Raw genomic sequence first — 72089 nt, forward strand, 5'->3', positions numbered from 1 at the left:
CCTCTCCTGACTGTACTGTGTCCTCTCCTGACTGTACTGACTCCTCTCCTGACTGTACTGTCTCCTCTCCTGACTGTACTGTCTCCTCTCCTGACTGTACTGACTCCTCTCCTGACTGTAGTGTCTTCTCTCCTGACTGTACTGACTCCTCTCCTGACTGTACTGACTCCTCTCCTGACTGTACTGTCTCCTCTCCTGACTGTACTGTCTCCTCTCCTGACTGTACTGTCTCCTCTCCTGACTGTACTGTCTCCTCTCCTGACTGTACTGACTCCTCTCCTGATTGTACTGTCTCCTCTCCTGACTGTACTGTCTCCTCTCCTGACAGTACTGTCTCCTCTCCTGACTATACTGTCTCCTCTCCTGACTGTACTGTCTCCTCTCCTGACTGTACTGACTCCTCTCCTGATTGTACTGTCTCCTCTCCTGACTGTACTGTCTCCTCTCCTGACTGTACTGTCTCCTCTCCTGACTGCACTGTCTCCTCTCCTGACTTTACTGCCTCCTCTCCTGACTGTAATGTACTGTATTGTCGCCTCTCCTCTCCTGACTGTACTGCTTCATCTCCTGACCTTAGTGTCTCCTATCCTGACTGTACTGTCTTCTCTCCTGACTGTACTGTCTCCTCTCCTGACTGTACTGTCTCATCTTCTCTCCTGACTGTACTGTCTCCGCTCCTCTCCTGACTGTACTGTCTCCTCACCTCTCCTGACTGTACTGCCTCCTCTCCTGACTGTACTCTCTCATCTCCTGACTGTACTCTCTCCTCTTCTGACTGTACTGTCTCATCTTCTCTCCTGATTGTACTCTCTCCTCTCCTATCCTGACTGTACCGTGTCCTCTCCTGACTTTAGTGTCTCCTATCCTGACTGTACTGTCTCCTCTCCTGACTGCACTTTCTCCTCTCCTGACTTTACTGCCTCCTCTCCTGACTGTACTGTACTGTACTGTCTCCTCTCCTCTCCTGACTGTCCTGCCTCCTCTCCTGACTGTACTCTCTCATCTCCTGACTGTACTGGCTCCTCTCCTGACTGTACTGTCTCATCTCCTGACTGTATTGGCTCCTCTCCTCTCCTGACTGTACTGCCTCCTCTCCCGACTGTACTCTCTCATCTCCTGACTGTACTCTCTCCTCTCCTGACTGTACTGTCTCCTCTCCTGACTGTACTCTCTCCTCTCCTGACTGTATTGTCTCCTCTCCTCTCCTGACTGTACTGTCTCCTCTCCTGACTGTACTGACACCTCTCCTGACTGTACTGTCTCCTCTCCTGACTGTACTGTCTCCTCTCCTGACTGTACTGTCTCCTCTCCTGACTGTACTGTCTCCTCTCCTGACTCTACTGACTCCTCTCCTGACTGTACTGTCTCCTCTCCTCTCCTGACTGTACTGTCCCCTCTCCTGACTGTACTGTCTCCTCTCCTGACTGCACTGCCTCCTCTCCTGACTGTGCTATCTCCTCTCCTGACTGTACTGTCTCCTCTCCTGACTGTACTGTCTCCTCTCCTGACTGTACTATCTCCTCTCCTGACTGTACTGACTCCTCTCCTGACTGTACTGTCTCCTCTCCTCTCCTGACTGTACTGACTCCTCTCCTGACTGTACTGTCTCCTCTCCTGACTGTACTTTCTCCTCTCCTGACTGTACTGTCTCCTCTCCTGACTGTACTGACTCCTCTCCTGACTGTACTGTCTCCTCTCCTGACTGTACTGTCTCCTCTCCTGACTGTACTCTCTCATCTCCTGACTGTACTGTCTCCTCTCCTCTCCTGACTGTACTGCCTCCTCTCCTGACTGTACTCTCTCATCTCCTGACTGTACTCTCTCCTCTCCTGACTGTACTGTCTCCTCTCCTGACTGTACTGACTCCTCTCCTGACTGTACTTTCTCCGCTCCTGACTGTACTGACTCCTCTCCTGACTGTACTGTCTCCTCTCCTGACTGTACTGTCTCCTCTCCTGACTGTACTGTGTCCTGTCCTGACTGTACTGACTCCTCTCCTGACTGTACTGTCTCCTCTCCTGACTGTACTGTCTCCTCTCCTGACTGTACTGACTCCTCTCCTGACTGTACTGTCTTCTCTCCTGACTGTACTGACGCCTCTCCTGACTGTACTGACTCCTCTCCTGACTGTACTGTCTCCTCTCCTGACTGTACTGTCTCCTCTCCTGACTGTACTGTCTCCTCTCCTGACTGTACTGTCTCCTCTCCTGACTGTACTGACTCCTCTCCTGATTGTACTGTCTCCTCTCCTGACTGTACTGTCTCCTCTCCTGACTGTACTGTCTCCTCTCCTGACTATACTGTCTCCTCTCCTGACTGTACTGTCTCCTCTCCTGACTACTGTCTCCTCTCCTGACTGTACTGTCTCCTCTCCTGACTGCACTTTCTCCTCTCCTGACTTTACTGCCTCCTCTCCTGACTGTACTGTATTGTCTCCTCTCCTCTCCTGACTGTACTGCTTCCTCTCCTCTCCTGACTTTAGTGTCTCCTATCCTGACTGTACTGTCTCATCTTCTCTCCTGATTGTACTATCTCCTCTCCTGACTGTACTGTCTCATCTCCTCTCCTGACTGTACTGCCTCCGCTCCTCTCCTGAATGCACTGTCTCCTCTCCTGACTTTACTGCCTCCTCTCCTGACTGTAATGTACTGTATTGTCGCCTCTCCTCTCCTGACTGTACTGCTTCATCTCCTGACCTTAGTGTCTCCTATCCTGACTGTACTGTCTTCTCTCCTGACTGTACTGTCTCCTCTCCTGACTGTACTGTCTCATCTTCTCTCCTGACTGTACTGTCTCCGCTCCTCTCCTGACTGTACTGTCTCCTCACCTCTCCTGACTGTACTCCCTCCTCTCCTGACTGTACTCTCTCATCTCCTGACTGTACTGTCTCCTCTTCTGACTGTACTGTCTCATCTTCTCTCCTGATTGTACTCTCTCCTCTCCTATCCTGACTGTACCGTGTCCTCTCCTGACTTTAGTGTCTCCTATCCTGACTGTACTGTCTCCTCTCCTGACTGCACTTTCTCCTCTCCTGACTTTACTGCCTCCTCTCCTGACTGTACTGTACTGTACTGTCTCCTCTCCTCTCCTGACTGTCCTGCCTCCTCTCCTGACTGTACTCTCTCATCTCCTGACTGTACTGGCTCCTCTCCTGACTGTACTGGCTCCTCTCCTGACTGTACTGTCTCATCTCCTGACTGTATTGGCTCCTCTCCTCTCCTGACTGTACTCCCTCCTCTCCTGACTGTACTCTCTCATCTCCTGACTGTACTCTCTCCTCTCCTGACTGTACTGTCTCCTCTCCTGACTGTACTCTCTCCTCTCCTGACTGTATTGTCTCCTCTCCTCTCCTGACTGTACTGTCCCCTCTCCTGACTGTACTGACACCTCTCCTGACTGTACTGTCTCCTCTCCTGACTGTACTGTCTCCTCTCCTGACTGTACTGTCTCCTCTCCTGACTGTACTGTCTCCTCTCCTGACTCTACTGACTCCTCTCCTGACTGTACTGTCTCCTCTCCTCTCCTGACTGTACTGTCCCCTCTCCTGACTGTACTGTCTCCTCTCCTGACTGTACTGCCTCCTCTCCTGACTGTGCTATCTCCTCTCCTGACTGTACTGTCTCCTCTCCTGACTGTACTGTCTCCTCTCCTGACTGTACTATCTCCTCTCCTGACTGTACTGACTCCTCTCCTGACTGTACTGTCTCCTCTCCTCTCCTGACTGTACTGACTCCTCTCCTGACTGTACTGTCTCCTCTCCTGACTGTACTTTCTCCTCTCCTGACTGTACTGTCTCCTCTCCTGACTGTACTGACTCCTCTCCTGACTGTACTGTCTCCTCTCCTGACTGTACTGTCTCCTCTCCTGACTGTACTCTCTCATCTCCTGACTGTACTGTCTCCTCTCCTCTCCTGACTGTACTGCCTCCTCTCCTGACTGTACTCTCTCATCTCCTGACTGTACTCTCTCCTCTCCTGACTGTACTGTCTCCTCTCCTGACTGTACTGACTCCTCTCCTGACTGTACTTTCTCCGCTCCTGACTGTACTGACTCCTCTCCTGACTGTACTGTCTCCTCTCCTGACTGTACTGTCTCCTCTCCTGACTGTACTGTGTCCTGTCCTGACTGTACTGACTCCTCTCCTGACTGTACTGTCTCCTCTCCTGACTGTACTGTCTCCTCTCCTGACTGTACTGACTCCTCTCCTGACTGTACTGTCTTCTCTCCTGACTGTACTGACGCCTCTCCTGACTGTACTGACTCCTCTCCTGACTGTACTGTCTCCTCTCCTGACTGTACTGTCTCCTCTCCTGACTGTACTGTCTCCTCTCCTGACTGTACTGTCTCCTCTCCTGACTGTACTGACTCCTCTCCTGATTGTACTGTCTCCTCTCCTGACTGTACTGTCTCCTCTCCTGACTGTACTGTCTCCTCTCCTGACTATACTGTCTCCTCTCCTGACTGTACTGTCTCCTCTCCTGACTACTGTCTCCTCTCCTGACTGTACTGTCTCCTCTCCTGACTGCACTTTCTCCTCTCCTGACTTTACTGCCTCCTCTCCTGACTGTACTGTATTGTCTCCTCTCCTCTCCTGACTGTACTGTCTCATCTTCTCTCCTGATTGTACTATCTCCTCTCCTGACTGTACTGTCTCATCTCCTCTCCTGACTGTACTGCCTCCGCTCCTCTCCTGAATGCACTGTCTCCTCTCCTGACTTTACTGCCTCCTCTCCTGACTGTAATGTACTGTATTGTCTCCTCTCCTCTCCTGACTGTACTGCTTCATCTCCTGACCTTAGTGTCTCCTCTCCTGACTGTACTGTCTCATCTTCTCTCCTGACTGTACTGTCTCCGCTCCTCTCCTGACTGTACTGTCTCCTCACCTCTCCTGACTGTACTCCCTCCTCTCCTGACTGTACTCTCTCATCTCCTGACTGTACTGTCTCCTCTTCTGACTGTACTGTCTCATCTTCTCTCCTGATTGTACTCTCTCCTCTCCTATCCTGACTGTACCGTGTCCTCTCCTGACTTTAGTGTCTCCTATCCTGACTGTACTGTCTCCTCTCCTGACTGCACTTTCTCCTCTCCTGACTTTACTGCCTCCTCTCCTGACTGTACTGTACTGTACTGTCTCCTCTCCTCTCCTGACTGTCCTGCCTCCTCTCCTGACTGTACTCTCTCATCTCCTGACTGTACTGGCTCCTCTCCTGACTGTACTGGCTCCTCTCCTGACTGTACTGTCTCATCTCCTGACTGTATTGGCTCCTCTCCTCTCCTGACTGTACTCCCTCCTCTCCTGACTGTACTCTCTCATCTCCTGACTGTACTCTCTCCTCTCCTCTCCTGACTGTACTGTCTCCTCTCCTGACTGTACTCTCTCCTCTCCTGACTGTATTGTCTCCTCTCCTCTCCTGACTGTACTGTCTCCTCTCCTGACTGTACTGACACCTCTCCTGACTGTACTGTCTCCTCTCCTGACTGTACTGTCTCCTCTCCTGACTGTACTGTCTCCTCTCCTGACTGTACTGTCTCCTCTCCTGACTGTACTGACTCCTCTCCTGACTGTACTGACTCCTCTCCTCTCCTGACTGTACTGTCCCCTCTCCTGACTGTACTGTCTCCTCTCCTGACTGTACTGCCTCCTCTCCTGACTGTGCTATCTCCTCTCCTGACTGTACTGTCTCCTCTCCTGACTGTACTGTCTCCTCTCCTGACTGTACTATCTCCTCTCCTGACTGTACTGACTCCTCTCCTGACTGTACTGTCTCCTCTCCTCTCCTGACTGTACTGACTCCTCTCCTGACTGTACTGTCTCCTCTCCTGACTGTACTGTCTCCTCTCCTGACTGTACTGTCTCCTCTCCTGACTGTACTGACTCCTCTCCTGACTGTACTTTCTCCGCTCCTGACTGTACTGTCTCTTCTCCTGACTGTACTTTCTCCTCTCCTGACTGTACTGTCTCCTCTCCTGACTGTACTGACTCCTCTCCTGACTGTACTGTCTCCTCTCCTGACTGTACTCTCTCATCTCCTGACTGTACTGTCTCCTCTCCTCTCCTGACTGTACTGGCTCCTCTCCTGACTGTACTGTCTCATCTTCTCTCCTGACTGTATTGTCTCCTCTCCTCTCCTGACTGTACTGCCTCCTCTCCTGACTGTACTCTCTCATCTCCTGACTGTACTCTCTCCTCTCCTCTCCTGACTGTACTGTCTCCTCTCCTGACTGTACTGACTCCTCTCCTGACTGTACTTTCTCCGCTCCTGACTGTACTGACTCCTCTCCTGACTGTACTGTCTCCTCTCCTGACTGTACTGTCTCCTCTCCTGACTGTACTGTGTCCTCTCCTGACTGTACTGACTCCTCTCCTGACTGTACTGTCTCCTCTCCTGACTGTACTGTCTCCTCTCCTGACTGTACTGACTCCTCTCCTGACTGTACTGTCTTCTCTCCTGACTGTACTGACTCCTCTCCTGACTGTACTGACTCCTCTCCTGACTGTACTCTCTCCTCTCCTGACTGTACTGTCTCCTCTCCTGACTGTACTGTCTCCTCTCCTGACTGTACTGTCTCCTCTCCTGACTGTACTGACTCCTCTCCTGATTGTACTGTCTCCTCTCCTGACTGTACTGTCTCCTCTCCTGACTGTACTGTCTCCTCTCCTGACTATACTGTCTCCTCTCCTGACTGTACTGTCTCCTCTCCTGACTACTGTCTCCTCTCCTGACTGTACTGTCTCCTCTCCTGACTGTACTGACTCCTCTCCTGACTGTACTGTCTCCTCTCCTGACTGTACTGACTCCTCTCCTGACTGTACTGACTCCTCTCCTGACTGTACTGTCTCCTCTCCTGACTGTACTGTCTCCTCTCCTGACTGTACTGTCTCCTCTCCTGACTGTACTGCCTCCTCTCCTGACTGTGCTATCTCCTCTCCTGACTGTACTGTCTCCTCTCCTGACTGTACTGACTCCTCTCCTGACTGTACTGTCTCCTCTCCTGACTACTGTCTCCTCTCCTGACTGTACTGTCTCCTCTCCTGACTGTACTGTCTCCTCTCCTGACTGTACTGTCTCCTCTCCTGACTGTACTGTCTCCTCTCCTGACTGTACTTTCTCCGCTCCTCTCCTCTCCAAGAAGATTATACAGTAGCTACTTATTAATCAGGAGTTTCTATAAGGTTGTGGTCCCCTGTCTTAACATTATTCCTGGGGTTGGATGTTTTCACATGGGATCTGCTTCAGAAATGGTAGATTAATTGAATTGATAGGTAACATAAACATGGCTCCTGAGCAGATTCCACAGGGAACCCAAGCCAACCAAGGCTCTGCCCCAGGCCCAAATATAATCTCCCTAAGAAGGGAGAGGTTACTGTCTATGAGAGTGTATTAGTGACCATGGGTTACTGTCTCTGAGAGTGGAGATGTGACTATGGGTTACTGTCTCTGAGAGTGTATTAGTGACCATGGGTTACTGTCTCTGAGAGTGGAGATGTGACCATGGGTTACTGTCTCTGAGAGTGGAGACGTGACTATGGGTTACTGTCTTTGAGAGTGGAGATGTGACCATGGGTTACTGTCTCTGAGAGTGGAGATGTGACCATGGGTTACTGTCTATGAGAGTGGAGACGTGACTATGGGTTACTGTCTTTGAGAGTGCAGATGTGACCATGGGTTACTGTCTATGAGAGTGGAGATGTGACCATGGGTTACTGTCTATGAGAGTGGAGACGTGACTATGGGTTACTGTCTTTGAGAGTGGAGATGTGACCATGGGTTACTGTCTCTGAGAGTGGAGATGTGACCATGGGTTACTGTCTCTGAGAGTGGAGATGTGACCATGGGTTACTGTCTTTGATAGTGGAGATGTGACCATGGGTTACTGTCTCTGAGAGTGTAGATGTGACCATGGGTTACTGTCTCTGAGAGTGGAGATGTGACCATGGGTTACTGTTTCTGATAGTGCAGATGTGACCATGGGTTACTGTTTCTGATAGTGCAGATGTGACCATGGGTTACTGTTTCTGATAGTGGAGATGTGACCATGGGTTACTGTCTCTGATAGTGGAGATGTGACCATGGGTTACTGTCTCTGATATTGGAGATGTGACCATGGGTTACTGTCTTTGATAGTGGAGATGTGACCATGGGTTACTGTCTCTGAGAGTGTAGATGTGACCATGGGTTACTGTCTCTGATAGTGGAGATGTGACCATGGGTTACTGTCTCTGAGAGTGTAGATGTGACCATGGGTTACTGTCTCTGAGAGTGGAGATGTGACCATGGGTTACTGTTTCTGATAGTGCAGATGTGACCATGGGTTACTGTCTCTGATAGTGGAGATGTGACCATGGGTTACTGTCTCTGATATTGGAGATGTGACCATGGGTTACTGTCTTTGATAGTGGAGATGTGACCATGGGTTACTGTCTCTGAGAGTGTAGATGTGACCATGGGTTACTGTCTCTGATAGTGGAGATGTGACCATGGGTTACTATCTCTGATAGTGGAGATGTGACCATGGGTTACTGTTTCTGATAGTGGAGATGTGACCATGGGTTACTGTCTCTGATAGTGGAGATGTGACCATGGGTTACTGTCTCTGAGAGTGTAGATGTGACCATGGGTTACTGTCTCTGAGAGTGGAGATGTGACCATGGGTTACTGTCTCTGATAGTGGAGATGTGACCATGGGTTACTGTCTCTGATAGTGGAGATGTGACCATGGGTTACTGTCTTTGATAGTGGAGATGTGACCATGGGTTACTGTCTCTGAGAGTGTAGATGTGACCATGGGTTACTGTCTCTGATAGTGGAGATGTGACCATGGGTTACTGTCTTTGAGAGTGGAGATGTGACCATGGGTTACTGTCTCTGATATTGGAGATGTGACCATGGGTTACTGTCTTTGATAGTGGAGATGTGACCATGGGTTACTGTCTCTGAGAGTGTAGATGTGACCATGGGTTACTGTCTCTGATAGTGGAGATGTGACCATGGGTTACTGTCTCTGATAGTGGAGATGTGACCATGGGTTACTGTCTCTGATAGTGGAGATGTGACCATGGGTTACTGTTTCTGATAGTGGAGATGTGACCATGGGTTACTGTCTCTGATAGTGGAGATGTGACCATGGGTTACTGTCTCTGAGAGTGTAGATGTGACCATGGGTTACTGTCTCTGAGAGTGGAGATGTGACCATGGGTTACTGTCTCTGATAGTGGAGATGTGACCATGGGTTACTGTCTCTGATAGTGGAGATGTGACCATGGGTTACTGTCTTTGATAGTGGAGATGTGACCATGGGTTACTGTCTCTGAGATGGTAGATGTGACCATGGGTTACTGTCTCTGATAGTGGAGATGTGACCATGGGTTACTGTTTCTGATAGTGGAGATGTGACCATGGGTTACTGTCTTTGAGAGTGCAGATGTGACCATGGGTTACTGTCTCTGATATTGGAGATGTGACCATGGGTTACTGTCTTTGATAGTGGAGATGTGACCATGGGTTACTGTCTCTGAGAGTGTAGATGTGACCATGGGTTACTGTCTCTGAGAGTGCAGATGTGACCATGGGTTACTGTCTCTGAGAGTGTAGATGTGACCATGGGTTACTGTCTCTGAGAGTGGAGATGTGACCATGGGTTACTGTCTCTGATAGTGGAGATGTGACCATGGGTTACTGTCTCTGAGAGTGTAGATGTGACCATGGGTTACTGTCTCTGAGAGTGGAGATGTGACCATGGGTTACTGTCTCTGATAGTGGAGATGTGACCATGGGTTACTGTCTCTGATAGTGGAGATGTGACCATGGGTTACTGTCTTTGATAGTGGAGATGTGACCATGGGTTACTGTCTCTGAGAGTGTAGATGTGACCATGGGTTACTGTCTCTGATAGTGGAGATGTGACCATGGGTTACTGTCTTTGAGAGTGGAGATGTGACCATGGGTTACTGTCTCTGATATTGGAGATGTGACCATGGGTTACTGTCTTTGATAGTGGAGATGTGACCATGGGTTACTGTCTCTGAGAGTGTAGATGTGACCATGGGTTACTGTCTCTGATAGTGGAGATGTGACCATGGGTTACTGTCTCTGATAGTGGAGATGTGACCATGGGTTACTGTCTCTGATAGTGGAGATGTGACCATGGGTTACTGTTTCTGATAGTGGAGATGTGACCATGGGTTACTGTCTCTGATAGTGGAGATGTGACCATGGGTTACTGTCTCTGAGAGTGTAGATGTGACCATGGGTTACTGTCTCTGAGAGTGGAGATGTGACCATGGGTTACTGTCTCTGATAGTGGAGATGTGACCATGGGTTACTGTCTCTGATAGTGGAGATGTGACCATGGGTTACTGTCTTTGATAGTGGAGATGTGACCATGGGTTACTGTCTCTGAGATGGTAGATGTGACCATGGGTTACTGTCTCTGATAGTGGAGATGTGACCATGGGTTACTGTTTCTGATAGTGGAGATGTGACCATGGGTTACTGTCTTTGAGAGTGCAGATGTGACCATGGGTTACTGTCTCTGATATTGGAGATGTGACCATGGGTTACTGTCTTTGATAGTGGAGATGTGACCATGGGTTACTGTCTCTGAGAGTGTAGATGTGACCATGGGTTACTGTCTCTGAGAGTGCAGATGTGACCATGGGTTACTGTCTCTGAGAGTGTAGATGTGACCATGGGTTACTGTCTCTGAGAGTGGAGATGTGACCATGGGTTACTGTCTCTGATAGTGGAGATGTGACCATGGGTTACTGTCTCTGATAGTGGAGATGTGACCATGGGTTACTGTCTCTGATAGTGCAGATGTGACCATGGGTTACTGTTTCTGATAGTGGAGATGTGACCATGGGTTACTGTCTCTGATAGTGGAGATGTGACCATGGGTTACTGTCTCTGAGAGTGCAGATGTGACCATGGGTTACTGTCTCTGATAGTGCAGATGTGACCATGGGTTACTGTCTCTGATAGTGCAGATGTGACCATGGGTTACTGTCTCTGAGAGTGGAGATGTGACCATGGGTTACTGTCTCTGATAGTGGAGATGTGACCATGGGTTACTGTCTCTGAGAGTGGAGATGTGACCATAGGTTACTGTCTCTGAGAGTGGAGATGTGACTATGGGTTACTGTCTCTGAGAGTGGAGATGTGACCATAGGTTACTGTCTCTGAGAGTGGAGATGTGACTATGGGTTACTGTCTCTGAGAGTGGAGACGTGACTATGGGTTACTGTCTCTGATAGTGGAGATGTGACCATGGGTTACTGTCTCTGAGAGTGGAGATGTGACTATGGGTTACTATCTCTGATAGTGGAGATGTGACCATGGGTTACTGTCTATGAGAGTGTATTAGTGACCATGGGTTACTGTCTATGAGAGTGGAGACATGACTATGGGTTACTGTCTTTGAGAGTGGAGATGTGACCATGGGTTACTGTCTCTGAGAGTGGAGATGTGACTATGGGTTACTGTCTTTGAGAGTGGAGATGTGACCATGGGTTACTGTCTCTGAGAGTGGAGATGTGACCATGGGTTACTGTCTATGAGAGTGGAGATGTGACCATGGGTTACTGTCTATGAGAGTGGAGACGTGACTATGGGTTACTGTCTTTGAGAGTGGAGATGTGACCATGGGTTACTGTCTCTGAGAGTGGAGATGTGACCATGGGTTACTGTCTATGAGAGTGGAGATGTGACCATGGGTTACTGTCTATGAGAGTGGAGACGTGACTATGGGTTACTGTCTTTGAGAGTGGAGATGTGACCATGGGTTACTGTCTCTGAGAGTGGAGATGTGACCATGGGTTACTGTCTCTGAGAGTGGAGATGTGACCATGGGTTACTGTCTTTGATAGTGGAGATGTGACCATGGGTTACTGTCTCTGAGAGTGGAGATGTGACTATGGGTTACTATCTCTGATAGTGGAGATGTGACCATGGGTTACTGTCTATGAGAGTGTATTAGTGACCATGGGTTACTGTCTATGAGAGTGGAGACATGACTATGGGTTACTGTTTTTGAGAGTGGAGATGTGACCATGGGTTACTGTCTCTGAGAGTGGAGATGTGACTATGGGTTACTGTCTTTGAGAGTGGAGATGTGACCATGGGTTACTGTCTCTGAGAGTGGAGATGTGACCATGGGTTACTGTCTATGAGAGTGGAGATGTGACCATGGGTTACTGTCTATGAGAGTGGAGACGTGACTATGGGTTACTGTCTTTGAGAGTGGAGATGTGACCATGGGTTACTGTCTCTGAGAGTGGAGATGTGACCATGGGTTACTGTCTATGAGAGTGGAGATGTGACCATGGGTTACTGTCTATGAGAGTGGAGACGTGACTATGGGTTACTGTCTTTGAGAGTGGAGATGTGACCATGGGTTACTGTCTCTGAGAGTGGAGATGTGACCATGGGTTACTGTCTCTGAGAGTGGAGATGTGACCATGGGTTACTGTCTTTGATAGTGGAGATGTGACCATGGGTTACTGTCTCTGAGAGTGTAGATGTGACCATGGGTTACTGTCTCTGAGAGTGGAGATGTGACCATGGGTTACTGTTTTTGATAGTGCAGATGTGACCATGGGTTACTGTTTCTGATAGTGCAGATGTGACCATGGGTTACTGTTTCTGATAGTGGAGATGTGACCATGGGTTACTGTCTCTGATAGTGGAGATGTGACCATGGGTTACTGTCTCTGATATTGGAGATGTGACCATGGGTTACTGTCTTTGATAGTGGAGATGTGACCATGGGTTACTGTCTCTGAGAGTGTAGATGTGACCATGGGTTACTGTCTCTGAGAGTGCAGATGTGACCATGGGTTACTGTCTCTGAGAGTGTAGATGTGACCATGGGTTACTGTCTCTGAGAGTGTAGATGTGACCATGGGTTACTGTCTCTGAGAGTGGAGATGTGACCATGGGTTACTGTCTCTGATAGTGGAGATGTGACCATGGGTTACTGTCTCTGATAGTGGAGATGTGACCATGGGTTACTGTCTCTGATAGTGCAGATGTGACCATGGGTTACTGTTTCTGATAGTGGAGATGTGACCATGGGTTACTGTCTCTGATAGTGGAGATGTGACCATGGGTTACTGTCTCTGAGAGTGCAGATGTGACCATGGGTTACTGTCTCTGATAGTGCAGATGTGACCATGGGTTACTGTCTCTGATAGTGCAGATGTGACCATGGGTTACTGTCTCTGATAGTGCAGATGTGACCATGGGTTACTGTCTCTGATAGTGCAGATTTGACCATGGGTTACTGTCTCTGATAGTGCAGATGTGACCATGGGTTACTGTCTCTGATAGTGCAGATGTGACCATGGGTTACTGTTTCTGAGAGTGGAGATGTGACCATGGGTTACTGTCTCTGATAGTGGAGATGTGACCATGGGTTACTGTTTCTGATAGTGGAGATGTGACCATGGGTTACTGTTTCTGATAGTGGAGATGTGACCATGGGTTACTGTTTCTGAGAGTGGAGATGTGACCATGGGTTACTGTCTCTGATAGTGGAGATGTGACCATGGGTTACTGTCTCTGATATTGGAGATGTGACCATGGGTTACTGTCTGCTGTTCCCCAGGAAGTCATAATGTATGTTATGGGGATGATATGGTCTATATTTTTTTTGCAGTAGATGAAATATGTTGGTTACTCACCCCATTTTTTAAGAGATCTATATTGTCGTAAATGTCATACATGATTATCAAATATTTAGATCAATAGATGTTTTAAGTTGTCCAGTGGTAATGTCAGAGACGTGCAGTATTCCATCTGTAATCCAGTATAGTGTAAAAGCTGCAGGCTGTATTTAGTAACTTCGGCCCTCTGTCCAGGGGGGAAGTTTCTCCAGTTGTCTCCAGATGTTTCTATGGAGCAGAGGGGACAACAGTGATACAGTAATAACTAGCAGAGCCATGACACACGCACACACGCACGCACACACACACACACACACACACACACACACACACACACACACACACACACACACACACACACACACACACACACACACACTCACTCACTCACTCACTCACTCACTCACTCACTCACTCACTCACTCACTCACTCACTCACTCACTCACTCACTCACTCACACACTCACACTCACACACACTCACGGTAATACTACAGTAATAACTCCCAGAGCCCTGACTGAATCGGTTCTATCTGCCTGTCCGACTGTAACGCCCGACTTCCTGCCTGACCCACATACTAAACTGTGTGGGGGGGGGGGGGGGCATCCCAGCCTGGACTGAACCAGATCTCGCTTTAGCCACTCGCTGAGTCACAAATGGACCTCATCCATCTACGTCCTCATCCTACAGCCCAGTCACATATCTAACCCTCTTCAGCTAGACTGAAACGGAATCCCCTAACTCACCCATCTCCCCTTAAACTAACCCATCTCCTCCTAACTAATCCATATCCTAAACTAACCCATCTCCTTTTAACTAATACATCTCCTTACCTAATCAATTTCCTCCTAAACTAACTAATTTCCTCCTAAACTAACCCATCTCTTCCTAAACTAATCCATCTCCTCCTAACTAACCCATCTCCTCCGAAACTAACCCATCTCCTCCTAAACTAACCCATTTCCTCCTCACTAACCCATCTCTTCCTAAACTAAGTGTTAGAAGTTTAGATGGTGGTGATGGTGTTGTCTGGCCCATTCAGTGAGAACCCAGTGTGCTGCTCTCCCCATACCAGAACAATGTGCACGCACACAGACATACGCTCACATGGACGTACCCACCACACTCCGCACAGTCCAGCACTGGGAGACATCGGGGTCAGGGAGGGTACGGAATCATCCACCTCAATCAGACACAAGGATAAGCAGGACCAGGTCTCACTGGGCACTGCACTTCATGACAGCGTTTCTCCTAAGCCATCCCGCTCCCCCACCTTCAACCCTCTCACTCCTCTGTTTTGGTATCAGTGCTATATGGGATTCAATAGACTTTGGTATGTTTGAATTGTTTCAGTCATCGTCTGGGTTCCCATGGTGACTGAGTCATGACTTTCATCCACCTGAATTGATTTTCTTACATCTACATTAGTCATGTCAACAGACCCTTCCCATCAGATACGTAGATAAGTGAGACATATTGTCCATAGGTGAAATAACATTGCTCTATTATTATAATGCAGCTGCAGTGTCCTGTGAGAGGAATACAGATAGCGATTTTTGATAAAGATTTTAGACTGTTTGTTATAAAGAAAATGTCTCTATAATACTAGTGTAATGGAATTAATACCTGTCTAACAAGAGTAATGGAGTTGATACCTGTCTAATAAGAGAGTCATGGAGTTGATAAATGTCTAATAAGAGAGTAATTTAATTAATACATGTCTAATAAGAGAGTAATGGAGTTGATACCTGTCTAATAAGAGAGTAATTTAATTAATACATGTCTAATAAGAGAGTAATGGAGTTGATACCTGTCTAATAAGAGAGTAATTTAATTAATACATGTCTAATAAAAGAGTAATGGAGTTGATAAATGTTTAATAAGAGAGTAATGGAGTTTATACATGTCTAATAAGAGAGTCATGGAGTTGATACCTGTCTAATAAGAGAGTAATTTAATTAATACATGTCTAATAAGAGAGTAATGGAGTTGATAAATGTTTAATAAGAGAGTAATGGAGTTTATACATGTCTAATAAGAGAGTCATGGAGTTGATACCTGTCTAATAAGAGAGTAATGGAGTTGATACCTGTCTAATAAGAGAGTCATTTAATTAATACATGTCTAATAAGAGAGTAATGGAGTTGATACCTGTCTAATAAGAGAGTTATTTAATTAATACATGTCTAATAAGAGAGTAATGGAGTTGATAAATGTTTAATAAGAGAGTAATGGAGTTTATACATGTCTAATAAGAGAGTCATGGAGTTGATACCTGTCTAATAAGAGAGTAATGGAGTTGATACCTGTCTAATAAGAGAGTAATGGAGTTGATACCTGTCTAATAAGAGAGTCATTTAATTAATACATGTCTAATAAGAGAGTAATGGAGTTGATAAATGTCTAATAAAAGAGTAATGGAGTTGACACATGCCTAATAGGAGAGTAATGGAGTTTATTCATGTCTAATAAGAGGTTAATGGAGTTGATACCTGTCTAATAAGAGAGTAATTTATTTAATACATGTCTAATAAGAGAGTAATGGAGTTTATAAATGTTTAATAAGAGAGTAATGGAGTTTATACATGTCTAATAAGAGAGTCATGGAGTTGATACCTGTCTAATAAGAGAGTAATGGAGTTGTTACCTGTCTAATAAGAGAGTAATTTAATTAATACATGTCTAATAAGAGAGTAATGGAGTTGATACCTGTCTAATAAGAGAGTAATGGAGTTGATACCTGTCTAATAAGAGAGTACTTTAATTAATACATGTCTAATAAGAGAGTAATGGACTTGATACCTGTCTAATAAGAGAGTAATTTAATTAATACATGTCTAATAAGAGAGTCATGGAGTTGATACCTGTCTAATAAGAGAGTACTTTAATTAATACATGTCTAATAAGAGAGTAATGGACTTGATACCTGTCTAATAAGAGAGTAATTTAATTAATACATGTCTAATAAGAGAGTCATGGAGTTGATAAATGTATAATAAGAGAGCGATGGAGTTGATACATGTCTAATAAGAGATTAATGGAGTTGATACATGTCTAATAAGAGAGTAATGGAATTAATACATGTCTAATAAGAGAGTACTTTAATTAATACATGTCTAATAAGAGAGTAATTTAATGAATACATGTCTAATAAGAGAATAATGGAGATGATGCATGTCTAATAAGAGAGTAATGGAGTTGATACCTGTCTAATAAGAGAATAATGGAATTAATACATGGCTAATAAGAGAGTAATGGAGTTGATGCATGTCTAATAAGAGAGTAATTTAATTAATACATGTCGAATAAGAGAGTTATGGACTTGATACCTGTCTAATAAGAGAGTCATTGAATTAATACATGTCTAATAAGAGAGTAATGGAGTTGATGCATGTCTAATAAGAGAGTAATGGAGTTGATACCTGTCTAATAAGAAAGTCATGGAGTTGATACATGTCTAATAAGAGAGTAATGGAGTTGATACCTGTCTAATAAGAGAGTACTTTAATTAATACATGTCTAATAAGAGAGTCATGGACTTGATACCTGTCTAATAAGAGAGTCATTGAATTAATACATGTCAAATAAGAGAGTAATGGAGTTGATGCATGTCTAATAAGAGAGTAATGGAGTTGATATATGTCTGTTAAGAGAGTAATGGAGTTGATACCTGTCTAATAAGAGAGTAATTGAATTAATACATGTCTAATAAGAGAGTAATGGAGTTGATGCATGTCTAATAAGAGAGTAATGGACTTGATACCTGTCTAATAAGAGAGTAATTGAATTAATACATGTCTAATAAGAGAGTAATGGAGTTGATAAATGTTTAATAAGAGAGTAATGGAGTTTATACATGTCTAATAAGAGAGTCATGGAGTTGATACCTGTCTAATAAGAGAGTAATGGAGTTGATACCTGTCTAATAAGAGAGTCATTTAATTAATACATGTCTAATAAGAGAGTAATGGAGTTGATACCTGTCTAATAAGAGAGTAATTTAATTAATACATGTCTAATAAGAGAGTCATGGAGTTGATAAATGTCTAATAAAAGAGTAATGGAGTTGACACATCCCTAATAGGAGAGTCATGGAGTTTATTCATGTCTAATAAGAGGTTAATGGAGTTGATACCTGTCTAATAAGAGAGTAATTTAATTAATACATGTCTAATAAGAGAGTAATGGAGTTGATAAATATTTAATAAGAGAGTAATGGAGTTTATACATGTCTAATAAGAGAGTCATGGAGTTGATACCTGTCTAATAAGAGAGTAATGGAGTTGATACCTGTCTAATAAGAGAGTCATTTAATTAATACATGTCTAATAAGAAGGTAATGGAGTTGTTACCTGTCTAATAAGTGAGTAATTTAATTAATACATGTCTAATAAGAGAGTAATGGAGTTGATACCTGTCTAATAAGAGAGTAATGGAGTTGATACCTGTCTAATAAGAGAGTACTTTAATTAATACATGTCTAATAAGAGAGTAATGGACTTGATACCTGTCTAATAAGAGAGTAATTTAATTAATACATGTCTAATAAGAGAGTCATGGAGTTGATAAATGTATAATAAGAGAGCGATGGAGTTGATACATGTCTAATAAGAGAGTAATTTAATTAATACATGTCGAATAAGAGAGTTATGGACTTGATACCTGTCTAATAAGAGAGTCATTGAATTAATACATGTCTAATAAGAGAGTAATGGAGTTGATGCATGTCTAATAAGAGAGTAATGGAGTTGATACCTGTCTAATAAGAAAGTCATGGAGTTGATACATGTCTAATAAGAGAGTAATGGAGTTGATACCTGTCTAATAAGAGAGTACTTTAATTAATACATGTCTAATAAGAGAGTCATGGACTTGATACCTGTCTAATAAGAGAGTCATTGAATTAATACATGTCAAATAAGAGAGTAATGGAGTTGATGCATGTCTAATAAGAGAGTAATGGAGTTGATATATGTCTGTTAAGAGAGTAATGGAGTTGATACCTGTCTAATAAGAGAGTAATTGAATTAATACATGTCTAATAAGAGAGTAATGGAGTTGATGCATGTCTAATAAGAGAGTAATGGACTTGATACCTGTCTAATAAGAGAGTAATTGAATTAATACATGTCTAATAAGAGAGTAATGGAGTTGATAAATGTTTAATAAGAGAGAAATGGAGTTTATACATGTCTAATAAGAGAGTCATGGAGTTGATACCTGTCTAATAAGAGAGTAATGGAGTTGATACCTGTCTAATAAGAGAGTACTTTAATTAATACATGTCTAATAAGAGAGTAATGGACTTGATACCTGTCTAATAAGAGAGTAATTTAATTAATACATGTCTAATAAGAGAGTCATGGAGTTGATACCTGTCTAATAAGAGAGTACTTTAATTAATACATGTCTAATAAGAGAGTAATGGACTTGATACCTGTCTAATAAGAGAGTAATTTAATTAATACATGTCTAATAAGAGAGTCATGGAGTTGATAAATGTATAATAAGAGAGCGATGGAGTTGATACATGTCTAATAAGAGATTAATGGAGTTGATACATGTCTAATAAGAGAGTAATGGAATTAATACATGTCTAATAAGAGAGTACTTTAATTAATACATGTCTAATAAGAGAGTAATTTAATGAATACATGTCTAATAAGAGAATAATGGAGATGATGCATGTCTAATAAGAGAGTAATGGAGTTGATACCTGTCTAATAAGAGAATAATGGAATTAATACATGGCTAATAAGAGAGTAATGGAGTTGATGCATGTCTAATAAGAGAGTAATTTAATTAATACATGTCGAATAAGAGAGTTATGGACTTGATACCTGTCTAATAAGAGAGTCATTGAATTAATACATGTCTAATAAGAGAGTAATGGAGTTGATGCATGTCTAATAAGAGAGTAATGGAGTTGATACCTGTCTAATAAGAAAGTCATGGAGTTGATACATGTCTAATAAGAGAGTAATGGAGTTGATACCTGTCTAATAAGAGAGTACTTTAATTAATACATGTCTAATAAGAGAGTCATGGACTTGATACCTGTCTAATAAGAGAGTCATTGAATTAATACATGTCAAATAAGAGAGTAATGGAGTTGATGCATGTCTAATAAGAGAGTAATGGAGTTGATATATGTCTGTTAAGAGAGTAATGGAGTTGATACCTGTCTAATAAGAGAGTAATTGAATTAATACATGTCTAATAAGAGAGTAATGGAGTTGATGCATGTCTAATAAGAGAGTAATGGACTTGATACCTGTCTAATAAGAGAGTAATTGAATTAATACATGTCTAATAAGAGAGTAATGGAGTTGATAAATGTTTAATAAGAGAGTAATGGAGTTTATACATGTCTAATAAGAGAGTCATGGAGTTGATACCTGTCTAATAAGAGAGTAATGGAGTTGATACCTGTCTAATAAGAGAGTCATTTAATTAATACATGTCTAATAAGAGAGTAATGGAGTTGATACCTGTCTAATAAGAGAGTAATTTAATTAATACATGTCTAATAAGAGAGTCATGGAGTTGATAAATGTCTAATAAAAGAGTAATGGAGTTGACACATCCCTAATAGGAGAGTCATGGAGTTTATTCATGTCTAATAAGAGGTTAATGGAGTTGATACCTGTCTAATAAGAGAGTAATTTAATTAATACATGTCTAATAAGAGAGTAATGGAGTTGATAAATATTTAATAAGAGAGTAATGGAGTTTATACATGTCTAATAAGAGAGTCATGGAGTTGATACCTGTCTAATAAGAGAGTAATGGAGTTGATACCTGTCTAATAAGAGAGTCATTTAATTAATACATGTCTAATAAGAAGGTAATGGAGTTGTTACCTGTCTAATAAGTGAGTAATTTAATTAATACATGTCTAATAAGAGAGTAATGGAGTTGATACCTGTCTAATAAGAGAGTAATGGAGTTGATACCTGTCTAATAAGAGAGTACTTTAATTAATACATGTCTAATAAGAGAGTAATGGACTTGATACCTGTCTAATAAGAGAGTAATTTAATTAATACATGTCTAATAAGAGAGTCATGGAGTTGATAAATGTATAATAAGAGAGCGATGGAGTTGATACATGTCTAATAAGAGAGTAATTTAATTAATACATGTCGAATAAGAGAGTTATGGACTTGATACCTGTCTAATAAGAGAGTCATTGAATTAATACATGTCTAATAAGAGAGTAATGGAGTTGATGCATGTCTAATAAGAGAGTAATGGAGTTGATACCTGTCTAATAAGAAAGTCATGGAGTTGATACATGTCTAATAAGAGAGTAATGGAGTTGATACCTGTCTAATAAGAGAGTACTTTAATTAATACATGTCTAATAAGAGAGTCATGGACTTGATACCTGTCTAATAAGAGAGTCATTGAATTAATACATGTCAAATAAGAGAGTAATGGAGTTGATGCATGTCTAATAAGAGAGTAATGGAGTTGATATATGTCTGTTAAGAGAGTAATGGAGTTGATACCTGTCTAATAAGAGAGTAATTGAATTAATACATGTCTAATAAGAGAGTAATGGAGTTGATGCATGTCTAATAAGAGAGTAATGGACTTGATACCTGTCTAATAAGAGAGTAATTGAATTAATACATGTCTAATAAGAGAGTAATGGAGTTGATAAATGTTTAATAAGAGAGAAATGGAGTTTATACATGTCTAATAAGAGAGTCATGGAGTTGATACCTGTCTAATAAGAGAGTAATGGAGTTGATACCTGTCTAATAAGAGAGTCATTTAATTAATACATGTCTAATAAGAGAGTAATGGAGTTGATACCTGTCTAATAAGAGAGTAATTTAATTAATACATGTCTAATAAGAGAGTCATGGAGTTGATAAATGTCTAATAAAAGAGTAATGGAGTTGACACATCCCTAATAGGAGAGTCATGGAGTTTATTCATGTCTAATAAGAGGTTAATGGAGTTGATACCTGTCTAATAAGAGAGTAATTTAATTAATACATGTCTAATAAGAGAGTAATGGAGTTGATAAATATTTAATAAGAGAGTAATGGAGTTTATACATGTCTAATAAGAGAGTCATGGAGTTGATACCTGTCTAATAAGAGAGTAATGGAGTTGATACCTGTCTAATAAGAGAGTCATTTAATTAATACATGTCTAATAAGAAGGTAATGGAGTTGTTACCTGTCTAATAAGTGAGTAATTTAATTAATACATGTCTAATAAGAGAGTAATGGAGTTGATACCTGTCTAATAAGAGAGTAATGGAGTTGATACCTGTCTAATAAGAGAGTACTTTAATTAATACATGTCTAATAAGAGAGTAATGGACTTGATACCTGTCTAATAAGAGAGTAATTTAATTAATACATGTCTAATAAGAGAGTCATGGAGTTGATAAATGTATAATAAGAGAGCGATGGAGTTGATACATGTCTAATAAGAGATTAATGGAGTTGATACATGTCTAATAAGAGAGTAATTTAATTAATACATGTCTAATAAGAGAGTAATTTAATTAATACATGTCTAATAAGAGAGTCATGGAGTTGATAAATGTATAATAAGAGAGCGATGGAGTTGATACATGTCTAATAAGAGATTAATGGACTTGATACCTGTCTAATAAGAGAGTAATTTAATTAATACATGTCTAATAAGAGAGTAATTTAATTAATACATGTCTAATAAGAGAGTAATGGAGATGATGAATGTCTAATAAGAGAGTAATGGAGTTGATACCTGTCTAATAAGAGAGTAATGGAATTAATACATGGCTAATAAGAGAGTAATGGAGTTGATGTGTGTCTAATAAGAGAGTAATTTAATTAATACATGTCTAATAAGAGAGTTATGGACTTGATACCTGTCTAATAAGAGAGTCATTGAATTAATACATGTCTAATAAGAGAGTAATGGAGTTGATTCATGTCTAATAAGAGAGTAATGGAGTTGATACCTGTCTAATAAGAGAGTCATGGAGTTGATACATGTCTAATAAGAGAGTAATGGAGTTGATACCTGTCTAATAAGAGAGTACTTTAATTAATACATGTCTAATAAGAGAGTCATGGAATTGATACCTGTCTAATAAGAGAGTAATTTAATTAATACATGTCTAATAAGAGAGTCATGGAGTTGATACCTTTCTAATAAGAGAGTACTTTAATTAATACATGTCTAATAAGAGAGTCATGGACTTGATACCTGTCTAATAAGAGAGTCATTGAATTAATACATGTCAAATAAGAGAGTCATGGAGTTGATAAATGTATAATAAGAGAGTAATGGAGTTGATATATGTCTGTTCAGAGAGTAATGGAGTTGATACCTGTCTAATAAGAGAGTCATTGAAATAATACATGTCTAATAAGAGAGTATTGGAGTTGATGCATGTCTAATAAGAGAGTAATGGAGTTGATACCTGTCTAATAAGAGAGTCATTGAATTAATACATGTCTAATAAGAGAGTAATGGAGTTGATACATGTCTAATAAGAGATTAATGGAGTTGATACATGTCTAATAAGAGAGTAATGGAGTTGATACCTGTGTAATAAGAGAGTAATGGAGTTGATGCATGTCTAATAAGAGAGTACTTTAATTAATACATGTCAAATAAGAGAGTCATGGACTTGATACATGTCTAATAAGAGATTAATGGAGTTGATACATGTCTAATAAGAGAGTAATGGATTTAATACATGTCTAATAAGAGAGTACTTTAATTAATACATGTCTAATAAGAGAGTAATGGACTTGATACCTGTCTAATAAGAGAGTAATTTAATTAATACATGTCTAATAAGAGAGTCATTGAATTAATACATGTCTAATAAGAGAGTAATGGAGATGATGCATGTCTAATAAGAGAGTAATGGAGTTGATGCGTGTCTAATAAGAGAGTAATTTAATTAATACATGTCTAATAAGAGAGTTATGGACTTGATACCTGTCTAATAAGAGAGTCATTGAATTAATACATGTCTAATAAGAGAGTAATGGAGTTGATTCATGTCTAATAAGAGAGTAATGGAGTTGATACCTGTCTAATAAGAGAGTCATGGAGTTGATACATGTCTAATAAGAGAGTAATGGAGTTGATACCTGTCTAATAAGAGAGTACTTTAATTAATACATGTCTAATAAGAGAGTCATGGACTTGATACCTGTCTAATAAGAGAGTAATTTAATTAATACATGTCTAATAAGAGAGTCATGGAGTTGATACCTGTCTAATAAGAGAGTACTTTAATTAATACATGTCTAATAAGAGAGTCATGGACTTGATACCTTTCTAATAAGAGAGTCATTGAATTTATACATGTCAAATAAGAGAGTCATGGAGTTGATAAATGTATAATAAGAGAGTAATGGAGTTGATATATGTCTGTTCAGAGAGTAATGGAGTTGATACCTGTCTAATAAGAGAGTCATTGAATTAATACATGTCTAATAAGAGAGTATTGGAGTTGATGCATGTCTAATAAGAGAGTAATGGAGTTGATACCTGTCTAATAAGAGAGTCATTGAATTAATACATGTCTAATAAGAGAGTAATGGAGTTGATACATGTCTAATAAGAGATTAATGGAGTTGATACATGTCTAATAAGAGAGTAATGGAGTTGATACCTGTGTAATAAGAGAGTAATGGAGTTGATGCATGTCTAATAAGAGAGTACTTTAATTAATACATGTCAAATAAGAGAGTCATGGACTTGATACATGTCTAATAAGAGATTAATGGAGTTGATACATGTCTAATAAGAGAGTAATGGATTTAATACATGTCTAATAAGAGAGTACTTTAATTAATACATGTCTAATAAGAGAGTAATGGACTTGATACCTGTCTAATAAGAGAGTAATTTAATTAATACATGTCTAATAAGAGAGTCATTGAATACATGTCTAATAAGAGAGTAATGGAGATGATGCATGTCTAATAAGAGAGTAATGGAGTTGATACCTGTCTAATAAGAGAGTAATGGAATTAATACATGGCTAATAAGAGAGTAATGGAGTTGATGCATGTCTAATAAGAGAGTAATTTAATTAATACATGTCTAATAAGAGAGTTATGGACTTGATACCTGTCTAATAAGAGAGTCATTGAATTAATACATGTCTAATAAGAGAGTCATGGACTTGATACCTGTCTAATAAGAGAGTCATTGAATTAATACATGTCAAATAAGAGAGTCATGGAGTTGATAAATGTATAATAAGAGAGTAATGGAGTTGATATATGTCTGTTCAGAGAGTAATGGAGTTGATACCTGTCTAATAAGAGAGTCATTGAATTAATACATGTCTAATAAGAGAGTAATGGAGTTGATGCATGTCTAATAAGAGAGTAATGGAGTTGATACCTGTCTAATAAGAGAGTCATTGAATTAATACATGTCTAATAAGAGAGTAATGGAGTTGATACATGTCTAATAAGAGATTAATGGAGTTGATACATGTCTAATAAGAGAGTAATGGAGTTGATACCTGTCTAATAAGAGAGTAATGGAGTTGATGCATGTCTAATAAGAGAGTACTTTAATTAATACATGTCTAATAAGAGAGTCATGGACTTGATACCTGTCTAATAAGAGAGTCATTGAATTAATACATGTCAAATAAGAGAGTCATTGTCACGTCCTGACCTTAGTTCGTATGTGTGTTGCTTGTTTTAGTGTTGGTCAGGACGTGAGCTGGGTGGGCATTCTATGTTGTGTGTCTAGTTTGTCTGTTTCTGTGTTCAGCCTAATATGGTTCTCAATCAGAGGCAGCTGTCAATCGTTGTCCCTGATTGAGAATCATATATAGGTGGCTTGTTTTGTGTTGGGGATTGTGGGTGGTTGTCTTCTGTCTTTGTGTTCTGCACCAGATAGGACTGTTTCGGTTTTCACATTTCTTGTTTTGTTGTTTGTAGTGTTCTAATATATTCTTTATTAAATCATGTTGAACACTAGCCGCGCTGCGTTTTGGTCCTCTCCTTCATCCCAGGAAGAAAACCATTACAGTAATGGAGTTGATATATGTCTGTTAAGAGAGTAATGGAGTTGATACCCGTCTAATAAGAGAGTAATGGAATTAATACATTTCTAATAATAGAGTAATTTAATTAATACATGTCTAATAAGAGAGTCATGGAGTTGATACATGTCTAATAAGAGAGTAATGGAGTTGATACCTGTCTAATAAGACAGTAATGGAGGAAGCAACTGTTTTGGAAAATGGACTCCCCGGGAAGTGTTAGTGTGATGTTGTCATAAGCACGACTTATCTGTCCTTAAGACCCATTTCCTGTTTTTTTCTGCTGAGGGTCATGGGATACATAGCCTGATGTTCAACAAACAAACACAGTTTCTGTCCCAACCACGTTTTGATGAGCAGACTGAATTCCTTTTCTCTTTTATTTATCAAATAAAGCAGTTGAAAATAAAGCATAATTTAAAAAGGCTATTGAGAGATGAGATATACAGTACATCTCTCTCTTTATGACAAGAGGCACAACATAACAACTTTACATCACAGTCTTTACAGACAAATAATTTAAACTAAATGAAAACATCAAAGGAGTGTTTATAAAAACATGAATGATATCAGCTTTCACATGGATATTACACATACTTGATGTAACACTGGAGCCACACAAAAATCTATGTTACTCTATATGAAACATATGTAATTACTACAAATACCATCTTCAAAGACTTGGTAACTGTTGTGTTTATTTGACATGATCTGGGACGTATGTACAGCCTATGACTGGAAGAGTGGTCGAGGTTGCAGAGTCGGAGAGCTGCAGACACAGAGAGCTGCAGACACAGAGAGCTGCAGACACAGAGAGCTGCAGACACAGAGAGCTGCAGACACAGAGAGCTGCAGACTCCTGAGGCTCCACAGAACTATCACTGGAGCAGTTCTGTGACCACTATCAAACATTTTCTCTGCTCAACAGTACACAACTATAAAACAAGATAAATAGGGCAGCTTTAAGATATTAAGGAGGTAAAGGTTGACATAAACATACAGGTTGTGATACAGAGCTGAATGTGTTCTATTGCATGACGTGTGTTTTGAGAGCTGATGTTCTTAAAGCCTGGTATAGTTTGTGTTGACACTTATTTATTGATGATGGATGCTGGTGCTTCTCAGCTGCTGATTTCTTGTACATCTTTAACACACTCTGGCTGTAAGATGCATGTGTTTGTTTTTATCTCTATTTACAATCTTTAATCAACACCTCGGTCTTTAGTTGAACAGTATTTTCTGCACTCAACTTTGCAGTTTCTTTGGGCAAAAATGATGTGTGTGTGTTCTGTTAGATCACATGTAGATAAGATGCCTTGGTGTCAGTTCCGATGACGTTCCGTGCAGAACAACGGTAGAACCCTGTGTCTCTGATGGTCGGGTTCTGGATCACCAGGGAACCATGGGGACTCAGGTACCGGTTGCCATAGAGACGGGCCTGACCTGTGACCCTGAGCTGGGATTGGTCCGGCATCTCCCAGGTGATGGTCGCTCTGGGGGTTGCTATGACGTAGCAGGTTAGCCGAACGGCAACACCAGGACGGGTGTAGGTGAGGGGAGGGGGTCCGTTGGTGATGCGAGGGGGGTAGGCGATGACAATCACTGGAACTGTCAGGATAGACAACGTGTCCTGATTGGTGGATCGGCAGGAGTAGGTCCCCCTGTCAAACACAGATACCTGCTGCACCGTCAGAGTCCCGTCATCCAGGACTGAGTACCGACCCGTCCCTGCCGTCTGGCCTCGAGACACGACCACCCCGCTGGGCAACTTCCAGGTCAGAGACTCTGTCTGGCTGGAGCCCTGACTGGGGCTGTCTGTCTGGGGGCAGGGTAGCTGTAGATTGTCTCCGTTGATGATGCTGACCAGAGAGCCTGATATGCTGGTGACCACAGGCTTCCTTTCCAGGACAACACTCCTCCCTGCCTCTGGCACTGGGGCTCTTGGGTGAGGTGTGTCCCCTTGGACTGGGACTCCTGGCAGAGGGTTCTCTGTGCTGACTGGGCCTCCTAAGTGAGATTTCTCATTGGTGACTAGGCCTGTAGGGCGAGGTGTCTCCTGGCGAGATTTATCTGTGGTCACTGGGCCTCTGGGGTGAGGTGTCTCCTCTCTGTCTGGGCCTCCTGAGCGAAGTTTCTCTCTGCTGACTGGGACTACTGGACGAGGTTGTTCTGTGCTAACTGGGCCTACTGGGCGAGGTTGCTCTGTACTAACTGGGCCTACTGGGCAAGGTTTCTCGGTGGTCACTGGGCCTCTGGAGTGAGGTGTGTCCTTTGTGTCTGAGACCTCCAGGTGTACCATTATCCGAGCCTCACCCCTCTCGCCACGATTGACACACACCAGCATGCCAGAGTCGCTTGCCCTCACCCCCCTCAGCTCCAGGGTTCCATTGCGGTGCACGGTGAGTCTGCTGCCATAGTAGGGCACCGGGAGAACCCCATTACCGGGCAGCAACCAGGCCAGGCGGGGGAGAGGGAAGCCCTGGGATGGACATGGCAGAAGAACTGTCTGGCCTCTAACTGCTGAGACCCTTTGGTCCCCTACTTTACTGTCTCCATTATTACTGACACAATTACCTGCACTGACCCTATGATCCCTCCCTGCAGACTGGCTGATGGAGATCACAGCACTCAGTCCACTACCACTAACAACAGCTATCTGTCTGTCTGCCCAATTGATCCCACCCCCAGCCCCATTGAGTGTGAAGCTGGGTGGTGTCACCATCACCTCCACCCCCATCACCTTGCTCCTCTCCCCAGCAACATTGCTGGCTCGGCAGGTGTAGTTTCCTCCGTCAGCCCCTCTAGCCCCCTGGATCACCAAGGACCCGTCTTGCTGCACCACAACCGGACCTGATCCTTCCACTGGGAGGACACGATTCATTGGAGAGAGCCATGTGATCGTAGGGACAGGCTCTCCTTTAGCCCCACAGTTCAGAGCCACTACGCCCCCTTGTTGCACCTTGATGACCTCATATTTGGTACTGGGGAAGGAGGGAGGTGAGGCGAGGACTTTGACCATCACACTCATAGTGTCCCTCCCCCCATGGTTCTCAGCGTGGCAGACATACTCCCCCTCCTCCCCCATCCCCACCGAGGGGAGGAACAGTGTTCCATTGTCAAAAACCACCAGTCGCCGGCTGCGCCTCCCTCTCTCTTCCACCTGCAACAGGACACTTTTCACTGAGGTTCCATCCGGGAGGCTCCATCTTACCGCGGGGTCGGGCTGGCCGGTCGCCAGACAGTCTACCTTTAGAGCTGCTCCGTACAATACCACTTTCTGATATGATGGCTGCTTTGGCTCAATCTTAGCAGGCTTTGTTGCCACGGTGACCTGGAGGAAGCGGAAGTCGTCAGCCATCTTATTTCGCGCGACACATAAATAGTCCCCCCCGTCTTTCTCCGTCACGGACTGGATATACAGCGTTCCATTACTGTGCACCTTCATCCTCTTGTCAAAACTGGAAATACAACACAGAGAGGATAAGGTTAGATAAGCACAAGACACAGACACTGAGTGGACAAAACATTAGGAACAACTGCTCTTTCCATGACAGTAGCTAGGTTTCCTTCCGTCACGGCAACAGATTTTCATGCGATTATTCTAGAATCTGCACTAAGAAAATATGTAAATTTTCCCACCAGTGGCATGTTTCCACCAAATGGACTTGTTGCGGATAGAAAGTTTTCATGTACCAAATCAACATCTAAAGTTCAATGTGTTTCCATCGCATTTTCAACTCTTTGTCACAAAAACTGTTGCCTTAAATAGCAAATGTGTCAACTCTGGTCTCATCACATGGGCTCCAGCCAACAGTTCGCAGTTACAGTGTGGGTAGGCTGTGTGGGTTGGCTAGTCTACATGATGAGATTATTATGGATAAGAGCAAGAATATTTTTATTTGTCAAATGGCAGTCAAGGATCGATCATCTTGTCACCGGAATAAGAACCTCGATATTTATTGGAAAGGAGCGTCATAATCACCGTGCAATTTTACCACCCTGTGAAGTTCATAAGTTATTTTATCTGTAGCCTAATAAACTGCATGGTTTCCAGAGTCGTAGTGGGAGGACCTCACACCATATCATTGCATGACTCCAAATTTACCTCAATATGATGGTTATTCTACCGCCATTTCCTGCACAATTAATTTTACAGACACAAAAAGATCCCACCATGTCGAACAAACAAATTATCTGTCTGCATTTATACAATTACACCGAACCTTCCTTTCCATCACAGCTGTCGTGATTTTGTTTTTAGATAACTTTACTTGCATAAAAACTGTCGATGGAAACTTGGTTATAGACTGACCAGGTGAATCCAGGTGAAAACTATGATCCCTTATTGATGTCACTTGTTAAATCTAGTGTAGATGAAGGGGAGGAGACAGGTTAAAGAAGGATTTTAAGCCTTGAGACATGCATTGTGTATGTTTGCCATTCAGAGTGTGAATAGGCAAGAACAGATTTAAGTGCCTTTGAACAGGGTATGGTAGTAGGTGCCATGCGCACCGGTTTGAGTGTGTCAAGTACTGCAACGCTGCTGTTTTTTTCACACTCAACAGTTTCCCAAATGTTCCACCACCCAAAGGACATCCAGCCAACTTGACACAACTGTGGGAAGCATTGGAATTGAGGCTGTTCTGAGGGCAAAAGGGTGTGCAACTCAATATTAGGAAGGTGTTCCTAATGTTTTGTACAAACTAGACCAGGAATGGGCAACTTTGATGGGGGTGGGGGCCACAAAAAACTGAACTCCTCATGAGGGACTGCAGTGGCTCGCGAGTCTGCGTACCCACATCCATACCCACACATGCAGTCAGAGATGGCCCTAGCCTTTTAACAGCGGAGAGAAGTTTTGGAGTTCATTTCCTGCAATTCCACACATTTTGCCCTGGGGCATGTGTGGGAGAAAATATTGCAGTTTTAAAACAAGTTTGCTGCAATTCTACACATTTTGCCATGAGGTGGAGAGAAGATTTAGCAATTTTTTAACTAACTTCATGCAATTATACACATTTTTCCCATGAGGCGTAGAGAAAATGTTTCTGTTTTACAGCTAATTTCCTGCAATTATACACATTTTGCTATAGGGCGGACATAAATGTTTGCAGTTTTTTATATTATATCTGGGTGAGAGTGACTAAAAAAATCAATGGGGGCCACGGTTGGTAATTCAACTATGTAAACTACAAGTTTAGATATCAGGCTAGACTAACTTACCAATCTACAAATATTTAGCTGACATGAGCTAATTGAGTGACTGTCAGTGACTGACATAATAAGAGAAAAACTCCTAATGCACAACCACATTTCAAAATTGCACCTTGTGCATTCTACTATAAGGGGGCGGTCCTGGACTCGATTAAAAAGATTGGTAATCAATAAGGACAAACAAGCACCTGTAGCGAGCATCCACTAGTTTCTTGCCAGGTACCCTCCAGACCACTCTAGGCTCTGGGTTGCCGGTTGCTGAACAGTAAAGGAGCAGAGATTCACCATATATGACTATAGAACTGGATGGAGAGGTGGAGAGGATCCTAGCCTTACTGAGGGGGGAGGAGGGTGGGAGGGGAGGGTTAAGGACGGGGGAGGAGGGGGGAAGATCAAATGTACTGTTAATGGAAGAGAAGGTCATTTTCTCCATGGAGACAACTTCTCCTCCTCCATCTCCAGTCACCTCCACCCTCACCGTCCTCTTATCCCCGCCCACCGCATTAGTCGCCAGGCACTCGTAGCTCCCAGAGTCCTTAGTGGCTAGCTTGCGTATCAGCAAGGTGGCATTGGGGAGGACAAACAGGTTCCCGTTGAGGAATTGAGAGGGGAACAGAAAGGTGCCGTCAGGGGTCCTCCAGCGGATGGAGGGAGCGGGAGCTCCCCGGGCAGAGCATTGGGCGTAGAGAGGCAAACCAGCGGGCCGGGTTACCCTCTCCTCTCTGGGCTCCTGGATGGCTGGAGGAAGAGAGGACACATGGAGTCGGACTGACAGACTGCCAGCCCCTGCTAGGTTGGAGGCCACACAGCGATACAGTCCTCTGTCTGCTGGGCCGGCCACCAAGATACGCAGAGTACCATTAGGGAATATAGACACCCGGGGGTGAGTGCCAATGGCAGGGTTGGGGTTAGGTTCGGGGGTTAGGACGGAGCGGTCAGGTAGCACCCAGGATAGCAGAGGAACCGGCACCCCCTGAGCCCGACACTCTAACCTCACCTCACCCCCCTGGTGCACCGTTGCATCTCTGTGGTTGGGTAGCTGAATGCGGGGTGGGCGGGACCAGACCTCCAGGGTCACCATGGCACGGTCCAGGCCCACAGAGTTCTGTGCGCTGCAGATATATGTCCCCTGGTCCTGGACCTGCACGCTTCGGATGAGAAAGGTTCCGTTGGGTAGGACCTGGAAACGCTCTGCCTTGTAGTCCAGTGACATCACAGCTCCTGGGACAGACAGAAATACATATTGAGTGGCGTATTGTGTGTAAGTGTGGCAATAGTGAATGTATTGAGTAACGTGTGGGTATGACAAAGTACATGTTGTGTATATGTGAGTGGCAGTAGCATGTATTGTGTGTATAACTGAGAGTAGTGTGTGTAGCGTACCTGTGGAGACCTTGGTCCAGGTGATTGTTGGAGGAGGCTGTCCAATGGCCTCGCAGGGCAGGAGGGCATCAATCTCAGCTGGGACAGACATGGGGCGCATGTGAGGGGGAGCGATACGGGGCTGGACACGCAAGACGGAGGTCTGAGGGGGGTGTTGGGCAGTCACACTATGGGCTGGAGACGCGGGAGGGGAATGAGGAAGGGTGGACTCCAGCCTGAGTCCAGCCTGACTGTCTGTGGTGGGTGTGGAGGTCTTTGGGGAGCTGGAGAGAGCTCTGGTGGTGGGGACTGCAGAGGAAGGGGTCTCTAAAATGTCTGGGAGAAAAAGTTTGGGCTTGATAGGGTGTGGTAGAGAGGGTGTGTTTTTTATAGCGTGTTTTATAGGGGGTGGAGTTTGAAGTGGAGTCCTTACTGGGTCAGGCCTAGTGATGACATAGGGGTGCCGGCTGCTGGAGTGTTGTGAGTAGGTGGGGTAAGATGGGGGGCGGTAGCGACTACCATGTGAGTCTGGGATGGAGTTTACTCCTGGGTTCCTCCAGACTATTGTACTAGTAAGAGTGGTAGTAGTAGTGGGAATAGTATTTGTAGAAATAGTAGTTGTAGGAATAGTAGTGGTAGTTGTAGAAACAGTAGTTGTAGGTATAGTAGTAATAGTTGTAGGTATAGTGGTAGTAGTTGTAGGTATAGTGGTAGTAGTTGTAGGTATAGTGGTAGTAGTTGTAGGTATAGTGGTAGTAGTTGTAGGTATAGTGGTAGTAGTTGTAGGTATAGTGGTAGTAGTTGTAGGTATAGTAGTAATAGTTGTAGGTATAGTGGTAGTAGTTGTAGGTATTGTGGTAGTAGTTGTAGGTATAGTGGTAGTAGTTGTAGGTATTGTGGTAGTAGTTGTAGGTATAGTGGTAGTAGTTGTAGGTATAGTGGTAGTAGTTGTAGGTATAGTGGTAGTAGTTGTAGGTATAGTGGTAGTAGTTGTAGGTATAGTGGTAGTAGTTGTAGGTATAGTGGTAGTAGTTGTAGGTATAGTGGTTGTTGTTGTAGGTATAGTTATAGTGGTAGTTCTTCTAATAAAGGTGATGACTGTAGAGGGGGTGATGGCTGAAGCAGTGATAGCTGCTGTATTAGCTGTAGTTGGGGGCAGTAGTTGTTTTGTAGATGAAAAAGAGCTGTCTATTTCTGACTCTGGCTGTCTCTCCTCTGGTTCATCAGATGCTAGATAGACTGGTTCTATGTTATTGGGTTCTTCTTCAGTGATTGAGTAAAGTGGTTCTATCTCACTGGGTTCTTCATCAGTTGTTGGTGGCTCTATCTCACTGAGTTCTTCCTCAGTTTCTGGGTAGAGTGGTTCTATCTCACTGCGTTCTTTTTCAGTTGCTGGTGGTTCTATCTCACTGGGTTCTTCTTCATCAGTGGCTGGTGGTCCTATCTCACTGGGTTCTTCCTTAGTTTCTGGGTAGAGTGGTTCTATCTCACTGGATTCCATCTCACTGGGTTCTTTCTCAGTACCAGTAGGTGTTGTTCCACCTGGTGTGGTTCCAGACCGAGGGGTAGTAGCTTTGATATCCTCTGGGTTGTGTTGGTTGAAGACAGATGGATCCTGCTCTTTTGGAGTGGCCCCGACCTGACCCTCTGTTATAGCATAACTCAGTTTTTCTGTGTGACTGTGAGTGACTGTGGGTGTATGTTTGCCTGTGTGTGTGCTAGTGTCTGTGCGTGTGTGTGTGATAGTCGTTTGGGACCTGTCAGGGAGCCGAGCAGCAGTGTTTGTTAAGTGAGTCACCCTGTCTGTGTATGTCTGGGGCGAAGGGGGCGAGGCAGGAAGGGAGGCAGGGGGGGAGACAGATGTGCTTGATGGAGCAGTGATCCTAGTTAAGGATGGAGTAGTAGTAGTAGTAGTAGTAGTAGTAGTAGTAGTGCTTATAGTAATGGTTGTAGCAGGTGCTGTCTGTTTCCTGGGCTTTGTAAGTGCTGCTCTGGTGGTAGTGGGACTTAGGGTATTCTGGAGAGGGGAGGTTGGACCTGGGGCGCTTTGGCGGGGCATGGGTCGTCCTCTGAGTCTGTTGATGCGTCTCCTCTGGCCAGGCCTATTGCTGGCATTCCAGGGGCTTCTGGGTCGCGACGGAACAGAGTTGGAGAACATTACCTTTCCAGAGTTTGTTGTTCCAGTCCTCTCCCCCTCACCTGTAGTCCTTACAGGGATAACACTCTGTCTCCTTTCCTCTGTGCTAGTGTAATTGACATTGGAGGTTGGCTTTGTGCTTTTAAGAGAACCCTCTGTCTCTGTTTCTGTCTCTGTGTCTGTGTCTGTGTTTGACTGAGGGTTCTGGGGGAAGTTATTGGTCTGATCTGAAGTGTTTGGTGTCTCTGGGGTCACTCTATCCTTTGTTAGCAGATCTGGGATTAGTGATGTATGGATGGCGTTTAACCGCTCTTCCTGTAGACTGGGGACATTTATGGAAGAACTCTTTGAGGTATCAGCCTCTGAGTCCAATACAAGACGTTGATCAGAGTTTCTTCCCACACTTACCTCTGGTGTGCTGTTTGGTAATGTGGTGTCTGTATGTATTCTGGTTGTCTGTGTTTTAGTTGTCTGTATTCTCTCTGTCTGTATTCTGTCTGGCTGTGTGCTACTTGGCTGTGTGCTGCCTGGCTTTCTTCTGGTTGTATGTCTGCTGTCTGGCTGTGTACTTTCTGGCTGTGTGCTGCCTGGCTTTCTTCTGGTTGTATGTCTGCTGTCTGGCTGTGTACTTTCTGGCTGTGTGCTGCCTGGCTTTCTTCTGGTTGTATGTCTGCTGTCTGGCTGTGTACTTTCTGGCTGTGTGCTGCCTGGCTTTCTTCTGGTTGTATGTCTGCTGTCTGGCTGTGTACTTTCTGGCTGTGTGCTGCCTGGCTTTCTTCTGGTTGTATGTCTGCTGTCTGGCTGTGTACTTTCTGGCTGTGTGCTGCCTGGCTTTCTTCTGGTTGTATGTCTGCTGTCTGGCTGTGTACTTTCTGGCTGTGTGCTACTTGGCTGTGTGCTGCCTGGCTTTCTTCTGGTTGTATGTCTGCTGTCTGGCTGTGTACTTTCTGGCTGTGTGCTGCCTGGATTTGTTCTGGTTGTGTGATTGCTTTCTATATGTCTGCTATCTGTCTGTATTCTGGTTGACTGTGCTCTAGTTGGGTTTGAGGTGGTTGTCTGTGCTTCAATTGGGGTTGAGGTGGTTGTCTGTGCTTCAGTTGGGGCTGAGGTGGTAGTATGTGCTCTTGTTGGGGGTGGTACATACAAGGAGTCTGTGATTTTTGGGGCAGTCCTTTCACGTATCTTAGTCAGCAGGTCGGCCCATTTCTGAGGGTCTATTTTGTGCTTGGCCAGGTTAAAGTTCCGCCGTCCCTCCAACCTGTTCCTCCTCTGCTCCACAGGGAAGCCTCTCCTCAAGGGCTTCTTGCCCTTTTGGGGTGGTCTGCTTCCCTCCACCCTCACCATGTGGGATCTGATGGGGGGACGCCATGTCCTGTTGTAACCTGCCCTGGTGGGCAGTATGTTCTCTCCCTCATCATCTCCTGAGCCCCCCTCTTCAATCTCCTCACCCCGTAGAGGGGCTCGTACCCTATTGGACACCCCCGCCGCAGATTGTGGCCTCATGGGATATCTCATACGTGATGAGGTGTCAGAAGGACGCGGGGTGAGCGTCAGTCTGGTGGAGAGAGAGTCAGCACCGTACTGGTTTACCGCTACACACCGGTACAGGCCTGCATCTCCCAGCGCAGGGATGGGAAGAGACAGGGTACCGTTGGCCAAGACATTCATCCCTGACTCATCCTTTCTCCTCCCCTCGTTCCTACTCCCTATCACTCTCCCGCCAGGAAGAACCCAATTCACCTCAACCCTCGGTGTACCAGAGGCCTCGCACGGCAGATTGACAGGGTCTCCAACCAATCCAGTCACAGCAGGGCCTAGCTCCTCCCCTGGGGGAGGATTGGATGATTCTACCACCGCCAGACGGAGGGGAAGAACGTCAACATCTCCCCCCGCCCGGGCCACGCAATAGTACAGTCCAGCATCAGAGTGATCCACTCTCTGCAAGACCAGCCCCTGGCCAGACACCCGGACCCTACCATCTGAGCTGCGGTAGGGAGAGGAGACTGTTGAACCATCTGGGAAAACCCATTGGAGCCTGTGGTCTCCAGAGCTTAGGTCTCCAATAGAGCTGAGGACAGGGCAGGGCAGGTGGATCTGTCTCTCTGCAGCTGCAGTAAAAGCTGTGTGGGTGTGGTTGGTCTGGATGAGGACCCAGGAGTGTGGGGATGGGGGGTCTGGGGGGGCAGACACCAGGGTGTACAGGGTCAGTTTAACCATGTGGGTGCTGGACTGAGCTCTGTTGAGCTCTAGACTGACATGGGGCTGCAGTAACCAGGCAGGCTGGGCTTGAATACTGGCCCTGACCCCTGTATGGTAGTAGCCCTCCTTCTCTGCTGTCTGTCTGTACCTGAAGGACAAGAAAGGACCGATTTGATCTATGTTTTGGGGTTACAACAAAATTGTACAGGTAAAGAGGAAAATAACACAGGAATGTGTCTTGTGTATTTCTGTATTTTCATACCTGTAGGCAAGTCTTGGGGCTTTACTCAACATTATTTCTCTTTGAAGCCTGACAGGCGTCTCACTGTAGTAGGCCAGCAGCCTCCACAGCCTCTCATAGCCGTGCCCATCCACCCCACAGTCCAGGGAGAGGGAGAGGGAGAGGGGGATGGAGGAGGAGGAAAGGTATGGTGGGGTAATGTCAGGAGTCTGTGAGGAGTGTGTGATGTTACACTTCAGATCAACGGCATTCCCCTGTTGGTCGGACATCCCCAGGGAGGCGTTGCCTAAAGCCTCTCTAAAGGTTTCTATTGGTTGAACTTCGCCATCCTCCTGAGATGAGGTTCTGGGATTGGTGGAGATGACAGGCGAGGTGCAGGATAGGTCTTTCTGCTGCAAAAGGCCACGACCCTTCATGTGTTTGGGTGAGGCACAGACCGGGCACTGCGGCCCTGGACATTTCAACACCCCTAAGAGAGAAGAGAAGAATCAGTATTTCCTCACCCAAATAAGCATCCCAATTCCATTGTTTCTGATTGAGACTCTGTAGGTAGCAGTGGAGGCTCCTCAGAGGAAGAAGAGGAGGACCATAAATATTGTCACAAGCCGGCTCATAGCCTGTGACAAAAATGAGGGGACACGAACAACAGGTATAGGCCAATTTAAAAGTGTTCTTTATTATAAACAAACTATTAACTTAAACTAAGAAAAAGGAATCATGATGAGTATCATGATGTAAGGTGTATGTAAAGTGCATGGATGCGTGAATGTGTGAACTCAGTCATGTGTGTGAACATGACTGAGTGAAAACTATGCAAAACTACAAAGGAACAAACAAATCATGAGCATACCTGGAGGAGCAGAGAGAGAGAGAGAGAAGTGATTAGTGACAGTTTTATACCCTGAGCCCAGGTGGCTCCAATCACTCACGACCCTCCTCTGCCTGCAGGAGGAACCGCCCCCTGCACTGCAGAGGAGGAGCCGTGACACCCCCCTCCTTAAAATGAGGGTCCCACCCTCAACCCAACTTCCTCCAACATATTCAAAATAATTCAAATTTCCCCAAAACAAATAAACAAAAAAAAACAATCCCGGCTCCTAGCAGTAGCCCCGTGTCCCCCAGCCGACTGTCCGCCCCTCAAACTCGGCAGCCCTGGTACCTGGGGAGCAATTTAAGAGGAAAGAGGCACAGACAGCCCGTAGGGGTCAACAGAGAAAAGGTACAAGCTAGGTTAAAGAAGCACGGGACAGAGCATCAGCAATGATATTATGGTGATGGAGTGTCAGAAAACAAAACAGGGTAGTTTCTAATAAGAGCTACCAATTCATCACGTTTCTCAGAGTCTAAATGGTCTACCAAAACCCCAAGGTTTTGCAAAGTCTGGGAGTTTTTCAACCGACCTTGTAAGACCTCATCCGAAACTTTAACTTCCTCCTCTTCTCCCCCCCCCACCAAATTAAAGCCATAAGATGCAGTGACTGGAGCAGCAGTTAACGCTGACCTCACCGCTGGAGTGCCTTCAACTGTGCTTAGATCACGGGAGTGATAAGATTTTAACAAGTTCACATGGCATAATTTAGAGGACTTCCTATGACTAGGGGTTTCAATAAGATAGTTCAAATCTGACACTTTACGCAACACAGTGAAAGGACCACAGTATTTTGCCTGAAAAGGTGAACTTACAAGAGGCAGAAGAGCAAGTACACGATCACCGGGACTAAACTCACGCAGCTCAGCCTGTCCGTCATATTTCAGTTTCATTTTCCGTTGAGAACATTTTAGTTTCTCTTTCGCTAGTTCACCAGCCCTATACAACTTCAACCTAAAACCATTTACATAGTCAATAAGATTCCGAGGTGGTTCCTCAGGCAAACAACCATCCTGCAACACTGCTAAAGGTCCACGCACCTTATGACCAAACACTAAGTCATTTGGGCTAAACCCTGTGCTTTCCTGCACTACTTCACGAGCAGCTAGTAACACCCAAGGTAACCCCCCCTCCCAATCTGCAGACAGTTCTGTACAGTATGCACGAAGCAAAGATTTTAATGTTTGATGAAAACGTTCCAAAGCTCCCTGGCTCTGGGCATGGAACGCAGTAGACTTGTTGTGTTTGATTTTAAGCTGTTTGAGAACCTGAGCAAATAAATGGGAGGTAAAGTTAGACCCCTGATCTGACTGGATGGTTTTTGGAATCCCAAATGTTGAAATAAATTGAGTTAACGCTTTAACTACTGATTTTGAAGTTATGGTACGCAAGGAAAAAGCTGCCGGATATCTGGTTGATATCTGGTTGCTTGACACATAACAGTTAATAAAATTGTAAAACATTTAAAAAGTTATCAGTTTTAGATAAAACTATACTCAATATATTCACGTCACCAAATAATTGATTAAAACACACTGTTTTGCAATGAAGGTCTACAGTAGCCTCAACAGCACTCTCTAGGGTAGAACCATGGTGTAGGCAGAGGACAGCTAGCTTCCATCCTCCTCTGGGTACATTGACTTCAATACAAAACCTAGGAGGCTCATGGTTCTCACCCCTTTCCATAGACTTACACTGTAATTATGACAACTTCCAGAGGACATCCTCCAACCTATCAGAACTCTTGCAGCATGAACTGACATGTTGTCCATCCAATCAAAGGATCAGAGAATTAATCTAGTACTGAAAGCATAAGCTACAGCTAGCTAGCCTTGCAGTGCATAAAAAGTGGTGAGTAGTTGACTCAAAGAGAGACAAAGACAATAGTTGATAAAGACAAATTAATTTATTCCAAAATTAAGGAGAAGCAAGAGAGAGATAGAGATTTTGTTTTTTTTATTACTTTGTTTCACTTACTTAGCTGCAAATGCAGCTAGCTAGTTTAGACTACTCCAACACCCTACTCAAACAGAAGGATGCTATGTTAGCTAGCTGGCTATGATTATCGAACACAACACTGGAACTCTTCCAAGTCAAGGTAAGCTTTTGGTTTTACTAATTTATTGCCACTGGGGCCCGCCGGTGTAAGTGCTAAACTGCTTACTGACTGTAAACTGTAACGTTACTGCATGATTGTAGCATGTTTACTAATGCATTAGGTCTATTAGCTATTTTGACTATGGCGTTTCTATAGGCAATATGGGGACAACGATGTAAGCTGTGTGTAGCGGTTATGATGTGGTTTGGCTTGGAAAGATTTTTTCACCTGGTCACATATAGCTGATGTGTTGTGCATTGAAGTCCACAAGCAAAGGGAAAGGGTGAGAGGAGGAGAGCGTATAGATGCGAGAAGGAATACAACGAGAATGCTATGAAAGTGAACTGTGTTTACACGTGATCAGGGGTGTATTCCTTTTTTTATTTTATTTTTTATTTCACCTTTATTTAACTAGGTAGACCAACTGCGACCTGGCCAAGATAAAGCAAAGCAGCGCGACAAAAACAACAGCACAGCGTTACACATTGGACAAACAGACATACAGTCAATAACACAATAGAAAAAGGACATTCCACCGATTCTGTTGAAAAACCTTTCTTAAACTGAAGCAAACGGAACGAAACGGGGATAAACATACCTGAATTTGTCCAATAGAAACTCTCGTTTGCAACTGTTGGACTCTAATGATTTCAACCTAGATCAGCTAGATGCAGGCAAGAGTGTGCAAGGCGGTATTGAATATGTCACTGTCTGTCCATGTGTCACTGTGTGCTATGTTGTAAACTTTCAGTCATAGGCTAAGTTGTACCAACCTCATGATGGGTAAAGGGAAAATTTGAGTGTCATGTAGTAGCCTAAACCTATCGCTGTTACATTGAACTCGGTGAATGGAATATGAATGACAGTCATCCAATATGCTGTAATAGAAATAAGGCCATGCTCATGAATACATTTTTTGTTGACCTTCCTCATCTTAAACGGCACCAACCGCCACTGGTAGGTAGGGATGTGCATCTTTCCCTTTCATGAAGATTCAATATGTATTGTCAGCCTACTCCTGCTCCCTCCCTCTGGCGCTCGACATCACCAGTCTACTAACCACCGGTCCTGGCAACCCACATTGCGCACACCTGCTCCCCATCGTTACGCACACCTGGACTTCATCACCACCCTGATTACTTTCCCTTCATATAGTCCTCAGTAGCCTCTGTAATCAGGGAGTATTGGTTACATTCAGTACGCTTCTCCTGTTTTGCATTATTCTCATGATTATTAAACTCACCTTCTGCACCTGCTTCCTGCGTATACGTTACACATATGTAGATACATGGGCTCTGATATGGTACATTTTACATACACTGGTTGGAGTCATTTAAACTCATTTTAAAACCACTCCACAAATTTCTTGTTAACAAACTAGAGTTTTGGCAAGTCGGTTAGGACATCTACTTTGTGCATGACACAAGTCATTTTTCCAACAATTGTTTACAGACAGATTATTTCACTTATAATTCACTGTATCACAATTCCAGTGGGTCAGAAGTTTCCATACACTAATTTGACTGTGCCTTTAAACAGCTTGGAAAATTCCAGAAAAGGATGTCTTTAGGCTTTAGAAGCTTCTGATAGGCTAATTGACATAATTTGAGTCAATTGGAGGTGTACCCATGGATGTATTTCAAGGCCTACCTTCAAACTAAGTGCCTCTTCGCTTCACATCATGGGAAAATCAAAAGAAATCAGCCAAGACATCAGAAAAGAATTGGAGACCGCCACAAGTCTGGTTCATCCTTGGGAGCAAATGCCAAACACCTGAAGGTACCACCTTCATCTGTACAAACAATAGCACCCAAGTATAAACACCATGGGACCACGCAGCCGTCATACCGCTCAGGAAGGAGACACGTTCTGTCTCCTAGAGATGAACGTACTTTGGTGCGAAAAGTACAAATCAATCCTAAAACAACAGCAAAGGACCCTGTGAAGATGCTGGAGGAAACAGGTACAAAAGTATCTATATCCACAGTAAAACGAGTCCTACAAAGTCAAGGTATTGGAGTGGCCATCACAAAACCCTGACCTCAATCCTAGGGAAAATGTGTGGGCAGAACTGAAAAAGCGTGTGCTAGCAAGGAGGCCTACAAACCTGACTCAGTTACACCAGCTCTGTCAGGAGGAATGGGCCAAAATTCACCCAACTTATTGTGGGAAGCTTGAGGAAGGCTACCCGAAACGTTTGACCCAAGTTAAACAATTTAAAGGCAATGCTACCAAATACTAATTGAGTGTATGTAAACTTCTGACCCACTGGGATTGTGATGAAAGAAATAAACGCTGAAATAAATAATTCTCTACTATTATTCTGAAATTTCACATTCTTAAAATGAAGTGGTGATCCTAACTGACCTAAAACAGGGAATCTTTTCTAGAATTAAATGTCAGGAATTGTGAAAAACTGAGTTTAAATGTACTTGGCTAAGGTAAATGTAAACTTCTGACTTCAACTGTATATACAGCATTAGTTAAATAGGATGGCATTGACTAAAATACAGTGTACATATGAAATTAGTAAAACAGTAAACATTGTCAAAGTGACCAGTGTTCCATTATTAAAGTGACCAAATATTCCATGTCTATGTACATTGTACAGCAGCTGTTGTTCTCAGGGCATGGGCTGGGTGGGTGTGTATCCTTTATTTCTCTGTTCCAGCTCTGACTCTCTCTCTATCTGACATGTCTTTGTTGTAGATACAGTGCATTCAGAAAGTATTCAGACCCCTTCTCTTTTTCCACATTTTGTTACGTTACAGACTTATTCTAAAATGGATGAAATTGTATTTTTCCTCATCATTCTACAGACAATACCCCATCATGACAAAGTGAAAACAGGTTTTTAGAAAACAAAAATACCTTTTTTACATAAGTATTCAGACCCTTTGCTATGAGACTCAAAATTGAGTTCAGGTGCATCCTGTTTCCATTGATCGTCCTTGAGATGTTTCTACAACTTGATTGGAGTCCACCTGTGGTAAATTCAATTGATTGGACATGATTTGGAAAAGCACACACCTGCCTATATAAGGTCCCACAGTTGACAGTGCATGTCAGAGCAAAAACCAAGCCATGAGGTCGAAGGAATTGTCCGTAGAGCTCCGAGACAGGATTGTGTCGAGGGACAGATCTTGGGTAGGGTAACAAAAAATGTCTGCAGCATTGAAGGTCAGCAAGAACACAGTGGCCTCCATCATTCTTAAATGGAAGAAGTTTGGAACCAAAAAGACTCTTCCTAGAGCAGGCCGCCCGGCCAAACTGAGCAATCGGGGGAGAAGGGCCTTGGTCAGGGAGGTGACCAAGAACCCGATGGTCTCTCTGACAGAGCTCCGGAGTTCTTCTGTGGAGATGGGAGGACCTTCCAGAAGGACAACCATCTCTGCAGCACTCCACCAATCAGACCTTTATGGTAGAGTGGCCAGACGGAAGCCACTCTTCAGTAAAACGCACATGACAGCCCGCTTGGAGTTTGCCAAAAGCCCCCTAAAGGACTCTCAGACCACAAGAAACAAGATTCTCTGGTCTGATGGAACCAAGATTGAACTCTTTGGCCTGAATGCCAAGCGTCACGTCTGGAGGAAACCTGGCACCATCCCTACGGTGAAGAATAGTGGTGGCAGCATCATGCTGTGGGGATGTTTTTCAACGGCAGGGACTGGGAGATGAGTCAGGATCGAGGGAAAGATGAACAGAGCAAAGTACAGAGAGATCCTTGATGAAAACCTGCTCCAGAGCGCTCAGGACCTCAGACTGGGGCGAAGGTTCACCTTCCAACAGGACAATGACCCTAAGCACACAGCCAAGACAACGCAGGAGTGGCTTCGGGACAAGTCTCTGAATGTCCTTGAGTGGCCCAGCTAGAGGTCGGACTTGAACCCAATCAAACATCTCTGGAGAGACCTGAAAATAGCTGTGCAGCGACGCTCCCCATCCAACCTGACAGAGCTTGAGAGGATCTGCAGAGAAGAATGAGAGAAACTCCCCAAATACAGGTGTGCCAAGCTTGTAGCATCATACCCAAGAAGAATTCAGGCTGTAATTGATGCCACAGGTGCTTCAACAAAGTACTGAGTAAAGGGTCTGAATACTTATGTAAATGTGATATTTCAGTTTATATTTTATTTATAAATTTGCAAAAAATTCTAAACCTGTTTTTGCTTTTTCATTATGGGGTATTGTGTGTAGATTGATGAGAAGAAAAAAAACGATTTAATCAATTTTGGACTAAGGCTGTAACGTAACAAAATGTGTTACAAGTCAAGGGGTCTGAATACTTTCCGAATGCACCGTATATGAGGTTACCACCAAAACTGCTGCTGGAATTCATATTAGTGTCTGACTGTCTGGCCTGCATTCTGTAATGCCATGATGTCAACAGCACAGAGCAGAGCACTGGCACAGAAAGTATGGTCTCATTTCGCTTTGAGGGGTTTCTGGGTATCGTCTGAATCAGTAGTTTGTGATAGTTCATATTGGGTATGGTCCGAATATGGGGTCAGGTGTGTGTGTGTGTCTGTGTGTGTGTGTGTGTGTGTGTGTGTGCGTGTGTGTGTGTGTGCGTGCAAATGATGTATATGTCTGTGGTGTATGTAGGCCCCAGAGCTGAGCCCCCGACTTTTGATCTGAAATCACCATCACCCACTAATTAATTTGTCATTTTTGCAGATTAAAATGTTAGAGCTAGTAATGTATCAATATTTATCTTAAAAATGTGCTATGACATAGCCAATGAATATATGGCACAACTTTGGATTTCACCCCCAACTCATCGTTTGGAAGTTTTGACTGAGCTTCTCTTCTTCTCCTGCTTCCACCATGCAACGCAGGTATCACATGTGTAGCAAAAGTGATTGCTGTCCTCTTTATGAATTTATCAACTTTACCTTGTATATCTAATAATGACCATATATACTGATTGTTTAAAAAAACTACCAAAACTTGATGATGGTGAACCTGAACAATCAAAATAAAATCGAATGTAAACCCCGATCAGCATGTAGCCTACCTATAGCCTGATGAGAGTTGTGTTTCTCCGGCGGTATCTTAGGCTACTTTAAACCTGGACCATTTTCAATAGCACATGTAATAAAAATAACCAAGCAAATTACATTGGCTGTTACTCAACTAATAAAGCCTAATATTGCAAAAGCCATTTTGCATAAATTTGAATGCTGAAGGTGACGTGCAATTGTGCCAGATCATGGCCTACCTCTCATTGGTCAGCGCACATAGCTGCGCACAGCACGCAGTTTGACTAGGCTACTGATATTGCCTGGGGTTTTTCGGCATGGAAAATTACTTGTAGATCAATGACTGTCAACATAATTACATGCTTAGTTTGACACTGAAGGAGAGGACACAGTTGGGTCATTCCATGTGATTTTATCAAGCCATGACACCCACCATCTGATATTGTTCTGAAATCGTTTATGTAGTTAGAAACAGATAAGATCTGAATTCCTGAAACATCTTCTTTTTTTTATATAAAAAAAAGAAAGAAACCAAGCTAATTGATTGTACCCAAATTGGCCATTTTAATTGATATGATTCATATAATCTTCAATAAATATAGTAACTAACATCATATTTCCACCATATTTCTTCATAACAATGAGTAAGACATGAGGAATCCCACCCCAATAACCACTATACAGTATCAGTTCTCTATGTCTGACAAGTAGTATGGCGCTGTTGCTTGGAGTACTGCTTCTACAACCTTTATAATGTACTCCCTGTGAATCTGGTGATGTTTTCTTCCCCTGTTCAGAGAAATCACCCAAATCGCTTGCATTCTATACCATAAATTAGTGTGAAAGTACCAAAGATTAGCCCACTAGATGAGGCTGTTCCTGCTACTGCCACCATACCCTTTAATCAATTTTGATGGTCTCTTGTGTTAATTAAATCGACCACAACCTTTTCTTTGCAACTTTGGGTAGAAAACCAAAAGCTCATGATGAAAATAAATGGTGTGGTCATCCTCACAATTCAAACCAGTCCTCCATGAAAGCAATTAAGCTTGTCCTTCTCTTAGACTTAACTTATGTCCAGGAAACGGCCCCTCTGTGTATGGTTTATTTCCTTAAAAAAGGTCTGGATTAGTTAGACCATTCCTGGTGATTGGCGAACAAGAAACCATTAGGCTACAGCAGTTCTAATGGTTTCAATATTATGGTCTCTAATGGTCTTCAATGGTAAAATTCCCAAACACACACTGTATAGTGTTTTGCAATGGTAATGGTATCAGGTTGGGTTTAATGGAACATTTCACTAATCACACTACATATAGAGATGTTTTCTTTTCATTTTATTAAAAAACCTATGACTGTCAAAACATTTTAATCACTAGCCCAATTCTCCATCAAAGTTTTGAGCTTGTAGGAAAAGTCTTCACATGAGAATTGCACCATATGGAAAGGCCTCTCAGAGAGCTGCCATTGTTTGGACTATTCGAGGAGAGTTGGGTTTAAGCATTAGGTTGCTAAGTGAAGGACAAACTGAATTACTTTCATGGAGGACTGGCTTGACCACACAATTGACCACACAATTTATTTTCATAATGAGCAAAAGCTATTGGTTTTCTACCCAAAGTTGCAAAGAAAAGTAGGTGTTCCATTTAATAAATCAGCGAAATGGATAAAAGGGTGTGGTGGCCGTAGCAGGAACAGCAGCATTTAGTGAGCAAAACTAGGTACTTTCACATTCATTTATGGTAAAGAATACAAGCGACTTCAATGGCTAATTTCTTTGAACAGGGGAAAAAAACATCACCAGATTCACAGGGAATACAAGGTTGAAGAAGCAATACTCCAAGCAGCAGCTCCATACTACTTGTCAGACATAGAGAACTGATACTGTATACTGGTTGTTAGGATGGGATTAGGTTCTATATTTATTGAAGAGAATATGAATCAGAGGAGAATGGTGGGAGGAGTTATAGGATGATGGGCTCATAGTAATGTCTGGAATGGAACAATGAAATGGAGTTAAACAAGTGGTTTCCATACGTTTGATACCGTTCCATTCATTCCATTCCAGCCCTTACAATGAGCGCATCCTCCCATAGCTTATCTTACCAGCCTCCTCTGAAATGAATCTTTCAATTAAAATTGCCAATGTGGGTGCAAGCAATTACCTTAATTTCTCAGAGATCAAATTATATTTAAACAAAATAATGCTTCAGGAATGCTACTCTTCTCTTTCTAACCAAAATGCTTTCAGAACAATCTGAGAGGGTGAGTGTTGAAATCCTCTTTCTTGTGCTTTTGGAGGTGGAATGAAGTCATTTGAGCAACATTTGTTACATTGGAATCGGTTTGGGGCATAGACGTGGGAAGTAGGGGTGCTGAGGTTGCTGCAGCACCCACTAAAAAATCGTAATAAAAAAAATATACAGTTGAAGTCGGAAGTTTACATACACTTAGGTTGGAGTCATTAAAACTCGTTTTTCAACCACTCCACAAATTTCTTGTTAATTAACAAACTATAGTTTTGGCAAGTCGGTTAGGACATCTACTTTATGCATGACACAAGTAATTTTTCCAACAATTGTTTACAGACAGATTATTTCACTTATAATTCACTGTATCACCATTCCATTGGGTCAGAAGTTTACATACACTAAGTTGACTGTGCCTTTAAACGGCTTGGAAAATTCCAGAAAATGATGTCATGGCTTTAGAAGCTTCTGATAGGCTAATTGACATCATTCGAGTCAATTGGAGGTGTACCTGTGTATTTCAAGGCCTACCTTCAAACTCAGTGCCTCTTTGCTTGACATCATGGGAAAATCAAAAGAAATCAGCCAAGACCTGTTTTTTTTTTTGAAACCACAAATCTGGTTCATCCTTGGGAGCAATTTCCAAACGCCAGAAGGTACCACCTTCATCTGTACAAACAATAATACCCAAGTATAAACACCATGGGACCACGCAGCTGTCATACCGCTCAGGAAGGAGACGCGTTCTGTCTCAAGAGATGAAGGTACTTTGGTGAGAAAAGTGCAAATCAATCCCAGAACAGCAGCAAAGGACCTTGTGAAGAGGCTGGAGGAAACAGATACAAAAGTATCTATTTCCACAGTAAAACGAGTCCTATATTGACACAACCTGAAAGGCCGCTCAGCAAGGAAGAAGCCACTGCTCCAAAACTGCCATAAAAAAGCCAGACTACAGTTTGCAACTGCACACGGGACAAAGATTGTACTTTTTGGAGAAATGTCCTCTGGTCTGATGAAACAAAAATAGAACTGTTTGGCCATAATGACCATTGTTATGTTTGGAGGAAAAAGGGGGAGGCTTGCAAGCCGTAGAACACCATCCAAACCGTGAAGCACGAGGGTGGCAGAATCATGTTGTGGGGGTGCTTTGCTGCAGGAGGGACTGGTGCATTTCACAAAATAAATGGCATCATGAGGCAGGAAAAAGATGTGGAAATATTGAAGCAACATTTCAAGACATCAGTCAGGAAGTTAAAGCTTGGTCGCAAATGGGTCTTCCAAATGGACAATGACCCCAAGCACACTTCCAAAGTTGTGGCAAAATGGCTTAAAGACAACAAAGTCAAGGTATTGGAGTGGCCATCACAAAGCCCTGACCTCAATCCAATAGAACATTTGTGGGCAGAACTGAAACAGCTTGTGTGAGCAAGGAGGCCTACAAACCTGACTCAGTTACACCAGCTCTGTCAGGTGGAATGAGCCAAAATTCACCCAACTTATTGTGGGAAGCTTGTGGAAGGCTATCTGAAGTGTTTGACCCAAGTTAAACAATTTAAAGGCAATGCTACCATATACTAATTGAGTGTATGTAAACTTCTGACCCACTGGGAATGTGATGAAAGAAATAAAAGCTGAAATAAATCATTCTCTCTTAAAATCAAGTGGTGATCCTAACTGACCTAAGACTGGGAATTTTTGCTAGTATTAAATGTCAGGAATTGTGAAAAACTGAATTTAATGTATTTGGCTAAGGTGTATGTAAACTTCCAACTTCAACTGTATATATATATATTTAAAAAACACTTAAATACTAGCTTGCTTTAACTAGTCCTATATTAGCGGACCGATATAGCCATCTGTAGCGTATCAATATAGACGTCTGTAGCACCCCCATCCTCAAGCATCTTCCCACGGGCTGATATGACCGGGGACTGATGTATATTTGTGAATGTTTCATCCCTAAGACTCTGTGTAGGATTAGGGGTTAGTGTAGTGTGATATGCACCTGGGTGAGAGATGCTCCAGGCCTGCATCCAAGCCATGCTGCAATCGCAGGTCCAAGGGTTGGCCTGCAGAGCCAGGGACTCCAGAAGAGGGGCAGTCCTCAGTGTGTCTCTAGGCAGCATAGTCAGACTGTTGTTGGACACATCCAGATGCCTTGGGAGAGGAGGGGGATAGCCCATTCACAAATGACACCCTATTCCCTAAACAGTGCACTACTCTAGTGCACTACTGTTAGGTGTGACCTAAGACTAAGAGTGAATAGATTAATAAATGCACAATTAAGGCACACGAAAACCCACCTGAGGGTAGAGTAGCAGAATGTCTGCAGTAGGGATAGAGTGCAGAAGGCCTGTGGGTGCAGCTGGTGGAGCCGGTTCCCCTGCAGTCGGATCAGTCTGAGGTTGGGGAGGCGGAGCAGGGCCTGGGGGTGCAGGAACTGCAGCTGGTTGTGATCCAGGTGGAGGCGCAGTAGTGAGGACAGGCCTGAGAAGCTCTCTGCTGAGATCTCCCTCAGCTTGTTATAACTTAGCTTCAGGACCTGGGGGAAAGAAATGGATGGAGCAATGAATGAATGATCATTGAAAATACATGGTATAAACCCTTCCAGTTATAAACAACAATACATATGCATCAATGTGAGTCAAAGGAACACAAAAACACAATAGCAGGCTGTGTCTAAGCTCAATAGAACTATGGACATTTGCATCCAATCATTAGCTCAATCGACCCCTCTCCTCTCCATGTCAACTCTATAAGCCTCAGTACCTGAAGGGAGGACAGATCTTGGAACACTCGGTCAGGAATCTCACGGATGTCATTCCCATGAAGCATCAGCAGCTCCAGCCTCCTCAGACCAGCCAATGAGCTGTCTGGGATCCTGCTGATACTGTTGAACCTTTCAAATACCAGAGAGAAACAGCATCAGCCAAAGGAATGCGTGTGTGTGTGTGTGTGTGTGTGTGTGTGTGTGTGTGTGTGTGTGTGTGTGTGTGTGTGTGTGTGTGTGTGTGTGTGTGTGTGTGTGTGTGTGTGTGTGTGTGTGTGTGTGTGTGTGTGTGTGTGTGTGTGTTTTTGCGCAAGCCTTACCCTAGGTTGATGTGTAGTGTATGTTGCGGTAGAAGCTGTGGTATGGTGAGCAGGGACCTGAAGGTGCAGTGTAGTTCAGTGGGCTGGTAGCAGGAGCAGGGCCGAGGGCAGGCACCACCAGGAGACACCAGGGTCACTAACACCACCACCACCACAGCCAGAGACACACCACACACACTGGGAGCCATCTTCAATAGGAGGGACCCTCACTGCCAATATAGAAATATTTACAGTACCAGTCAAAAGTTTGGACACACCTACTCATTCAACGGTTTTTCTTTATTTTTACTATTTTCTACATTGTAGAATAATAGTGAAGACATCAAAACTATGAAATAACACTCATCAGACCAATGACAAGAGTGTGCAAAGCCGTCATCAATGCAAATGGTGGCTATTGTCCAGTGTACTAGAGGGCTTGATGGCACTGACACACACAGCACTGACACACATTCTCAAGGCTTGTGCTGACATTCCCGTGGAAATTAGCCTACAGTCTGTCTGGTTATTCTAACGTCCTGACCAGCAGTGAAAATGACCCCGCTATCTTTGACATTGTTCTGACATTTCAAGGTATGTGAAAAAATGTCAACAGTTGTTCACAAAGGAGAAGCATGAGCTATCTAAAGTACCGAGGTAAAGACAGTTTCAGGTTGGATATTCGGCAGATATTCGCCTGTAGTTTTCCTTACATCCACCAACAGCAGTTAGGGACCGTCAACATAGTGACAAATCAAATGTATTCAAATTTCAATAGCTATTTAACCATTACTCCTAGAACTTTCAAAACTGGTTCTAGCTATCCCAATGGCATAGACATACATTGCACACATTTATTTTTTTGTCGATTTACATCTTGCACTACTTGAAATTATTTATTTACATTTTTGAATTTCAATAGCTCATTGGTCATATGACCTACTGGACTCAAACAAGGTTCAGAATGTCCACTGACTACCCTTCTATATTGCACACCCTTAAGTTTGTCCATTCATCTCACATGTTTTTACGTGAATTTTTCAAAATGTAAAATTTCAATAGCTCCTTGGTCATGTGACCTAATGACTTCAAACAAGGTTCAGTATGTCCACTGACTACCCTTCTATATTGCACACCCTTTAGTTAGTCCATTTTCATCTCACAAGATTTTACATACATTTTTCTAAATTTCAATAGCTCCTTGGTCATGTGACCTACTGACTTCAAACAAGGTTCAGAATGTCCACTGACTATACCTTCATATTGCACACTCTGATGTTTGTCTACTTTCACATCATGCTATTAGACTTAAATATGTAAGCTTTGCAGGTCTTCATTTCACATGGGTGTTAAAAAATGTTTTTGAAGTTAACAAATGTTCCAGCCTCGCAATAACTATCTTTCACATGGACACTGAAAAGATCCGCAAATGGCTGTATGTGGTATGGATCAAGGACAGGAGAGGTGTTCAAACAGAGGTGCTTAAAGGAAGGCGCACAGGTAGGCCTCATGAAAAACAATGTTTCATATGCTCTGTTTAATCACAGTAATAGGCAGTGATTTGTCAGTCAGAGTGAGCTTGATAAGGTGAAATAATCCTTTTCATAGCATCACTTTCATATACTGTACATTAAGACAAATCCTTCTACGTTGAGTATTAGAACACAGTTTCCATAACCTGATAATCACTTGATATTTGAGTGCATTCACAACAAGCCACCTGCAGACAACTTACAAAATGCAATATTGTATTTGAGGGTTAGTTTTTCTGATGGAAATAGTTATTTGATGCATGGCCTACTATTTCTAACTGGAAAAAGAAATTCCTATGTCTTTTGTGAGTAAAATCCTTTTTCCAAAATTGATTTAGGTACATTTTTGGTATATGTGTACAAATACCTAGGTGTCTGGTAAGACTGTAAACTTTCCTTTCAGACTCACATTAAGCATCTCCAATCCAAAATTAAATCTAGAATTGGCTTCCTATTTCGCAACAAAGCATCCTTCACTCATGCTGCCAAACATACCCTCGTAAAACTGACTATCCTACCGATCCTTGACTTTGGCGATGTCATTTACAAAATATCCTCCAACACTCTACTCAGCAAATTGGATGTAGTCTATCACAGTGCCATCCGTTTCGTCACCAAAGCCCCATATCCTGTCTGGGAACCCCTCGCCAACAGCCAATGAAATTGCAGGGCGCCAAATTCAATCAAGAGAAATCTCATAATTCAAATTTCTCAAACATACAAGTATTAGACACCATTTTAAAGATACAATTCTTGTTAATCCAACCACAGTGTCCAATTTCAAAAAGGCTTTTCGGCGAAAGCAGAACATATCATTATGTTAGGTCAGCAACTAGTCACAGAAAGCATACAGCGATTTTCCAACCAAAGAGAGGAGTCACAAAAAGCAGAAATAGAGATAAAATGAATCACTAACCTTTGATATTCTTCATCAGATGACACTCCCGGGACAACATGTTACACAATACATGTATGTTTTGTTCGATCAAGTTCATATTTATATCCAAAAACCTCAGTTTACATTTGGCTTTGCCTCCAAAACATCCCGTGAATTTGTACAGAGCAACATCAATTTACAGAAATACTCATAATAAACACTGAGTAGCAGGCAGTTTACTCTGGGCACACTTTTCATCCAAACGTGAAAATGCTGCCCCCTAGCCCAAACAGGATATACTACCCACCACTGCGACCTGTATGCTCTCGTTGGCTGGCCCTCGCTTCATATTCATCGCCAAACCCACTGGCTCCAGGTCATCTAGAAGTCCTTGCTAGGTATAGCCCCGCCTTATCTCAGCTCACTGGTCACCATAGCAGCACCCACCCGTAGCACGCGCTCCAGCAGGTATATTTCACTGGTCACCCCCAAAGCCAATTCCTCCTTTGGCTGCCTTTCCTTCCAATTCTCTGCTGCCAATGACTGGAACGAATTGCAAAAATCACTGAAACTGGAGACTCATATCTCCCTCACTATCTTTAAGCATCAGCTATCAGAGCAGCTTACAGATCATTGCATCTGTACATAGCCCATCTGTAAATAGCCCATCCAACTACCTCATCCCCATATTGTTATTTATTTTATTTATATATATAAAAATAATAAATCTCCTTTGCACCCCAGTATCTCTAAACACTCCAGTGTTTATTTGCGAAATTGTAATTATTTCGCCACTACGGCCTATTTATTGCCTTACCTCCCTAATCTCACTTCATTTGCACACACTTGTATATAGACTTTTCTATTGTGTTATTGACTGTACATTTGTTTATCCCATGTGTAACTCTGTGTTGTTTGTGTCACACTGCTTTGCTTTATCTTGGCCAGGTCGCAGTTGTAAATGAGAACTTGTTCTCAACTGGCCTACCTGGTTGAATAAAGGTGAAATAAAAAATAAAATAAAAAAATACTGTATGTGGTAATGTCTTATGTCTGTCCTACATGTAGTGTTGGTACATGGAATATTCCTCAACTGCATATATCATAAATTGCATTTGCAAATAGAAGTATTATGTTCAACAACTGACATTTTCAGATATTATTTTGACAAACACACTTTGGTGCTTACAATTCATTCTCTATTGTCATAGATTGGTGGGCACTGTCATCTGTGATCTTTGTGATATGACTTTCTTTCAGCACATACTGATGAAACTGTCACTTAATATTTTTTTCTTAGTCTACAAACACTCTATTCACTCTGTGATAGGGTTGGATCCTATATGCTACTTTTATTATTGTCCTGTAAATGGTGCAGTGCCTATAATTTAGGCTGTATGTAGAATGGGGCATAAAGGAAATTACCCCTACTACTAAATTACTAATAGATTATAGTGATAAGGAAAACAGCATACAAATTTGGCTTGTGTATTCATTTGCCTATAACTAATCATAATTCCATTATTTTTACATTAAAAAGAGAATACTTCAAAATGAGAAGATCCTGCCATGGAAAAGACGACTGGGTGGACATAAAGTGAAAGGAGGGGAAATAACTCACACCATGCAGCAGGACACCTTCAGCTGCGGAGTCTTTGTAATGCAGGTTTGATAGTTATATTTTCAATAATGAATGGTTAGCTGTTATGTGACAATTAGGTCAAAAACTCTATTTTATTTTTTGGTGTAGATGGCCAAGGAAGTTGCACAGAACTTCCCCAACATCCCCTCCCAAATTGATATGGAACCTTCTAAAACACATGGAGCAACTGCGAAAAGAAATGGCTGAGGATATACTAAAAATGTCTGGTATGTAATGACATTTAATTCAAAGTAAATGTAAATGCTTTATTTTTATGTAGTTGTGTGGGACAGCCATATGTTCAGTTCATGCCTATGATTTCAGAGTTCAACAAAGCCAACAACTGCTTCATGTGTGCCACTGATAAAGAACCTGGATGTGGCCCAAAGACTGCCTGGGTTAGTAACTTTATTTAACATGTTTATTATCTTTTGACAACAGTGACGGCATATAAGACAATTTATGATATAACACAATGGATGGCTAATTCGTCATTCGTCATACTGCATTGATATTTGATATTATTTATAACGTGTTACGCTTTGTTTTGTTTTAGATTGAATGTTTTGCATGCCAATGGTGGTTCCATGTGCTGTAACTAGGAATGAAGACAAAAGAGTCCAACGGAGTAAAGAACACAAACTGGAAGTGCAGTCTTTGTTGTTGAAAATGTATGCTATACCCCATCCACACTGAAGAGGCTCTGAAATGTACATCAACCAGGGATAAAGAAAAAGTTAATACTGTGAAATGTTTCATACTTATTTGAAGTTGTGTTTGTTAACATGTTGGAAAAGATTAAAGGTCTACAATTTCTGTTTAATTTGTCAATATTCCATTTTTATTCATTGATTTACTGGCCACCATTACTGTGGTTACATGTTCAGTATATGTATTGACCACTGCAGCCTACCTCACTAGCTCACCTTCCATCCCTGCTTTGGAGAATTAATAGCATGACTCTCGTACTTTGCCCTTTTCCTTTATGGTCGATATTAACGACGAAAGGAGATATTATCTGTCTCTCTCCTATTGTGTACCGCTGTTAAATAGTGTGGAAAAATAAAAAACAGGGAAAATAAGTACTTAGAACTACCAATTATTATAGATAAATATTAAAGAAAAGGGTAAACACAACACTGGACTGAACCCCCTAATTGTCAAACTAATATTAATGTACAACAATATAGAAGATACATGACTAGAGGATATGCAATATGGGTGTATATCCACTGCACGCTTCTTAGGTGTGTAACTGACATGACCAAGGAGCTATTGAAATGTAAAACTATGAAAAATGTACGTTACACCGCGTGATTTTACAGTACACAAACAAGAGTGTGCAATATAGAAGGGTACATTCTGCACCATGTTTGAAGTCACTAGGTCACATGACCAAGAAGGTATTGAAATTCTACATTTTGAAAAATGTATGTAAAATCTTGTGAGATGAAAATGGACAAACTAAAGGGTGTGCAATATAGAAGGGTAGTCAGTGAACATACTGAATGAACCTTGTTTGAAGTCATTAGGTCACATGACCAAGGAGCTATTGAAATTTTACATTTTGAAAAATTCATGTATAATCTTGTGAGTTGCAAATGGACAAACTAAAGGGTGTGCAATATAGAAAGGTAGTCAGTGGACATTCTGGACCTTGTTTGAGTCAAGTAGGTCACATGACCAATGAGCTATTGAAATTCGAATGTAAAAAGTTTGTACTTTGTTTACGCTCCCTAACTAATTCAACTAGGAATACAAAATGCTGCTCACCTTTCCACATGTTTATTAGCTTTGGAAAGCGAATTAATGTCCGAATCGTGAAAATAAGACATGTGCAATGTTGTGCGCAATTTTTCCAACATAATGACACTTATTTGGAGTCTGTGGCTCAAGTGTTTTGAAAGCTATTGAGGTTTGAAAGCGCGAATGTCCGTCGAATATCCAAATTGAAACTGTCTCTTTACCTCGGTATCTAAAGTCAATAACTAATAGGCCGAATTTAACGCATCAAATCCGAGCAGCAGCTCCAACTGTTTCCTATTGTTTTACGCGCGAGTCTGCATCAAAGAACCTGTACTCTAATCATTCCACAGGCGAGCAGTTAACGATCATCCTCTGACCTCTATACGGATACTGACCTCCCTCTATAGTCGAAACGGATACTGACCTCTCTATTCTTTGACGCACTGCTAAACGCTGCCACAGAGAGTGATGAAATTGAAGACAATCATTATTTTTCCTCGGTAGGTAAATGCCTACCGAGTATATGTAGGACACAACTTTACACCTTTACATTGCATGGAAATACTTAGTTGAAAAAACTTTTAGCGTCTGGTGGCAATTTGACAGCAATTCCCCCCGTCATAATATGAATAGTAGGATATGTATTTCATTTGGGAGCTCAGAATGATTACTGTCAATTTACCTTGCAATCCTTCAAACCGAAGATATCAAGATTCTTCATTTCGTTACAGCCAAAATCCCTTCAAGTGCTCATTTTTATCCAAATGACGATTCGGCAACGCATTTATGTAATTCCAGGTCTGTTTAATAATATAATATTGGCATTCAAAACGTTACTGACGTTTCAATAGGCTACAACTTTATGCAATGAATATAAGAGAGGTGAAAACAATCCAAAAAAATATATATTTGTATTTGTTTGGATAAAATAACGAATAGATTGAAATGTTCTTGCTATTCCCGATAGAGCGGGTATTGTTCCCCTGTGCAGCTGAAAGGAAGGGAAGGAATCAGAAATAATGGATGGTAAAACTATTTGGGGAGGAGAGTGTCTGAGTGGGTGACGCTTGGAGAGGAGAGTAGGAGAGCTGAGGAGGGGCGGCGCTGGAGACGAGAAACTGAGAATCATACTCCAAAATCCGAAATAACTGTGTGTTGCCTTTCATTCTTTTAGAAACTTTAAAAACATGTAATATTTTGAGTGACTTTCACAATGTATCAGTAACATCCAAATGAATGTATATCCAAATGAATGTAAGGAGCTCTAAAATGATATCTGCAATGGAAAGTGAGACTTTCACCTGTTACCCACCCTGGCCCTGGATCTGGGGGGATCCTTTATTTCTCTGTCCCAGCTCTGGCTCTGTTTCTTTCTTTCTGTCTGAGATGTCTCTGTTGTAGATACCGGGAGTTCTGTAGCTGTTTTCCTGTTCTTGTGTAATTCATCCAGTCAGGCTGTAGAAAGCATTAGGCCCAAACCCATTTAGACAGTCCCTCAGTTCCACACTGTTACATAACAGCAAAGCAGCGACCCAGTCCCACTCGGTCCAACACAGCCACCATTATAATATGAGGTTACCATCAAAATGCTGCTGGAATTCATATTAGTGTCTGACTGTCTCGCCTGCATTCTGTAATGCCATGATGTCAACAGCACAGAGCAGAGCACTGGCACAGAAAGTATGGTCTCATTTCGCTTTGAGGGGTTTCTGGGTATCGTCTGAATCAGTAGTTTGTGATAGTTCATATTAGGTATGGTCCGAATATGGGGTCAGGGGTGGAAGTCAGGGTTTGGAGCTCCATGGGGTCAGGGCTGGGAGACCGCCTGCTCAATTAGGCTGGAAATGGGAAGGAGTAGTGGGGGTCAGGGCTGGGAATCTGCCTGGCTGTAAAGGTGAAAGGTCAGAGGCCTGGTTCCAGGAGGGTGTTTATTTTTTTATTTCATCTTTATTTAACCAGGTAAGCAAGTTGAGAACAAGTTCTCATTTACAACTGCAACCTGGCCAAGATAAAGCAAAGCAGTGCGACAAAAACAACAACACAGAGTTACACATAGGATAAACAAATGTACAGTCAATAACACAATAGAAATATCTATGTACAGTGTGTGAAAATGAAGTGAGAAAATACAAATAACAATATGGGGATGAGGTAGTTGGGTGTGCTATTTACAGATGGGTACAGACTGGTACAGTGATCGGTAAGCTGCTCTGACAGCTGATGCTTAAAGTTAGACAGGGAGATATAAGTCTCCAGATTCAGAGATTTTTGCAATTCGTTCCAGTCATTGGCAGCAGAGAACAGGAAGAAAGATGGCCAAAGGAGGTGTTGGCTTTGGGGATGACCAGTGAAATATACCTGCTGGAGCGCGTGCTACGGGTGGGTGTTGCTATGGTGACCAGTAAGCTGAGATAAGGCGGGGCTTTACCTAGCAAAGACTTATAGATGACCTGGAGCCAGTGGGTTTGGCAATGAATATGTAGCGAGGGCCAGCCTACAGCATACAGGTCGCAGTGGTGGGTAGTATATGGGGCTTTGGTGACGAAACGGATGGCACTGTGATAGACTACATCCAATTTTTTGTAGTTGTCCACATATTCTAAATCAGAACCATCCAGAGTAGTGATGCTAGGCGGGCGGGTGCGGGTGCGGGCAGCAATCGGTTGAAGAGCATGCATTTAGTTTTACTAGCATTTAAATGCAGTTGGAGGCCACGGAAGGAGTGTTGTATGGCATTGAAGCATGTTTAGAGGTTTGTTAACACAGTGTCCAAAGAAGGGCCTGATGTATACAGAATGGTGTTGTCTGCGTAGAGGTGGATCAGAGAATCACCAGCCACAAGAGCGACATCATTAATATATACAGAGAACAGTCGGTCTGAGAATTGAACACAGTGGCACCCCCATAGAGACTGCTAGAGGTCCGGACAACAGGCCCTCCAATTTAACACACTGAACTCTGTCTGAGAAGTGGTTGGTGAACCAGGCAACGCAGTCACTTGAGAAACCAAGGCTATTGAGTCTGCCGATAAGAATGCGGTGATTGACAGAGTCGAAAGCCTTGGCCAGGTCGATGAAGACGGCTGCACAGTACTGTCTTTTATTAATGACGGTTATGATATCGTTTTGGACCTTGAGCGTGGCTGAGGTGCACCCACGAACAGCTCGGAAACCAGATTGCATAGTGGAGAAGGTACGGTGGGATTCAAAATGGTCGGTGATCTGTTTGTTAACTTGGCTTTCAAAGATTTTAGAAAGGCAGGGCAGGATGGTTGTAGGTTTATAACAGTTTGGGTCTAGAGTGTCTCCCCCTTTGAAGAGGGGGATGACCGCGGCAGCTTTCCAATCTTTGGGGATCTCAGACGATACGAAAGAGAGGTTGAACAGGCTAGTAATAGGGGTTGCAACAATTTAGGTGGATCATTTTAGAGAGAGAGGGTCCAGACTGTCTAGCCCAGGTGCTTTGTAGGGAATTGGAATTAGTGCTACAGGATGCAAATTTCTGTTTGAAAAAGCTAGCCTTAGCTTTCCAAACTGACTGTGTATATTGGTTCCTGACTTCCCTAAAAAGTTGCATATTGCGGGGGCTATTCGATGCTAATGCAGAAAGCCACAGGATGTTTTTGTGCTGGTCAAGGGCAGTCAAGTCTGGGGTGAACCAAGGGCTATATCTGTTCTTAGTTCTACATTTTTTGAATGGGGCTTGCTTATTTAAGATGGTGAGGAAAGCACTTTTAAAGAGCAACCAGGCATCCTCTACTGACGGGGCTGGGCCTGGGTTAGGAGTAGGGGGTTAGGCTGGGCCTGGGTTAGGAGTAGGGGGGGGAGGCTGGGCCTGGGTTAGGAGTAGGGGGTTAGGCTGGGCCTGGGTTAGGAGTAGGGGGGTTAGGCTTGGCCTGGGTTAGGAGTAGGGAGGTAGGCTGGGCCTGGGTTAGAAGTAGGGGGGTTAGGCTGGGCCTGGGTTAGGAGTAGGGGCATTAGGCTGGGCCTGGGTTAGGAGTAGGGGGGTTAGGCTGGGCCTGGGTTAGGAGTAGAGAGGTAGGCTGAGCCTGGGTTAGGAGTAGGGCGGTTAGGCTGGGCCTGGGTTAGGAGTAGGGAGGTAGGCTGGGACAGGGGTAGAAGTAGGGAGGTAGGCTGGGCCTGGGTTAGGAGTAGGGGGGGGGCAGGCTGGGCCTGGGTTAGGAGTGGGGGGTAGGCTGGGCCTGGGTTAGGAGTAGGGGGGGGCAGGCTGGGCCTGGGTTAGGAGTAGGGAGGTAGGCTGGGCCTGGGTTAGGAGTAGGGGGGGGCAGGCTGGGCCTGGGTTAGGAGTAGGGGGGTAGGCTGGGCCTGGGTTAGGAGTAGGGGGGGTGGGGCAGGCTGGGCCTGGATCAGGAGTAGGGGGGTTAGGCTGGGCCTGGGTTAGGAGTAGGCAGGTAGGCTGGGCCTGGGTTAGGAGTAGGGGGGTTAGGCTGGGCCTGGGTTAGGAGCAGGGGGGGCCAGGCTGGGACAGAGGAAGAAGTAGGGAGGTAGGCTGGGCCTGGGTTAGGAGGAGGGGGGTTCAGGCTGGGATAGGGGTAGAAGTAGGGGGTTAGGCTGGGCCTGGGTTAGGAGTAGGGGGGGCCAGGCTGGGACAGGGGTAGAAGTAGGGGGGTAGACTGGGCCTGGGTTAGGAGTAGGGGGGGCCAAGCTGGGACAGGGGTAGAAGTAGGGAGGTAGGCTGGGCCTGGGTTAGGAGTAGGGGGGGCCAAGCTGGGACAGGGGTAGAAGTAGGGGGGTTAGGCTGGAGGTCTGCCTGGGGGCCTCTGCCTCCATGGATGTCAGGCTTCCATTAGTCATGCCCTCCCTCTTCACACAGTCTTAAATCAGCATGACAACAACTAGTTACACATAACAGAGAGACTTCAGGGCTACAGCAGACACATTGCTCTATACTGACAATACTGATGTGACAGTACACCATTGGTCACAGTTATACAGCAGGGAGAACAACTAGGGAGCAGCTCTGTTGGCTCCGCTGTCTGTCTATGTTGGTATGTCTGACTACAGCCCTGCCTTCCAGGTTTCAAGAACATAAACATTTCAGTGAGTCAACACTTCAATTTAATCGGTTTGAACAGAATGCTGTGAATAAGGCTACTTTAATGTGTGTCGTTTATCGATCCAGTCACTAAAGCTACTAACAAGGACACGTGACAGAAGCGCAGTCTAAAGAGCAATAACAAACCAATAAGTTATTCTGGGCTCTGTAGTAGCCTACAAATGTAGGCTGTAGCATGGATTCAGCCTATAGGACAGAAGTTAATTGTCACGGACACATTGTGCTCCAGTCTTGATATAATTAAACACATTGAATTTCCTAAGAATTTCCTTTTTAACATGAAAGGGATTCCAGCTCTATTAACTAATTGGAGGCCTGGATATTGTGGCTCTATAAACAGAGAATTATGACTTATGGGAAACAGCAGAATGATTTCCCAGAGGCTGAAACAGAGACTGTCCTCACTGAAACACTGAGAGGAAGAACTTAATGACAACAGAGGACAACAACACTGACAGAGAGAGAAAGAGAGTCTAGTCAAGTTCTTCCAGTCTAATAGCCTATTAAACTTCTGTTTAATGGCCTTACTGAAATTATTACATGATGCTTCAAAACAACATCTTCTGCCTCTATTGTGATAGCAGTAATATAGTAACAATACAGTAATAACAGTAATTGGGGCAGGCACCATATGTCCATGTGTCCCAGTCCCGGTCCCAGCAAGTGTCCAGATGGAGCTGCTGACAGAACTGATGACTCCACATGGTCGTCATTACACCAGGAACAACAGGAAGCCTCACAAAGAGATCTGTTGGAAACACCAGCCAGCCTCTCACAGATATGGAGAACAAAGCAATAGGAACCAATACTGTCATACTTTAGGCTCAACTTCCTCCAGGGGACTGTCAAATACAGTTGATTCCTCAACCGACTCCTTATAAGTGCACATCACTTCTCCAGTCTGAATGTGCTTCCTGCTCTAGATCTTTGCATACTACCGTCCATCCCATTAGACTGGTCAGTGGGCCTAACAAGTCTGTTCCATGGAGCCAGGAGGCTGTAAAAGCTGGAACACTGTGTGGAGTGGAAAACACATATCAAACGCAGCCACAGCTTTCCCAAGACAAGGATAAGGTTAGGCCAGTGGTATTCAAAGTCGTTGTCGCAACCCCATGAAACTGCAGTGTGGTCTCCAAAATTTCAGAGAAAGATAATTTGAAAAATACAATGTTATAGTGTAAATGTATTTACTGGTACCTTTTCATTTTCATAAGGAATGAACATGCAATGAATTTAAGGTTATTTGTTGATTAGGTTGAGGAGTTGGAGATGTTACATGGGAGGTGTGTGTGTGTGTGTGTGTGTGTGTATGTGTGTGTGTGTGTGTGTGTGTGTGTGTGTGTGTGTGTGTGTGTGTGTGTGTGTGTGTGTGTGTGTGTGTGTGTGTGTGTGTGTGTGTGTGTGTGTGTGTGTGAGACAAGGTGAAGCAGTAATCTGGGGAGGTAATGTTCCGTCTGTCACATCGGGGTGCCGTGGTGGCGCTCCAGGGCTTGGCCTGAATGAAAGGTGGAACACAGTAAAAACACAGTAAACACATAGTAAACACACTAACAAGCACAGAGAGGCATGTTCAGCAACACATTCACAAGCAGAAAAAGGTGTGTTCTGCATGCTAATGCCCTGGACACAAACACTCAAACATGTATGAAGGAGCAGAATCTAACCTTAAACCCTAACCCCAAAACCATAACCCCTAACCCCCAAACCTTAACCCCCAAACCCATAACCCCTAATGGACCTTACAGGGTAAACATGCAGAAGCAGACACCGACATGGCACCTCATTCCCTCTATAGAGTGCATTACTTTTGGCCAGAGCCCTATGTGGCTAACCATACAAGGCTCAGGCTAACAGCAGTTTGGCATCAGAGAAGATATGAAGTGTGAGAATGAGCTTCAATCCCAAGGATAAGCAGGTGTGTGTTCTCCAACCTTTACCCAGCTGTTCCATTAGGCAGAGTTTTTGTGTGTGTGTGTGTGTGTGTGTGTGTGTGTGTGCGTGCGTGCGTGTGGTTGGTTGGTTGGGTGGTCTTATTCTTCTATCTTTGTGGGGACCTGAAATCCCCAAAAGTCCCCACAAGGATAAAAAAAGGGCAATTTGCCCGCGTTCCCATGTCCCCACGAGGACAACAGCTATTTTAAGTTTAGGGGTTAGGTTTAGGGTAAGGGTTACATTTTGGGTCAGGGTTACAATTAAGGTTAGGTAGGGATGAAACTTTACACGTATGAATATGTAAAAATATATATATACTGTAAATCTGAGCTGAAAAACATTGTAGGCTATTCTGTTAAAGCAACTAGAGCCTATATGCACTTTGTAATCAAAATTCTAATCTTAACTGGAGCATTTCAAACTATTCTTTTGTGAGGCGCACCTGGGAACTAGTTCTATACGATGGAGAGTGGTGGGGTCGATAAACCAGAATTGGAGGATCCTCCATCATCTTTTAAATCTCCCGTTTGGGTACATTTTGGCTTCACAGTAGATTGCACCAGCGACGGACAGAGATTTGTGGATAAAATGTTAACAGTATGTCGCCACTGCTCAACGAGAAAAGCCTATGTGTGGCATGTGTAGTCATCAACTTGGCACTACAATAGAGCCTGCATGTGTGGCAAAGTAAAATAGGAGATTACTGGATTATCTAATCAATGGAAAATGGAATTAAATGAGAAGAATATGCTACAATGACGAAGAGCCAACAGGTATGATGCTATTTAACCATCTGAATGGAGGTGTTGTTTTTTGGTACTTTAGCACAGGGAGAAGGCACATGCAGCCTCGATTATCCTAGCTAGCTATTTTAGTTAAATTGCTGCTCTCGGTTTGATGCGGTCAAGACAGGTACTACATCAGGGGTTCCTAAACGTTTTTCACCCACGACCCCATTTGATATTTACAAAATAAATCACAAAACTGGAGAGCAACATCTGTCCAGTGAAGTCTACAAAGCAAATATTGCATGTAACAAACAGTTACAGTTGAAGTCGAAAGTTTACATACACCTTAGCCAAATACATTTAAACTCAGTTTTTCACAATTCCTGACGTTTAATTCAAGTAAAAATTCCCTGTCTTGGGTCAATTAGGATCACCACTTTATTTTAAGAATGTGAAATGTCAGAATAATAGTAGAGAGAATTATTTATTTCAGCTTTTATTTCTTTCATCACATTCCCAGTGGGTCAGAAGTTTACATACACTCAATTAGTATTAGGTATTTAAATTGTTTAACTTGGGTCAAACATTTCGGGTAGCTTCCACAAGCTTCCCACAATAAGTTGGGTGAATTTTGGCCCATTCCTCCTGACAGAGCTGGTGTAACTGAGTCAGGTTTGTACGCCTCCTTGCTCGCATACGCTTTTTCAGTTCTGCCCACAAATTTTCTACAGGATTGAGGTCAGGGCTTTGTGATGGCCACTCCAATACCTTGACTTTGTTGTCCTTAAGCCATTTTGCCACAACTTTGGAAGTGTACTTGAGATCATTATCCATTTGGAAGACCCATTTGCGACCAAGCTTAATAAGGATTAGCCCTTTTTTCCCCCAATTTTCGCCTAAAATGACATACCCAAATCTAACTGCCTGTAGCTCAGGCCCTGAAGCAAGGATATGCATATTCTTGGTACCATTTGAAAGGAAACACTTTGAAGTTTATGGAAATGTGAAAGGAATGTAGAATAATATAACACAATAGATCTGATAAAAGATAATACAAAGAAATAAAACAACTGTTCTTTTGTTTTTCTTTTGCATTTTGTCTTTGAAAGGCATAATGTATTATTCCAGCCCAGGTGCAATTTAGATTTTGGCCAGTAGATGGCATCAGTGTATGTGCAAAGTTTTAGACTGATCAAATGAACTGTTGGATTTCTGTTCAGAATTTTGTATCAAGACTGCCCAAATGTGCCTAAATTGTTTATTAATAACTTTTCATGTTCAAAATTGTACACTCTCCTCAAACAATAGCATGGTATTATTTCACTGTAATAGCTACTGTAAATTGGACAGTGCAGTTAGATTAACAAGAATTTAAGCTTTCTGCCAATATCAGATATGTCTATGTCCTGGGAAATTGTCTTGTTACTTACAACCCTATGCTAATCACATTAGCCTACGTTAGCTCAACCATCCCGTGGAAGGGACACCAATCCCGAAAAAAGTATTAAACTTCCTGACTGATGTCTTGAGGTGTTGCTTCAATATATCCACATAATTTTCCTTCCTCATGATGCCATCTATCTTGTGAAGTGCACCAGTCCCTCCTGCAGCATAGCACCCCCACAACATGATGCTGCCACCCCCGTGCTCCACGGTTGGGATGGTGTTCTTCAGCTTGCAGCTTGCAGCTTGCAAGCCTCCCCCTTTTTCCTCCGAACATAACAAAGTCATTATGGCCAAACAAGTCTATTTTGGTTTCATCAGACCAGAGGACATTTCTCCAAAAAGTACAATCTTTGTCCCCATGTGCAGTTGCAAACTGTAGTCTGGCTTTTTTTATGGCGGTTTTGGAGCAGTGGCTTCTTCCTTGCTGAGCGGCCTTTCAGGTTGTGTCGATATAGGACTCATTTTACTGTGGATATAGATACTTTTGTACCTGTTTCCTCCAGCATCTTCACAAGGTCCTTTGCTGTTGTTCTGAGATTGATTTAAACTTTTCACACCAAAGTACGTTCATCTCTAGGAAACAGAACGCGTCTCCTTCCTGAGCGGTATGACGGCTGCGTGGTCCCATGGTGTTTATACTTGCGTACTATTGTTTGTACAGATGAACGTGGTACCTTCAGGCGTTTGGAAATTGCTCCCAAGGATGAACCAGACTTGTGGAGGTCTACAATTATTTTTTCTGATCTCTTTGTTGATTTCTTTTGATTTTCCCATGATGTCAAGCAAAGAGGCACTGAGTTTGAAGGTAGGCCTTGAACTTACACAGTCAACTTAGTGTATGTAAACTTCTGATGCAGTGAATTATAAGTGAAATAATCTGTCTGTGAGCAATTGTTGGAAAAATTACTTGTGTCATGCACAAAGTAGATGTCCTAAACGACTTGCCAAAACTATAGTTTGTTAACAAGAAATTTGTGGAGTGGGTGAAAAACAAGTTTTAATGACTCCAACCTCAGTGTATGTAAACTTCCGACTTCAACTATATATTTAAAAATATATATATTTTTATTTAAACTTTATTTAACCAGGTAGGCTAGTTGAGAACAAGTTCTCATTTACAACTGCGACCTGGCCAAGATAAAGCAAAGCAGTGTGACACAAACAACAACAGAGAATTACACATGGAATAAACAGGCATACAGTCAATAACACAATAGAAAAAAAGTAAGTCTATATACAGTGTGTGCAAATGGCGCAGACATATGACCTGCAGCATGGTCAAGCAAGTTAATGTTTTCCACAGTTTACTAAACAACTACTGATTTAGAACCACAGAGTTACAGCGCAAGACAACAGGAGCACTGCCTCCGCTATTCCAGCACCATTTCAACTTAAACATTTATACATCATCAAATCAACGAGGCTACATATGCTTAGTTTAATACACTGAAAACAAACTTAAAGATACCAAAAACAATTTAGTCCAATTAATGTTGCTAAATATCATGTGGCTGTCCGTGGTACTGATGTGTGTGTGTGTGTGTGTGTGTGTGTGTGTGTGTGTGTGTGTGTGTGTGTGTGTGTGTGTGTGTGTGTGTGTGTGTGTGTGTGTGTGTGTGTGTGTGTGTGTGTGTGTGTGTGTGTGTGTGTGTTTGTGTGTGTGTGTGTGTGTGTGTGTGTGTGTGTGTGTGTGCATCCTAGTTTTTTTTTAAGAAACAACCTGTCATCCATCACAAACTTTGTGAATATCTGGGTTTTCCCTCTTCACAATGCAGAAAGACTGCATTTAATTAGTGGACACCACTCGTTTTTATTACAACACACCTGTCATAATTGTTGTACTAATAGGATCAGCTTTTTCTCCATTCAAATCTTACCATAACAATGTCTACCAGAGCTGTTGCCAGATAATTTTATGTTAATTGCTCTACCATAATCCGCCTCCAGTACATCCAACCGGCCTCACAACATTTTATTGATGGCAATTTGAATGCACAGAGATACCGTAACAAGGCACCTCATGTTTCAGCATAATAATGCACAGCCCCATGTCGCAAGGATCTGTATACAATTCCTGGAAGCTGAAAATGTCACAGTTCTTCCATGGCCTGCATACTCATCAGACATGTCACCCGTTGAGCATGTTTGGGATGCTCTGTGTTGATGTGTACAACAACGTGTTCCAGTTCCCGCCAAATCCAGCAACTTTGCATAGCCATTGAAGAGGGGTGTGATAACATTCCACAGGCCACAATCAACAGCCTGATTAACTCTATGGGTAGGAGATGTGTCGCACTGCATGAGGCAAATGGTGGTCACACCAGATACTGAGTGGTTTTCTGATCCACACCCTAATCTTTTTTTAGGTGTGTGTAACCAACAGATGCATATCTGTATTCCCAGTCATGCGAAATCCATAGATTAGGACCTAATTTATTTATTTCAACTGACTGATTTCCTTATATGAACTGTAACTCAGTAAAATCTTTTGAAATTGTTGCATGTTGCGTTTATATTTTTGTTCAGTGAATATATTATTATTTATATTATTGTCCCATTCACTTCTCTTGACCTGCACTGTTTGGAGCTTAAGAATTTCACTGTACCCTGCAATGACATGCATGTGACTAATGACCCTGTGCATGTGTCTCTAATCTAACCGCAGCGCGAGAGCGGCAACAGATGAATGAATAACAGTGCACATGGGAAAATAGAGCTTCTGATGTGATCAAAGCAAAAATGGCCTACAACAAAGTAAGAGAGTAAACATTGTTTCTAGTTGAGGTTAGTTACAAGTCAAGTGTCCTGGTTTCGCATCAGTTTGAAAGATTAACGAGTGACTGAAGTGACTGCCTGGGAGCTGTGTGGGAGAGCTGGGCAGATCAGCTCAATCAGACCTCCTTGGAGAACAGAAAGATGTCAATTCTGCCAAAGAGAGGATTGCATGAAAAATTCTGCATGCATGCATGCTTAGGATTGGACAAAACAGATTTAAATTAGTGTCATGTCAAATTAAATGGCCATTAGTCTCACGTGGGAATCATCACATTTTCGTGACCTAAAATGAAAAATGATTTGTAATAGTTATTGGTTTTTCCAGGGCATCTTGTCTTGTTAGGATCATATTTTTGGGGGGTCAGGAAAAATCGGTAGTTGACGGGTATTTTATTTTTTATAGTTATTGTTGACTAGATTAACACCGGAAGGCTGCTGACTGTGTGTGTGTGTGTTTGCGTGTGTGTGTTTGTGCGTATGTGCATGCTTGCGTGTGTGTGTGTTGCGCCCCACCTACAACTGGATGTAAAGCCAGCTCAGTTCACTGGCAGACACAGCAGACCCAGAGAGATAGAGAGGGGCAGGAGAGGAGAGGAATGAGAAAGTAGGAGAGGGACTGAGGAGAGATGAGAGGGGGTGAGGAGAGATGAGAGGGAGTGAGGAGGAGAGGGGGTGAGGAGAGATGGGAATGATATTGTCTGATGATTGATTAGTCCAACATATGTTTTTGTGTTCATACTGTACAGAGATTTCAACACATACTGATGATTTCCTTCTGCAGTCAGTGAATCATACTCTATCTAGCACACTGTCCTCAGTAGTTTACAATGTCTCAGAGATCATTGGTCTGCTAACTTGACTCTGCAGAAAATATACGAGGCATCTTTCTAGGAGAGTAGTGCTGTTACTGCAATTCCAGTAAGTGATAAACCATCCAGACAGATGAGGGTATGTGAGGTGGGTTGGATGTTGGATGATAGAAGGAGCTGCCCGTCCCTCTGTTTTCTCCTCCTGGACCTTGTCCCACCTCTACTTCCTCTCTGGGTTATAAACAGCAGGCCACAGACTCTAATCTAAAACGGATACATACTCACCCGGCACAGACAGCTCTTTGAGGTGGACACTGAAACAGTGTCTCTGTGGTGGACACTGAACAGCTTCTACCCCCAAGCAAGCCATAAGACTGCTAAATAGATAGTTAAATAAAATACTGTAGCTACCCGGACTACAATGTATTCAGAAAGTATTCAGACCCCTTGAATTTCTCCACATTTTGTTACGTTACAGCCTTATTCTAAAATTGATTTCCCTCATTTCCCTCAAAAAATAAATATATTGAAATAACCCTATTACGGGGGCTGAGTCACTGGCTCACTGGTGCTCTTCCATGCCGTCCCTAGGAGGGGTGTGTCACTTGAGTGGGTTGAGTCACTGACGTGATCTTCCTGTCCGGGTTGGTGCCCCCCCGGGTTCGTGCCGTGGGGAAGATCTTCGTGGGCTATACTCGGCCTTGTCTCAGGGTAGTAGGTTGGTGGTTGAAGGTATCCCTCTAGTGGTGTGTGGCCTGTGCTTTTGCAAAGTGGGTGGGGTTATATCCTGCCTGTTTGGCCGTGTCCGGGGGTATCATCTGACAGGGCCACAGTGTCTCCCGACCCCTCCTGTCTCAGCCTCCAGTATTTATGCTGCAATAGTTTATGTGTCGGGGGCTAGGGTCAGTCTGTTATATCTGGAGTATTTCTCCTCTTATCTGGTGTCCTGTGTGAATTTAACTACGCTCCCTCTAATTCTCTCTCTCACTTTTTCTCTCTTTCTAATTCTCTCTCTCGCTTTTTCTCTCTTTCTCCTTTTCTCTCTCTCTCTCTCTCTTTCTCTCTCTCTTCTCTCAGAGGACCTGATCCCTAGGACCATGCCTCAGACTACCTGGCCTGATGACTCCTTGCTGTCCCCAGTCCACCTGGTCATGCTGCTGCTCCAGTTTCAACTGTTCTGCCTGCGGCTATGGAACCCTGACCTGTTCACTGGATGTGCTACCTTGTCCCGGACCTGCTGTTTTAGACTCTCTCTACCGCACCTGCTGTCTCTAACTCTGACATTTACTCCTGACGTGCTGACCTGTTACACCCTCTACAACCACTGTGATTATTTTTATCTGACCCTGCTGGTCATCTATGAACGTTTGAACATCTTGGCCACGTTCTGTTATAATCTCCACCCGGCACAGCCAGAAGAGGACTGGCCACCCCTCAGAGCCTGGTTCCTCTCTAAGTTTTTCCTAGCCACGGTGCTTTTACATCTGCATTGCTTGCTCTTTGGGGTTTTAGGCTGGGTTTCTGTACAGCACTTTGTGACATCGACTGATGTAAAAAGGGCTTTATAATTACATTTGATTGATTGATTTGATTGAAATATCACATTTATGTAAGTATTCAGACCCTTTACTTAGTACTTTGTTGAAGCACCTTTGGCAGCGATTACAGACTACAGTCTCCTTGGGTATTGCGCTACAAGCTTGGCACACCTGTATTTAGGGAGTTTCTCCTATTCTTCTCTGCAGATCCTCTCAAGCTCTGTCAGGTAGGATGGGGTGCATCGCTGTACAGCATTTTACAGGTCTCTCCAGAGATGTTCGATCGGGTTCAAGTCCGGGCTCTGGCTGGGCCACTCAAGGACATTCAGAGACTTGTCCCGAAGCCACTCCTGTGTTGTCTTGGCTGTGTGCTTAGGGTTGTTGTCCTGCTGGAAGGTGAACCTTCGCCCCAGTCTGAGGTCTGGAGCGCTCTGGAGCAGGTTTTCATCAAGGATCACTCTGTACTTTATTTAGTTCATCTTTCCTTAAATTCTGACTAGTCTCCCATTCCCTGCCGCTGAAAAACATCCCCAGAGCATGATGCTGCCACCACTATGCTTCACCGTAGGGATGGTGCCAGGCTTCCTCCAGACATGACTCTTGGCATACAGGCCAAAGAGTTCGATCTTGGTTTCATCAGACCATATAATCTTGTTTCTCACTATCTGAGTCCTTTAGGTGCCTTTTGGCAAACTCCAAGTGGGCTGTCATGTGCCTTTTACTGAGGATTGGCTTCCGTCTGGCCACTCTACCATAAAGGTCTGATTGTTGGAGTGCTGCAGAGATGGTTGTCCTTCTGGAAGTGAAAAATAGGGGTAGCGTTGTAGAGAATCGAATGACCATGAATGTAATAAGAAACCTTAGGTGCTGGCTTAAGGCCGGTAGCAACCACTTTAGAATGTCCGGGTTAGAACAAGGATGAGGCGGATGTCCAGGTTAATGGGAGTTTAATGGAAGAAGATGTCCACATTTACACACACATCACACACACATCTGACCACTCATGATTTAGATAACTGCGAATCATGTCCAGTGAGAACTGACATTGACTATGTGGTCGTTTAGATGCATGCACAATTAAACATCAGTCATACAGGGATTCAGTGCCGAGGAGGAAAAGTTCAGCAGGAGGGAAAACTGTGGAAGTGCTCATCAGAATGGGGAAAGCATGTTTCTGACCACACAGCATGCTGGGGTCATAGACCAACTGAAACTGAAGTCCCGGGAATCAAGGCTGCTGATAGGCTGAACAAGATGTGGTGATAACTATTTGGCATGACCTTGACCAATAGGTCTGGGGGTCCTCTGAATAGGAAGGTTCTCCCATCTCCACAGGGGAACTCTGGAGCTCTGTCAGAGTGACCGTCGGGTTCTTGGTCACCTCACTGACCAAGGCCCCTCTCCCCGATTGCTCAGTTTGGCAAGGCGGCCAGCTCTAGGAAGAGTCTTGGTGGTTCCAAACTTCTTCCATTTAAGAATGTTGGAGGCCACTGTGTGCTTGGGGACCTTCAATGCTGCATACATTTTTGCCACCCTTCTCCAGATCTGTGCCTCGAGACAATCCTGTCTCGGAGCTCTATGGACAATTCCTTCGACCTCATGGCTTGGTTTTTGCTCTGACATGCACTGTCAACTGTGGGACCTTATACAGACAGGTGTGTGCTTTTCCAAATCAGGAAACAGGATGTACCTGTGCTCAATTTCGAGTCTCATAACAAATGGTCTGAATACTTATAAGGTATTTCAGTTTTTTTTATTTTTAATAAATTTGCAAACATTTCTAAAAACCTGTTTTCGGGTTTGTCATTATGGGATATTGTCTGAAAAATTTAAATAAATAATTTTAGAATAAAGCTGTAATGTAAC

At 43.2% G+C, this 72089-nt stretch overlaps 1 protein-coding gene across 1 annotated transcript; it reads right to left on the bottom strand.

The window, feature by feature from the left end:
* Positions 1-26065: 26065 nt before the first annotated feature.
* On the bottom strand, positions 26066-50341 carry LOC139538833 (matrix-remodeling-associated protein 5-like). The gene is made up of 8 exons (XM_071341316.1): positions 50144-50341; positions 49823-49952; positions 49357-49595; positions 49059-49210; positions 36878-37325; positions 32301-36763; positions 31106-32138; positions 26066-29161 (listed from the first exon to the last, which is right to left on the bottom strand). The coding sequence occupies exons 1-8, from the start codon at positions 50329-50331 to the stop codon at positions 26995-26997; spliced, it is 8820 nt and encodes a 2939-aa protein (XP_071197417.1). The 5' UTR covers positions 50332-50341; the 3' UTR covers positions 26066-26994.
* Between the last annotated feature and the right edge of the window lie 21748 nt (positions 50342-72089).

The sequence above is a fragment of the Salvelinus alpinus genome, chromosome 14 (assembly GCF_045679555.1).
Source record: "Salvelinus alpinus chromosome 14, SLU_Salpinus.1, whole genome shotgun sequence".
Classification (NCBI taxonomy): Eukaryota; Metazoa; Chordata; class Actinopteri; order Salmoniformes; family Salmonidae; genus Salvelinus; species Salvelinus alpinus.

What these genes read in the sequence shown, in the direction of transcription:
- LOC139538833 (XM_071341316.1), bottom strand. Translation starts at nt 50,331, where the DNA reads ATGGCTCCCAGTGTGTGTGGTGTGTCTCTGGCTGTGGTGGTGGTGGTG. An exon ending in ACACTACACATCAACCTAGG is followed by an intron (nt 49,953 to 50,143) that starts GTAAGGCTTGCG and finishes GGTATTTGAAAG; the next exon opens with GTTCAACAGTATCAGCAGGA. An exon ending in GCCCCAAGACTTGCCTACAG is followed by an intron (nt 36,764 to 36,877) that starts GTATGAAAATAC and finishes CTTGTCCTTCAG; the next exon opens with GTACAGACAGACAGCAGAGA.